This window comes from Pristis pectinata, chromosome 3, assembly GCF_009764475.1.
Source record: "Pristis pectinata isolate sPriPec2 chromosome 3, sPriPec2.1.pri, whole genome shotgun sequence".
Lineage (NCBI taxonomy): Eukaryota > Metazoa > Chordata > Chondrichthyes > Rhinopristiformes > Pristidae > Pristis > Pristis pectinata.
In genome coordinates this window covers 140,566,778-140,631,931 of record NC_067407.1, presented here as the reverse complement: position 1 = coordinate 140,631,931, position 65,154 = coordinate 140,566,778, and the positions used below count along the sequence as shown (strand labels likewise).

The window sequence follows — 65,154 nt, the reverse complement described above, 5'->3', positions numbered from 1 at the left end:
ATACTATTCAATCTTTAACCATTTAAATGTACTCTGCCTCTCATTTCATGCATTGGTAATTGCTAATTAGTCTATTTGTCTATTATTGTCACATGTACCGAGATACAGTGAAAAAGCTTTTGTCTGCGTGCCATCCAGACAGGTCATTCCATACAGAAGTACATCGATGTAGTACAAAAGGAAAACACATAATGCAGAATATAGTGCTACAGTTACAGAGAAATTGCAGTGTAAGTAGACAAATAAAGTGCAAGGGCCCCGTTAAGGTAGATTAAGAGGTCAAGAGTTCATCTTTATCATATGAGAGGTCTGTTCACTAGCCTTATAACAGTGAGATAGAAGCTGTCCTTGAGCCTGGTGGTGCGTGTTCTCAAGCTTTTGTACCTTCTGCCCGATGGGGGGGGGGGGGGAGAAGAGAGAATGTCCGGGGTGGGAGGGGTCCTTTATGTTGGCTGCTTTCCTGAAGCAGTAGGAAGAGTTGACCTGCAGTTTTCCAAGATCCAGGCTTTGCTAATGGACAGGGCATTTATATAGAACCATTAGTAACATTGCAAAATGCACTTTTAAATCCTCTATATTCACCCATCTCATTGTCAGTGTAATAAAATGACTTTAATTGCAGAGAGTCCAATTACATTCTCACATACCGGGAAAGTTTCTTTTTTTCCAACATCCAGCCGGGTTTGAAATCTGTTAGTATTGAACGGGCCCAGACCATACATTATAGAGGCCTATATTTAGCAAGGGTGCCCATTCTGAAGATATAAATGTTCATTAATGTTCCTGGCTGGAGCCAAAACTCAGAGCAGAAGTCCTTTCCAAACTCATGGAGTCAATAGAGGACACTTGCTTAATTCAGACCCAGAGAGTAAATCCTGCGCAATTTTTATCCCCCAGTCTCTCAAATTCAAAGTCAAGCTTTCTTGTCATTGTCTCATTTCTGAGTGCAAAGTAGCCAGAGCACTGCTACCGGGACTGGTCCGACAATGCGTTAACAGGCTGCGGTAGGACAACCTAACTGTAACACAAAAGGTCATGTAGAAAGCTTCAATGTGCAAACCAGGTATTCAAGAAACCATGAAAGGACTTGTTCCAAACTTCTCTAATAATGCTGGAAGTTCAACCTGGATAAGTGTGAAGTGATACACTTCGGGAGATCGAATCTGAAGGCAGAGTACAAGGTTAATGGCAGGACTTAGCAGTGTGCAGCAACAGAGGAATCTTGGAGTCCACATCCATACATCCTTCAAGGTTGCCACGCAGGTAAATAGGGTTGTTAAGAAGGCGTATGGAGTGTTGGCCTTCATTAGTCGAGTTCAAGAGCCACGAGGTGATGTTGCAGCTCTATAGAACTCTGGTCAGACCACACTTGGAGTATAGTGTTCAGTTCTGGTTGCCTCATTATAGGAAGGATGTGGAAGCTTTAGAGAGGGTGCAGAGAAGATTTACCAGGATGTTGCCTGGATTGCAGAGCATGTCTTATGAGGATAGGTTGAGCGAACGAGGGCTTTTTCCTTTGGAGAGAAGGAGGATGAGAGGGGACTTGATAGAGGTGTACAAGATGATAAGAGGTATAGATTGAGTGGACAGTCAGAGACTTTTTCCCAAGGTGACAATGGCTAACGTGAAGGGACATAATTTTATGGTGATTGGAGGAAGGTATAAGGGGGATGTCAGGGGTAAGTTTTTTACACAGAGAGTGGTGGGTACGTGGAACACACTGCTGGCAGAGGTTGTGGGGGCAGATATGTTAGGGACATTTAAGAGACTCTTAGATACATGAATTATAGAGAAATGGGAGGGCTATGTGGGAGGGAAGGGTTAGGCAGATCTTAGAGCAGGATAAAATGTCAGCACTGCATTGTGGGCTGAAGGGCCTGCACTGTCCTGTAGTGTTCTCTGTTCTATGTTCCATACCAAGACTCTACAGCAATGTATGTTCTCTTAAGAGCTGTAGGCTGATACAACACAGAAACAAGCCCTTTGGCCAATCATATTCATGCCAACCATCAAGTGTCCACCTATGCTAATCTTATTTTCCAGTACTTGGCTCATAGTCTTCAATACATTGGGAAATCCAAATGCTTCTCCACATACTCGCTGGGCCAAAGGGAATCATGACTGGCCTGAGACCGGCAGGGAAGTGGGAAGTGTCAGGATAGTTGTGGCGGTTTACTTTCGCTTATGGAAGGAACTGTAAAACATAATGTAAATCCCAACGAACCCCATGTGCTCTTTATTTGTGTTACAATGGGTTTATTTGCAAGTGACAAAATCTTTTCACACAGAGGCTGCACGGCACATCTAACTTTAAACATCTTTCAGGGAAAGGAAACTGCAATGGGTTAATTAGTAACTGAGTTGTTTGAATAACTGCATGAAATGTCGTGGTTCCTGATGTCACGGGTTGGTGGTCTGTGCGGAGTTAAAGTTAATCAGGAAACCGTTCATTGGGAAATTACTCAGCTCACAGAATGGAGAGCATCACAGTGTACGAAATGAATGATTAGCTTCCATCACACGGGAAGCCTGCACATTGTTCTGCAAGCTTTGATTCGAAACAGGGATCCAGATGAATTCTCTAAATCCACTTAATTTGCTTTGTCACAGCTGCCCACATTGGGAGTGGGCAGTGAGATTCACTGAGTTTCAGTGAGCAATATTTGAGGGAGAAAGGGAAAACCAAAATAAACGTTATCCTTGTGAAACATTTCCCGTAGGAAAAAAGGACTGAAATCTTACAGGAGGTGGGTGTGCTGTTGTTGGGAAAGGAAGTCTGTTCCTTCACTGAGGCATCAGTAATTCTCTTATTGCCTCCCACATAAACATACGTGCTCATGCACACACACACGCACACACACACACACACACACACACACACACACACACACACACACACACGTACGTACATGAACACACTGGGACACATATGTATGCATAGACACATGTACTGCACGCAGTCACGTGGATACACACATATACACACAAACATATACACATGTTTAGAAATGCACACACATGCACATGTATACATACACATGGGGATACGTGTACTCACAGGAGTTTGCACTGCACTCACACACATGCACACATGCACACACACACATACACGCACACACATACATATGGACATACATTCACATGTTCACAATGATGTCTACAGTCTGATGCATTCCGATGGACACACACTAATACACACATATATGTGCAAAAGCAGACATACAACGCACACATATGCGCACCCCTTTGGGATGCTGTCTGTTGGCTGAGATTTTACATTGCGGTCTTACCTGTTCTCCCGGCTGCACTGAAGTTCCCTCAGTATTAATCATCAGAACTGCAAATACCCCAGTAATGAGGTGAAGTTGACATCCCCTACTCACACTCTGCCCATTGCCATATCTCTGTGCATGGAGCCCTGCTTTTCAGCAACTGACTGCTTTGGTCCCTACACTTTTATAGTGACTACACTGCATACTACCCACATTCATGGAATACAGTCCCTGTGTGAGTGACCTCTCCTTATACTTTAACCCTTGGACTCTGGATATTGCCCTGGTAAATTAATGTTGTCCTCTCTCTGAGGCCAATAAACGTTTTCAAGTTTGCAGTGCTTGAACTGCTCCCATTGCTTCTGGTGAGATCTGAAAGTGGCTGCAGAGGTTGATAGGGTGATAAAGAAGGTGTGCTTGCCTTTATTGGTCAAGTCATTGAGCTCAAGGGTCTGGAAGTTATGTTGCAGCTTTATAACACTCTAGTTAAGCCGCATCTAGAGTATTGCACTCAGTTATGGTCACCCCATAAGGATGTCAAGGCTTTGGAGAGGGTACAGCAGAGGTTTACCAGGATGCTGCCTGGATTATAAGACCATAAGACAAAGGAGCAGAAGTCGGCCATTCGGCCCATCGAGTCTGCTCCGTCATTCTATCATGAGCTGACCCACTCTCCCATTTAGCCCCACTCCCCTGCCTTCTCACCATAACCTTTGATGCCCTGGCTACTCAGATACCTATCAGTCTCTGCCTTAAGTACACCCAATGACTTTGCCTCCACAGCCGCCTGTGGCAACAAATTCCACAGATTCACCACTCTCTGGCTGAAGAAATTTCTTCACATCTCTGTTCTGAATGGGTGCCCTTCAATCCTGAAGTTGTGCCCTCCTGTACTAGACTCCCCTACCATGGGAAACAACTTCGCCACATCTACTCTGTCCAGGCCTTTTAACATTGGAAATGTTTCTATGAGGTCCCCCCTCATTCTTCTGAACTCCAAGGAGTACAGCCCAAGAGCAGTCAAACGTTCCTCATATGTTAACCCTCTCATTCCTGGAATCATTCTAGTGAATCTTCTCTGAACCATCTCCAACGTCAGCACATCCTTTCTTAAATAAGGAGCCCCAAACTGCGCACAGTACTCCAAGTGAGGTCTTACCAATGCCTTATAGAGCCTCAACATCATATCCTTGCTCTTATATTCTATTCCTCTGGAAATGAATGCCAACATTGCATTCGCCTTCTTCACCACTGACCCAACCTGGAGGTTAACTTTTAGGGTATCCTGCACGAGGAATCCCAAGTCTCTTTGCATCTCTGAATTTTTAATTTTCTCCCCATTTAAATAATAGTCTGCCCGTCTATTTCTTCTACCAAAGTGCATGACCAGACACTTTCTAACATTGTATTTCATTTGCCACTTCTTTGCCCATTCTCCAAGTCTATCCAAGTCTCTCTGCAGACTCTCTGTTTCCTCAACACTACCCGCCCCTCCACCTATCTTTGTATCATCGGAAAACTTAGCCACAAAGCCATTTATTCCATAATCCAAATCGTTGATATACAACGTAAAAAGAAGCGGCCCCCAACACGGATCCCTGCGGCACACCAGTGGGAACCGGCAGCCAACCAGAATGGGATCCCTTTATTCCCACTCTCTGTTTCCTGCCGATCAGCCAATGATCTATCCATGCTGGTAACTTTCCTGTAATTCCATGGGCTCTTATCTTGTTTAGCAGCCTCATGTGCAGCACCTTTTCAAAGGCCTTCTGAAAATCCAAATACACAACATCCACTGCATCTCCTTTGTCGAGTCTGCTCGTAATTTCCTCAAAAAATTGCAAAATGTTTGTCAGGCAGCATTTTCCTTTAAGGAAACTGTGCTGAGTTCAGCCTATCTTGTCATGTGCCTCCAGATACTCCGTAACCTCATCCTTGACAATCGACTCCAACAACTTTCCAACCACCGATGTCAGTCTTTTTGCTGTGTCGCACCCTTCGTGAATAGCGGAGTGACACTTGCAATTTTCCAGTCCTCTGGAACCAGGCCAGAATCAATCGATTCTTGAAAGATCATTACTAAAGCCTCCGCAGTCTCTACAGCTACTTCCTACAGAACATGAGGGTGCATTCCATCTGGTCTGGGAGATTTATCTACCCTTAGACCATTCAGCCTCCTGAGTATCTTCTCTGTTGTGATTGTGACTGCACACACTTCTCTTCCCTGACACCCTTGAGTGTCCGGTATCCTGCTGATGTCTTCCTCAGTGAAGACTGATGCAAGATACTCATTCAGTTCCTCTGCCATCTCCTTGTCTCCCATTACAATTTTTCCAGTGTCGTTTTCTGTCGGTCCTATATCTAATCTCGCCTCTTTTACTCTTATCTACTTGAAAAAGCTTTAGTATTCTCTTTGATATTATTTGCTCGCTTCGTTTCATAGTTCATCTTTTCCTTCCTAATGACCTTCTTTATTGCCTTTTGTAAGTTTTTAAAAGCTTCCCAATCCTCTATCTCCCCACTGATTTTTGCTTCCTTGTGTGCCCTCTCCTCTGCTTTTACTTTGGCTTTGACTTCTCTTGTCAGCCACAGTTGTGTCCTTTTTCGATTCGAAAATGTCTTCTTTTTTGGAATATATCTGTCTTGCACTTTCCTCACTTCTCACAGAAACTCCAGCCATTTCTGCTCTGCCGTCCTTCCCGCTAGTGTCCCTTTCCGGTCAACTTTGGCCAGTTCCCCTCTCATGCCACTGTAATTTCCTTTACACTGAAATACCGACACATTGGATTTTGGCTTCTCCTTCTCAAATTTCACAGTGAACTCAATCATGTTGTGATCACTGCCTCCTAAGGGTTCCTTCACCTTAGCTCTCTAATCACCTCTGGTTCAGTACACAATACCCAATCCAGTACAGCTGATCCCCTAGTGGGCTCAACAACAAGCTGTTCTAAAAAGCCATCTCGTAGACATTCAACACATTCTCTCTCTTGAGATCCAGTACCAACCTAATTTTCCCAATCCACTCACATGTTAAAATCCCCCACGATTATCATAACGTTGCCCTTCTGACAAGCCCTTTCTATTTCCTGTTGTAATCTGTAGTCCACATCATGGCAGCTGTTTGGAGGCCTGTATATAACTGCCATCAGGGTCCTTTTACCCTTGCGATTTCTTAACTCAACCTATAAAGATTCTACACCTTCCAGTCCTATGTCACCTCTTTCTAATGATTTAATGTTATTTCTTACCAGCAAAGCCACACCACCCCCTCTGCCCTACTGCCTATCCTTCTGATACACCGTGTATCCTTGGATGTTCAGCTCCCAAAGACACCTATCTCAGCTATGTCTCAGTGATGGCCACAACAGCATACCTGCCAATCTGTAGCTGTGTTTCAAGATCATCCACCTTATTTCTTATGCTGCATGCACTTAAGTACAATACCTTAAGTCCAGTATTTGGTCCGTTTTGCTTTGATTGCACTGCAACTCATCCCACTGGCTGCAAATTTGCCCCATCACCTGCCTGTCCTTCCTGTCCTCTTTACTGCGTGCTATCTTTGATTTATTACTGTTTTCCCCTTCCTCAGCCCTATCACTCTGGTTTCCCATTGCCAAATTAGTTTTAAACCTCCCTAACAGCTCTATTAAACCTGTCTGCTAGGATATTGATCCCCTTCAGGTCCAGGTGTAACTCGTCCTTTTTGTACAGGTCATACTTCCCCCAGAAAAGATCCCAATGATTCAAGAACCTGAAGCCCTGCCCCCTGCACCAGCCTCTCAGCTACGCATTCTTAACAGCACTATCACCTTGGTGTAGAGAATGCAGATAAGGTTCACCAGGACAATTTGGAATATTTTAAGCAACTTTGGGCTTTAGTATTTAAGGAAGGATGTGCTGGCCCTGGAGAGGGTCCAGAGGAGGTTCACAAGAATGATTCCAGAATGACTTTAGTAAGGCATTTGACAAGGTTCCACATGGCAGGCTTCTTCAGAAGGTCAGAGGGCATGGGATCCAGGGAAGCTTGGCCGTGTAGATTCAGAATTGGCTTGCCTGTAGAAAGCAGAGGGTTGTGGTGGAGGGAGTGTATTCAAATTGGAGGGATGTGACTAGCGGTGTCCCACAAGGATCGGTTCTGGGACCTCTGCTTTTCATGATTTTTATTAATGACTTGGATGAGGGGGTGGAAGGGTGGGTGGCAAGTTTACAGATGACACAAGGATTGGTGGTGTTGTGCATAGTGTGGAGGATTGTCGAAGATTGCAGAGGGACATTGATAGGATGCAGGGCTGGGCTGAGAAGTGGCAGATGGAGTTCAATCCAGAGAAGTGTGAGGTGGTACACTTTGGAAGGACAAACTCCCAAGGCAGAGTACAAAGTTAATGGCAGGATCCTGGACAGTGTGGAGGAGCAGAGGGATCTGAGGGTCCATGTCCACAGATCCCTGAAGGTTGCCTCACAGGTGGATAGGGTAGTTGAGAAAGCGTATGGGATGTTAGCTTTCATAAGCCATAGGATCGAGTTTAAGAGCTGCGAGGTAATGATGCAGCTCTATAAAGCTCTGGTTAGGACACATTTAGAGTACTGTGTCCAGTTCTGGTCACCTCATTATAGGAAGGATGTGGAAGCATTGGAAAGGAGGCAGAGGAGATTTACTAGGACGCTGCCTGGTTTAGAGAATATGCATTATGATAAGACACTGAGGGAGCTAGGGCTTTACTCTTTGGAGAGAAGGAGGATGAGAGGAGACATGACCGAGATGTATAAAATATTAAGAGGAATACATAGAGTAGACAGCCAGTTCCCAGGGCACTAATGCCCAATACAAGAGGGCATGGCTTTAAAATAATGGGTGGGAAGTTCAAGGGAGATGTCAGAGGAAGGTTTTTTACCCAGAGAGTGGTTGGGGCGTGGAATGCGCTGCCTGGGGCGGTGGTGGAGGCAGGTACATTGGTCAAATTCAAGACATTACTAGATAAGCATATGGAGGAATTTAAAATAGGGGGATATGTGGGAGGAAGGGGTTAAGTAGTCTTAGGTGAGGTTTACAGGTCAGCACAACATGGTGGGCCGAAGGGACTGTATTGTGCTGTACTGTTCTATGATTATATGAAATGAAAAGCTTAACTTATCAGGAGCGTTTGATGTCTCTGGGCCTGTACAGATGGAGTTCAGAAGGATGAGGGGGGATCTTATCGAAACCGGATACTGAAAGGCCTGGATAGAGTGGAAGTGGGGAGGATTTTTCCATCAATGGGAGAGTCCAGGACCAGAGGGCACAGCCTCAGAATAAAGGGACATCCTTTTAAAACTGAGATGAGGAGGAATTTACTCAACCAGTGTGAAAGTCAACCCGCACTGTAATAAAGCAGACAACAGCAGAACCAAGAAGCGTATAATTAATGCTTTGTTAGCTTAACGCTTGTGGGAGTGAGGGATACAGAGAAAGAGTAAATAGTGTAACCCAGGCTCTGTACTGATCCCCACTCAGAGATTTACATGTTAGTATCCCTCCTTTTATACTTAATCCTACGTGGGAAGTCGCACATACTAGCGCAGTGGCTTTCAGCAAACTTTTAGCAAAACAAGATATGTCGTAAATACTTCTTAGTTTCTCACCAGCACCTGCACACCTTGCAGTCATAACTATTGTCACACCATGGTTGGAATTATAGCTGCACACCATTAACCCTTACATTTCCAGTCATTAACACCTACAATTCCAATTACCTTTTACATTCCCTATTTTTATCTTTCTGTGATAACCTCTTACAGCGAAGTTGACATAAGACAGGAGTGTAGAGTTTACTAGATCAGAATATGGAGGAATTTAAAATAGAGGGATATGTGGGAGGAAAGGGTCAGATAGTCTTAGGCGAGGTTTAAAGGTCAGCACAACATCGTGGGCCGAAGGGCCTGTATTGCGCTGTACTGTTCTATGTTCTATGATTCTATGAGAATTGCAAGGACGCATATACCCTGGGTAAATGTTGTCCACCACCCCTTAAAAGGCCACCAAGATGGTCCTGGGGGATTGTAATTGTGGAATTCTTTCCCTATTCCCTTCAACTCGGCTATCCGTTCCTTGATGTGATTTGCCAGATGGGTAATATTCTCCGAGGCGTCAGGGATATTGGTGCAACATGCCTGTCCCACCACTGCACATGTTCCTCCCTTGGTGAATTTGTTCAGCACAATATTACGGGGGTTCTCTGGACTGGGCTCATACCAATTAGCAAATATGTGTGCAGTAAGCTGACATGCCTCCGATCCAGTGTTGGAGTGACACTTCCATGCTTGATGTTCAGTGTGGTTAAAAGGTATGGCTACCACAGGAATCCCCTGACCACTATAAGTTGTTATATGCATACAGGTCCAATTGCAGGACACATTCATAGTTGCACCATACATTAAGGATCGAGGTAGATATATATTGAGGCAGATAAGTATTGTCATGCCATTCCTGCCATGCTACATGGTTTGAACTCCTTCTGCAGGAGTCTATTCATTACAAGGACGCCCAGAACAAATCTCAAAATACTTATAGATACCATTGTCCATTCTCGTCACTTATAAGTCTCATCAGGGGTCTTGCTTGTCCTCTGTCGCATCGTGCTGTCCTTTCCCAGGGCCAATCCTCTTATAGTCGGTGTGATATATCCACCGTGGTTGTCCTTCAACTTTTCTCTGGGTGTTACGTACCTGTGAATGTAGAGTCTCGAAAACTTCGGTTAGGTTTTGTACATAACTAATAAGTAACATCGATAAAAATGTATCAGGTACACAAACTTGTCCAGCAGGGGTGGTTCCTAACTGTGTGTCAGGATCTCTGGGTCACCCCTGCTGTTTCCACCGTTCAATCTGATTTGGAGGGGTGTCCCCCTGAAGTTTTGCTACACTCCCCACGTCAGGCAGGGCCGTTCTATTCAAGAGTTGTCTGTCTCCGTCTGAATAGACGATGAGGGGACCGTGGATAGCGGCAGCCTTTGCGGCAGCATTCACATAGGCATTTCCCAGGGAAATGGGGTCTTGGACTTTAGTGTGTGCATCACACTTAATTATTGCTAGGTGGGAAGATTGGGACAGAGACACTAGGAGGTCAAAAATCCACAATGCTGCCACAACGCACCAAAATCATGGGCAACCCCAAGTGCATATCGTGAGTCTGTGTAAACTTTAAGGGAAATAATCTTTCCTTTAATGCAGGCAAGCATCAGAGCAAAGAGTTCAGCCTGTTGTGCGGAGAGAGAATGATGGAAGGCTGCAGCCTCTATCACTGTATCAGTACCCTGTACAGTTGAATAACCAGATCGTCGCTGGCCTTGGTCGTCTACAAAGGCTGAGCCATTCACAAACCAGGTTGTGGCTCCATTAATCAGACAGTCCTTTAAATCCTCACGAGCCGAGGTTAGGAAATGATTTCTCTACAAACAGTCATGATCTAGCTCCGAAGTCTCAGAGGGCGGGTGCATTAAAAAAGAGGCTGGATTTATAGTTGTGCAATGTCTTCACATGCTTCGGCCTCAAAGGGTACTGTGGTATGGACGGTAGCTGGACATTGGGTTTTACCGATATGTGTTTCTTCCTACCTCATACGGAGATGCAGACCAGACCTCACCGGGAATCTCCATCCTGTCCTGTGACTGGTGATGTTTCAGTATGCCAAAAACTTCCTGAGTGGTTGTCCAGTAGGTCAACGCACCTTGTGGGAACTCCTGCACAGTAGTCAAATTAGGATCTGCAAGATTCACCAAACATTGGGTCAAGACACTGAGTTCCTTAGCTGTATGTCCCTTTATTAACAGTGAGTGTAACATGTGGGTGAATTAATCCTGTTTGCTTCCACAACATTTCTGGCACTTCTGCAATTAGGGCGGTTCCTTGCAGTCCCTCAACTTTCCCTGTCAGGCGTACATTAACCGTGTGTCCTTTATACGGCTCATAGAAGTTCCCCTCCTCCCAGTCGTGACCAGTGGGACCATAGCACAGGGTAACATGAGGATTAGACAGGCCGGGAAAGAGTTGCGCTGGGGGAAGATCTACTGACCACCACTGGGGAGGGTTGACTGCCACTGGGGCTCGTGGCTGCACAGAGGGTGAACTCACATAGATCCCGCTATCAGTACACAATATTTCCACTCCAAGCCCTCTGAGCAAGTCCCTTCCAGCCAAATTGCAACCCAGATTCGATGTAATAGTGAAGGGTAACGTATGGGTGGCATAATCATAAGTCACTTGTAAGGGTGCCATGGTTGAGTAGTTTCTGAGATTACCTTCCAGTCCAAACAAACAAATGGTACAAGTGGTTACAGGGAACCCATATTCCTCCACGAGTTCCTGGCCCAGGGTGGATAAGGTTGCCCCTGTATCAATCAAAAATGGAAGAGAGACTCCCTGCACCCTCATCATCACAATGGGCCCTTCACTTCCCCCTTTTGCTATTAATGGCAGAACCCTTCCTGCGACCTCAGGTCACTGTCTGAAGGGGTTGTTGGTGGTAAAGGGTGCTCTCCTTCCTTGTTGATAGGATCTTTGGAGGAGGACCTGTGTTGGTCCCCCTGAGGGATCACCACTGCTGGGACACGGCCAATCATCCCAGCCATCAACTCCCATTGGTGCATGCAGGGGAAATTCATACTTCACACGGGGCTTGGTTGATGGTTCATTTCCCTCTCTATTGTTGGACCAAAAAGCAGTACTGCCCTGCGGGATTGTTCCCTTGTATTATCGGACCAGCCCAAGTTGGTCTTTACTAATGATGTTGTTTTCTCTGGGAGACACTGCATCAGAACGGCATTAAATTGGGCGGACGGCTGTCCATTATTGTATGCCTGATCTCCAGCATACATCTGATATGCTGTAGTAAAACATTCCCAAAATTCTTGGGCTGTTTCTTTAGAAGTAGGTTTACATTCCAGAACCTTACTGATGTCAATGGGTCTTTTCAGACTCTCCGAGAGGGCCATCAACATAATATTAACTTGTTGATTCAGATCATTATTTTGCCGAATTAGATCCTCATATGTAACAATCTGGGATCCTCCTGGACCCCCTTCAGGAGCCTGCATTGCCACCTTCCATTTACTACTCTCTTCAGGATTCAATATGGCATGACAGAGGGAAAGGAGATCTTGGGGTTGTGCCCTGTACATGGTCTGAGTAGATCGTAAATAATTTACGAATCCAATTGGATCTTTGTTTCTATCTGGGGTGTGATGGGCTATCAGTAACATCTCTTGGGGTTTCCATGGTGTATAAATCTGCACAGTATCTGGTTGGCCCTGAACAGCTGCTGGGGGATTGGGGAGTACTCGAACAGGGTGCGTTCTAGCATCAGGGTTTTTCTCCCTCTGCGTCTTTAATCAGGGATCTGTTTTCGCACGTTCAGCTAACCCTTCTACTCCTCGCTCATCTCTGGTGGGAGGCTGGGCTTGGGGTGATTCTTCTGCACCACAGGGTGCTCATGCCAGTTCCTGTGGTGGTAAAGCCTGGGATCCCTGGGAGGGCACACGGGGGTGGTGTCACCCTCCAATTCCTCATCCTCATCATTCTGCAAGAATAGGGTTACCATGCCCGACGGTGGGCCCCCGGGGTCATTATCAGTCTTGTTACCTTTGGCCATTTTATTAATCAATCGGTGCTGCAACTGGGCTTCGTTATCTCTGCGCTTCTTTTCTTGGTTGTCATAACATTCACACTCAGCCTTTAAGACCCCCCAGTCTTCGGGTGCACCCTCCTTTGTACATAGTCCCTCATCTACATCCATTAATCCTCCAACTACTCCCTTTTGTCATCTGCCACTCTTTTAAACCTTGTTCTTTCCATTCCTTAGCTCTTCTTTTCCACTTTTTCCCTTCACTCCTTTCCCATAATAATCGCGCCGCTTTCTCTACAACCTTTACTGACCATGTGCCACCGATCGGCCACTCTTCATTACCTAACCTCTTAGTTAATGCTGCTGACAATTGTCGATACTCTTTGCGATGTCCTGGGAGCAAATAACACATTTGTTGCACTGGGGTGCCCCCATCTGTTTTATCTAGGTTCTGTCCCATTCTACTAAATGTCTGATGTCCAAATTACAATTTATCCTGGCCTCACTACAACAGGTCGAATTACAATTTATCCCAGACTATGTTTCCAAATGAACTCTATTTCCAAACGAACTCTGTTTCCTCTTTCTTTCTTTTTCAATATTTTTATTAGTTTCCAAATTAATACAGATTAATGTATAACATCGATGTTTGTACATGTAATACAAAGAGATCAGGAGAACAATCATGGCATAGATAATCATAAAGAACAATAAAATATAAAAAAATCTGTAGATCCCACGATCTTTTAGTAAATGAGTATAATATAAAAGAAAGGAAAGAAAAAGGTTTATTATGTATATAAAAGAAAAGAAAAAAAATCCCCAAATCAAGAAGAAAAATTATAGACAATATATCAAACCAAACTAGACAGAAAAATTTCAAACAAAAAACAAAAAAAAAGACTAGGCTAAAATTTCTCAATAAAAACAGAGCAATATTATGTTGTCAACTCCGTTCCTCTAAGTTGGAAAGTTATTGAAAGGGCATCTACATCATGTGAAAATATTGAATAAATGGACTCCAAATGTCTTCAAATTTAAGCGAAGGATCGACAGTACCACTCCTAATTTTTTCCAAGTTTAAACATGAGGGAGCCATTGAAAAGTAGTAGGGGGTATTGGATTTAAGCAAAATGGATCATTTGGCCATTAATGTAACAAAGGCAATCATACGGTTAGCGGAAGCAGATAAATGGCCAGACTCTATCCTTGGTAATCCAAAAATTGCAGTGATAGGGTGAGGTTGTAAATCAATCTTCAATACATTTGAAATAATGTTAAAAATGTCTTTCCAATATTTTTCCAAAAGAGGACAGGACCAAAACATATGTGTCAGAGAAGCCACATTCGATTTACATCTGTCACATGTAGGATTTATATGGTTATAAAAACGAGCTAACTTACTTTTTGACATATGGGTCCTGTGCACTACTTTAAACTGTATCAAAGAGTGTCTGGCACACATTGAAGATGTATTAACTAAATGAAGAATTTTCTTCCATGTCTCTGTAGGTAAACATGTCTGGAGTTCACATTCCCATTCATTCTTAATTTATCTCAGGCTATGTTTCCAAATGAACACTATTTCCAAATGAACTCTGTTTCCAAATGAACTCTGTAGTACTACTTTAGTTTTCCAAATGAACTTATCCCAAACAAACTTATTCTATACGAATTTATTTATTTCATACGAACTCTAATTCCAAATGAACTTTAATTCCGAACGATCTTATACCATATGAACTTTAAGTACTTATTCTTATACCATATGACTATTTCTTAAAAATAACACGTTCCTACCTGTGAATTTCTTTGTTCTCTTTCCTGGTTCTTTTTGGATCTCGGCAGGGAACCAGATCTACCTCGGATGAGGGACTACAGTGTTCCCGGAGGGCAACCTAGGAGTCAGACTCAAGGCGTCTGAAGGCATCTTTATTTCTCCCGTTGACCTTCCGAACGCTGCCTGCCACTTACTCAGTCCGGAGGTATCCATGTATCCCAGTGAGCCTACTATGCCAAAGTGAAGATCAATCCATGCTGTAATAAAGCAGACAACAGCAGAACCAAAGAGCGTATAATTAATGCTTTATTATTTTAATGCTAGAGGGAGTGAGGGATACAGAGAAAGAGTAAACAGTGTAACCCAAGCTCTGTACTGATCCCCACTCGGAGATTTACGTGTTAGTATCCCTCCTTTTATACTTAATCCTACATGGGAAACTGCACATACTAGCGCAGTTGCTTACAGAAAACTTTTAGCAAGACAGGATATGTCTTGAGCACTTCTTTGTTTTTCACCAGCACCTGCACATCTTGCAGTCATAACTACAGTCACACCATGGTTGAAGGAATAATAGCTGCACACCATTAACCCTTAGATTTCCAGTCATTAACGGCTACATTTCCAGTTACCTTTAACACCAGAGGGCGGTGAATCTGTGGAATGTGTTTGCCACAGAGGGCTGTGGAGGCCAAGTCATTGGGCAGATTTAAGGTTCTAGATTGGTAAGGAGGTTGAAAAAAAACATCAGCCATGATTGAATGGCGGAGCTGACTCAACGGGCCGAATGGCCCTCTGGTTGCTTGCATTGGAGAACTTTAACAACAAACAATCCTCTGGAGGAACTCAGCGGGTCGAGCAGTATCTGTGGGGGGGGAGAGGATCTGTCGATGTTTCTGGTCGAATTCCAACATCTGGGTTGAGAGTAGAGAGGGGAGATGGCGGGTATAAAGAGGAGAAGGGGAGGGGGTGAGATAGGAACCCGAGGTGATCAGTGGACTGAGGAGGGGTGTAAGGTGATGGACAGATAGTGCGGGTGTGGAGTTGGGAGACAGTGGCAGGTGAATGATAGACATCTGTTGACACTAATGGTCAAACATTCATTGACGCTGATCTTACACTAATCCAAAGTAATTTCCCCACGTTCCCATCAATTCCCCTCTGAACCTACCACTCACCGACACAGTAGAGGCAATTTTCAGCAGCCAGTTAACCAACCAACCTGCTCGTCTTTGGGATGTGGGAGGAATCCGGAGTACCCAGGGGAAATGTGCAGTCATAGGGAGAACGTGCAAACTCCACACAGACAGCACCGGAGGGTAGAATTGAACCCAGATCCCTGAAGCTGCGGGGCATCAGCACTACTAGCTGCGCCACTGTGCCACCTCTTGTGATCTGGACTAGAGCACACAACTGGAATTTAGGGGAGCATGTCCTTGATTTACCATGTAAGAGTCTGGGATTACTGGAATATATACATGATGCTGAATTATTTAAGAAATACTAGACAAACAAAGGACTGCAGATGCTGGAATCTAGATGAAAAACACGATGATGCTGGCGGAACTCAGCAGGCCAGGCAGCACCCGTGGAGAAAAGCAGGCGGTCAACGTTTTGGGTCAGGACCCTTCTTCAGGATAGGAAAAGGGGAAGCCCGTTATATAGGAGGGAAAAACAGAGCAGTGATAAGTGGACAAAAGCAGGGAGGTGGGGCGGGCACAGGGTGGTGATAGGTAGATGCAGGTAAGAGATAGTGATAGGGAGATGCAGGGGACGAGGGGAGAGCAGATCCACCGGGGGATGGGTCAAAGGTAAGGAGGAAAAAAGGGGGGGGGGGTAGAAAAAAGAGAGGTAGGCCAGGAAAGGGAAGAAAAGAAGAGGCATGTTTGGGGGGTGTGGGGATTAATTAAGGTCGGAAAATTCATTGTTCATGCCATTAGGCTGCAAGGTTCTATGGGAACCTCTTCCTATCTTCAGTCCTGAGGAAGGGTCCTGACTCGAAACGTTGACTGCCTGCTTTTGTCCACGAATGCTGCCTGGCCTGCTGAGTTTCTCCAGCATTATTGTGTTTTTCACGCTGAATTATTTCCCGAGAAGACTCATGTTCAAGTCACAGTGACAACACACCACCTGGCAAATGGGAGTTGGGTGGACAGCTTACACACGGCAGTCTCCTGCATGTCAGTCCTTCCGACAGCAACAGTAGGTGTTTCCCTGGGGTTCATGTGGTTGCAGAAAACTCAGGTTGCAATACAGTAGTCAGGGAACTTCTGTCTGTGCAATATTTTGGGCAATGTGCAACTGCATGAAGTCTTCAACAGAGTGATACGAGGTAGTTTGTGAAGTGAAGAGTCCATCTTATCGTTCTAGGGAGCCATTCAATAGTCTTATAACAGTGGGATAGTTAAGATATCTTTATTAGTCACATGTACATCAAAACACACAGTGAAATACATCTTTTGCAATGAGTGTTCTGGGGGCAGCCCACAAGTGGCGCCACGCTTCCGGCGCCAACATAGCATGCCCACAACTTCCTAACCCGTATGTCTTTGGAATGTGGGAGGAAACCGAAGCACCCGGAGGAAACCCACGCAGACACGGGGAGAACATACAAACTCCTTACAGACAGCAGCTGGAATAACCCAGGTCGCTGGTGCTGTAAAGCATTACACTAACCGCTACACTACCGTGCCTGCCGAAGCTGTCCTTGAGCCTTGCGGTACATGCTTTCAGGCTTTTGTATCTTCTGCTTGATGGCAGAGAGGAGAAGAGAGAATGTCTGGGGTGGATGGGATCTTCGATTATGCTGGCTGCTTCATTGAAGCAGTGAGAAGTGTTTACAGAGTCCATGGAGGGGATGCTGGTTTCTGTGATGTGCTGAGCTGTGTCCACAACTCTCTGCAGTTTCTTGTGACTCTGTTGTGGTTATGGGGAACTGGCACAGAAGAGGACCTGAGACCAGCATCAATCAGCCATGATATTGAATGGTGGGGCAGGCTAGAGGGGCCGAGCGGCCTATTCCTGCTCCTATGTCTTTGTGTTCTTCTGTCACTATATCTCAAGAAAATTATTGGCCCTAGAAACCTTCTCTGGGGAACACAACTGCACACTGCACACTGGGCTGTAAAGCAACCCTTCACGCAGACACTGTTTCTTGACCCTGACCCAATTTCATAACCTTGATTTCACTGCCCTTTACAACGATGCCCAAGTACAATAAGATGGACTCTCGATTTCAGTCTACTTTGTTGTGACCTTGCACCTTACTGTCTGCCTGCACTGCACTTTCTCTGTAACTGTAACACTTTATTCTGCATTCTGTTATTGTTTTCCCTTGTACGACCTCAATGCACTGTTGTGACGAAATAATCTGTATGGATGGCATGCAAAACAAGGTTTATCACTTTACCTCAGTACATGTGACAATAAAAAAACAATTTACCAGTTTACCAATTTTTCTGACCATCTTAATGGCCAGATTTTTTCGTAGAATATCAACAAATTCGCTGAAGTTGTGGACTTTGCAAGAGATTCCTGCTGTTGTTGTTATGACTGAACTTCAACATTTGACTCTTGTTGGCCTCCAGTGTCAGTGAGGCAACTTCCTACGGTCTTCCAACACTCACAGGGCCAGATTAGATGTGTTACATGGAAATCAAAATAGTGCAGATGTTGGAAATCTGAAATAAACAGAGGAAACGCCAGAAATACTCAGTAGGTCAGGCAGCAGCTGTGGAGAGAGAAACAAAGTTAATCTTTCAGATCAGAAATGCTTCATCAGCACTGGGAAAGAGATAAACATAAATTAGTTTTAAGACGCAGAGAGGACGGGGGCTCCGTTTGCATCTTTAACTTATTGTGTGCGGTTCTGGTCGCCCCATTACAGGAAGGATGTGGAGGCTTTGGAGAGGGTGCAGAAGAGGTTCACCAGGATGCTGCCTGGATTAGAGTATTGGCTATAGGGAGAGGACATAAGAACGTAAGAAATAGGAGCAGGAGGAGGCCATCTGGCCCGTCGAGCCTGATCTGTCATTCAACAAAATCATGGCTGATCTGGCCGTGGACTCAGATCCACCTACCTGCCTTTTCCCCATAACCCTTAATTCCCCTCCTGTGCAAAAATCTATCTAACTGTACCTTAAATATATTTAATGAGGTAGCCTCTACTGCTTCTCTGAGCAGAGAATTCCACAGATTCACCACTCTCTGGGAAAAGCAGCTCCTCCTCATCTCCGTCCTCAATCTAGTCCCCCGAATCTTGAGGCTATGTCCCCGAGTTCTAGTCTCACCTACCAGTGGAAACAACCTTCCTGCCTCTATCTTATCTATCCCTTTCATAATTTTATATGGTTCCCCTCTCATTCTTCTGAATTCCAGCAAGTATAGTCCCAGGTAACTCAATCTCAATGAGACGCTAACCCTCTTTTATCTCCGGAATCAATCTGGTGAACTTCCTCTGCACCGCCTCCAAAGCCAGTATATATTTCCTCAAGTAAGGAGACCAGAACTGCACACAGTACTACAGCCTCACCAGTACCCTGTACAGTTGCAGCGTAACCTCCCTGCTCTTAAACTCAATCCCTCCAGCAATGAAGGTCAACGTTCCATTTGCCATCTTGATAACCTGTTTCACCTGCAAACCATTCTTTTGCGATTCATGCACAAGCACTCCCAAGTCCCTCTGCACAACGGCATGCTGCAATCTTTCACCATTTAAATTTGTTATTTGATCCATGTTCCCCAGTTCTGATCTGCTTCCTCTGGCAAGTGGTGGGGGCAAGATTTTATCTGATTTTCTGTCATCATCAGGTGATGTGGATGGTTTTCTCAAATGATAACATGTTTAAACTTAGAAAAAATTAGGAGCGGTACTATTGACCCTTTGGTTAAATTTGAAACCCTTTTATCCAGCATTTTCATATATGCAAGTAGACCTTTTCCGAATCCTTTTCAAAAACTTCCTATTTGAATATAGAGGAGCTGAGTTAATGACATAATGATGCTTTTAACCTAAGGAATGCGACAGCCCAGCTTTTGTTTAGTTCTTTGTTAGTTTTTGTTTCTTCTTATTATTTTGTTTCGTTATTTTTTTTAATTTTGTTTTTTTTTCATATAGTCAAATTTCTTTTTCAATTTTTTTCATGTGCAATTAACAAGAGATTGTGAGGTTCAGATTATATATCTTACTCCTTGTTAACTGTTATTACTGTAATCCCAATCTCTTTGTATCATGTGTATAATTACTATTGTTATGTTTTATTAATTTGAAATTTAATAAAAAGATTGAAAAAGGAAAAAGAAGAAGGTGATGTGGGGAGAATTTGATGCTTTTCAGGTTTGCATTTTACTTTAGTCTAAGTGCAGTCTAATTGGCTGTGATCTTCTTATGTAGGAGTGCCACCAGGCTGCAAACAAACTCACAGACAGAGAGATTACTGGAATACCGAAGCCCCCATGTAAAGATGTTTGTACAGTGATATTCATTTTTAGATATTTCTAATTTGTGTTTTTAACTTTTCCCACAATAACTTCATTTTCTTTGCTTCAGTATTAGGATAAGGATTCGGCCAGCAGAGCTGACATTTGTTGTCCATTCTTCGTTGCCTTTGAAGTTTGCTAGACCACTTTAAAGAGCCGTTAAGAGCCAACCAATACTTGGTGTGGGAGTGAATCAGGAATAAACCTGAATCAGATAGAAACCATAAGGATATCAGTTTTCCTTCCCAACATGAAATTAATGAATCATTTGGAATTTTATGATAGTCCAATTCCTTCATGGCCACTTTTACTGATATGAGCCTTTTGGTGCTGAATTCAAATTCTCAGACAACTGAACAAGTGATTAGTTCCTACAAAATTCTCATGAAAGGTTTCCAAAAAGAAATCATAAACGTTGAGGAGAGGAAAACTTTTCATGATTTTAGTAAACAGTGGTGCAGTTAGTCGAGCCTGCTGCCTCACAGTTCCAGCAACCCATGTCCAATGCAGACCTCTGGTGCTGTCTGTGTGGAGTTTGCACATTCTCCCTGTGACTGCGTGGGTTTCCTCCAACTGATCCATTTTCTCCCATATCTCAAAGGCATGTAGGTTGTTGGATTAATTGGCTGCTGTAAATTGCCCACAGTATGTGAGTGCTAGAATCTTGGGGGAGTTGATGGGAATATGGAGAGAATAAAGTGGGATTGGCGCAGTGTAAATGGTTGCTTGATGGTCATCACACACTCAATGGGCTGAAGCATCTGTTTCCGTGCTCTATGACTCCAACATGAGGGAGCTGAGATGTGAAATTAGATGGTCAGCAATTGAGTAGTATAGGAAGAAGAGGTAAGTCCCCGTAGAAGTCCATATGTTGCTGTTGGAGGTGATGATATAGGGAGCTGAAAGCTGTTCACTGGAACAAGGGTATCAAAGGTGAGGGAGCAGTGAAGTATATCACTGAAATGATGTGACAGATAGAGTCCTGAAAGTGCAATTGTAAAGTGACTTTATGAAGGGTTTCCAGAAAAAGGCAAACAGGGAATAGAGTTGGAAGGGGTATTAGTACTGGTATTGGTATTGATTTATTATTGTCACTTGTACCGAGGTACATGGAAAAGCTTGTCTTACAAACAGATTGTACAGGTCAATTCATTACACAGTGCAGTTACATTGAGTTAGTACAGAGTGCATTGATGTAGCACAGGTAAAAACAATAACAGTACAGAGTAAAGTGTCACAGCTACAGAGAAACTGCAGTGTAATAAGGTGCAAGGTCACAACAAGGTAGATCGTGAGGTCATAGTATAAAGGAACCGTTTAATAGTTTTATCACAGTGGGGTAGAAGCTGTCCTTAAGCCTGGTGGTACGTGCCCTCAGGCTCCTGTATCTTCTACCCGATGGAAGAGGAGAGAAGAGAGAATGTCCCGGGTGGGTGGGGTCTTTGATTATGCTGGCTGCTTCGCCAAGACAATGAGAGGTAAAGACAGAGTCCAAGGAGGGGAGGCTGGTGGGACGTGGGATGCAACTGTTGGAATAGGAGAAAATGGTTAAAGATGACATAGCCCATGGAAGTAGAAAGGCCCCAGTGATGGACTATTTCCACGGTAACGTAGCGGTTAGCGCGACACTATTACAGCGCCAGCGATTGGGGTTCGATTCCCTTCGCTGTCTGTGAGGAGTTTGTACGTTCTCCCCGTGTCTGCGTGGGTTTCCTCCGGGTGCTCCGGTTTCCTCCCACATTCCAAAGACATACGGGTAGGTTAATATGGGTTTAAAATGGGCGGCGCGGACTCGTTGGGCCGGAAGGGCCTGTTACTACGCTGTAAATAAAATTTTAAAAAATTAATAAAACTGATTATTATTTTATTAACCATCTTAGGTAACCCTCACCTCTGGTTCTGCTGCCGCCCCTGCCACCCACCCCCCCCCGCCCCCGGATCGGAGGAGGTGCACGTGAATCTTTGCCTCACCTGGAAGGGCTGTTTAGATCCCTGGATGGTGGTGGGGAAAAGGTGTAGGGACAAGTGTTGCAGGGAGAGGTGGATTGGGAGGGATAAGCGGACCAGGAAGTCACAGAGGGAGTGGTACCTGCAGAAGGCAGCAAATGGGTAGGGAGGAGAAGATGTGGAGAGTAGTGGGATCTCGTTGCAGCTGGCAGACATGATGAAGGATGGTGTACTGGATACAGAGGCTGTTAGCATGAAAAATGAGGACTAGGGAACTAGATCCCTGTTTTGTCTGGAGTGAGGAGGGGTGAGAGCGGAAGTCCGAGGAACAGAGGAAATGTGAGACAGTAGAAGGCAAAACATGTTTCCTGAAGAAGGAAGACATTTCAGATATCCTGGAATGGAAGGCCTCATCTTGAGAGCAGATGCAGTGGAGACAGAGAAAGTGAGAGAAAAAGACCTTACATGCGAGAGGGTGGGGAGAGAAATGGTCGAGGCAGCTGTGGGGGTCGGTGGGTTTGTGGTAAATGTCTGTGGATAGTTTGTCTCCTGAGATAGAGACAGAGAGATCTAAAAAAAAGAGAGAAGTGTCAGAAATGGTCCAAGTGAATTTGAGAGGAGGATGAAAGTTAGTAGCAATGGTGGTAAAATTGATGAGTTCTGCATGGGTGCAAGAAGCAGCACCAATGCAGTCATTGACGTAACAGGGGAAGAGTTGGGGAATGGTACCAGAGAAGGTTTGGAACAGGGACCGTTCCACGTAGTCAACAAAGAGACGGGCACAGCTAGGGCCCATGCGAGTGCCCATGGCCGCACAAGTGGTATGGTATATTCTGTTGGACAAAGTATAAATCAAATAATGGAGGCTCACACAAAAGGTTCTGCAATAACTGCAGGCAGTTGTAACCATCATATAGATTGAATAAAGCAAATTTGCAAGGGTAGCCTTGAGGACAAGTTCACAGAAGTAAGCTGTTACAGTTTCTTGTTATATAAGATTATGAGAAGCATGGTTCGGGTAGATGGTCAACATTTCCTTCCCATGGTAGGGGTATCAAAAACAAGAGGGTATAGGTTTATGGAGAGAGGGAGGAGTTTTAAGGGGGTCTGAGAGATACATTTTTACACAGAGAGCAGTTGATATCTGGAATGCTCTGCCAGAGGAGATGATGCAATCAGATGCAATTACAGAGTTAATGTAGATGGGTAAAAAGTTCAGCATTAACACAGTGGGCCATAAGGTTTATTTCTGTGCTGTACAACTCTATGACTCTATAATGGAGACACACAGACAGACAGACTTGGATGGACATACATGAACATAGAAGCATGGTTAGAGGTACATACAGAGAGACAAGTAAGGAGAGACACATACACACAGAGGCTGACATCCACAAACATACTAACAACAAGTTACCAACATAACTTCTCCGTGGCTTGTCACCTTGTGGTGGAGAAGCTTGTGTGGTCCTGAGTTCCTCAGAGTGATGCCGTCTGGAGCTATGCTCCTGGTACGGTCACCCATGGCGGTAAGGTCGATGGTGAGGTCCCTGACAAAGAACAATCCAACCAAGACCTCAACTGTGGAACAGGCGGACGAAGTTATTTCGAACTCAACGGCTGTGAAGGCGGATGAAGGCTGCAACAAATCCATCAGCTCCAATCGTCGTGGTTTCCATGCCATTGGAATCAGTTGGTTGATTTGTGAAGTATCGTGTGCTTTTTGTAGTGCAACGTCAAGTACACGTTAAACAAGTACATGCACAGGCATCTTTGCTCTGTGGGCTACCACTTGAGAGCCCATAAATAGATCAACAGAATGAAGGCCATCATCCTTGACCTCGAGAGATGGCCAAGACAACGACGACTAGCATAACTAGAGACAGTCGGTAACAAAAGACACACCTAGGCAGAGCTGGATAGCCACTGGCACAGCCAAGTCTAAAGAAAGTAACGAATAGACACAGTCCCTCAGAGACACCTTTTGAATGTGTGTTCCAACAAAGTGGTGCTATTGTAGGTTGTAGTGAGCAGTATATACCACTCGAGGGAGCCATCCTTTCTTTGGTAAGATTGTACAGCAAAAAGCAGAAATGTTTGTGTATCTGAGCCTCTAATTTACCAGACTTATGAAATCAATATAAATTCATTTTTGTCATTATAACCCAACCAACAGAGACTGAACCCAGTTTTCCTTCCTTTTTTTTAGGCAGTCCCTTGAGGTCTCAAATGACTTGCTACATCTCTAGTTTTGTGGGTACTGAGAGGTGGCTGATGAGGCCAACGTGGCGACTGAATTCTCTTGCAGTGAAAGGCAGGAAGTGCCCAAGGGGGCAGACAGGTGGTGTGAGGTGGTGTGTTCCTATTGCCATTTTTGTGTACTTCCAATGCATGGACTCAAGGTTCTTAATACATCCCAAAAGTTCCTGCTCCATTTCGAGTGGCCATGGGCCAGAGGTTCCCGGGAACATTGCATTTCTTCAAGGAAACTTTGACCGCATCCTTGAATCTTTTTCTCTGTCTACCTTGCAATCTCTTCCAGTGACAGGTTAGGACTTTATTCCTTGGAGCGCAGAAGAATGAGGGGAGGTTTGATAGAGGTTTACAAAATTATGAGGGGTATAGACAGAGTAAATGCAAGTAGGCTCTTTCCACCTAGATTAGGAGAGATAAGTTTGAGAGGACATGGCTTTAGGGTGAAAGGGGAAAGGTTTAGAGGGAACATTAGGTGGAACTTCTTCACTCAGAGAGTGGTGGGAGTGTGGAACGGGCTGCCATCTGACGTGGTAAATGCGGGCTCACTCTTAAATTGGATAGGTACATGGATGGGAGAGGTCTGGAGGGTTATGGACTGGGTGCAGGTAAATGGGACTAGCGGAATAAAGTTTTGGCACAGACTAGAAGGGCCGAATGGCCTGTTTCCTGTGCTGTGATGTTCTATGGTTCTATTGTGCTATGGACAGCGGTTGCAATAGAGTGTCTGTTTCAAGAGTGTGGTGCTGAGTGTCGGGATTGTGTGCTCGGGTATGTGGCCAATGCCAGGGGACAGGGACATGAGCCAGGTGTGTGCCAGGAACAAGAATATGGGTTAAATCTGTGGCAGGAGTCATGACTTGGGGATGTGGGCCAAGTGTGTGAATAGAGCCAGGCAATTGAAGCCAGTTACAATATAATCATTATTGTACAGACCTGAGAGAAAAAGGGACATGGTTTGGGAAAGAGGATTAGTAGACAACTAGCACCTCTTTTCCAGGGCACCAATGGTCAATACAAGAGGGCATGGCTTTAACGTAATGGGTGGGAAGTTCAAGGGAGATATCAGAGGAAGGTTTTTTACCCAGAGAGTGGTTGGGGCATGGAATGCGCTGCCTGGGGCGGTGGTGGAGGCAGGTACATTGGTCAAATTCAAGAGATTACTAGATAAGCATATGGAGGAATTTAAAATAGAGGGATATGTGGGAGGAAGGGGTTAGATAGTCTTAGGTGAGGTTTAAAGGTCAGCACAATGTTGTGGGCTGAAGGGCCTGTATTGTGTTGTACTGTTCTATGGTTCTATGATTATAATAGAAGAGCCAAAACATGCTGATTTCCCGAGAAGAGCCTCACACTTTGTTTTTCGGATGGAGAATGAGACAAAGAGGCCCTTGGCAGGTTCTGCGATGGGGGCAGATTCATGAAAGAATTTGGTTTCAAAAATGGACCTTGGCGGGATAGCTTCTGAAGTGTTCATTTGTTATAAAGCTGAACCAGCAGCAATTAGCAGGTGTGAGTCGGAGGTTCAGACTACAATCCCATCTCTAACCTTTGTCTTCCTAAACTAAATCCTTAGTGACCAGTTCATAGTTTGCCAGTGGCAGAAAAATATATGGTAGGGCGTGCTGCAATGAAAATATTTGCATTCTAGGACAGGATGCAGATAGGCTGAATGAGGATGAAAACTTGGCAAATGGATTTAATGTACAGAAGTGTGAGGTCAGGAAACTTGGTGAAAGGAATCCAAATGCAAACTATTATTCAAGTAGAGAAGGATTGCAGATGAGTAAAATACGAAGGGATCCAGGTGCTCCTGTGGGAAGAGTTCGAATGCAGATTCAGCAAGTGGAACATTGGTCTTTATTGTAGGAAGACTGGAGTTTAGAAATAGGGAAGAATTATTACAGTTGTGCCGGGTGCTGGTGGGGCCACGCCTGGAGTGGTGTGTGCAGTTTTGGTCCCCTTATTTGAGAAAGGATGTGCTAGCCTTGGAGGTGGGCCAAAGGAGATTAATTGGATGATTCCTGGGATGAGACCACTATCTATACAAGTGCCTAAAGAAATTAGATCTATTGGCGTCGTGGCTATCCCTCCAGGTCGAGGATGATGGTCTTCATTCCATTGATCTATTTATGGGCTCTCAAGTGGCTTATGAGTCCAATCAAGACTTGAGAAGTAGCCCACAGAGCGAGGACGCCTGTGTGTGTACTTGTTTAACGTGTACTTGATGTTGCACTACGAAAAGCACGCGATACTTCACAAATCAACCAACTGATTCCAATGGCATGGAAACCATGACAATTGGAGCTGATGGATTTGTTGCAGCCTTCATCCGCCTTCACAGCCATTGAGTTCAAAATAACTTTGTCCGCCTGTTCCACCGTTGTGGTCTTGGTTGGATTGTTCTTTGTCAGGGACCTCACCATCGACCTTACCGCCATGGGTGACCCTACCAGGAGCATAGCTCCAGACGGCATCACTCTCGGGATCTCAGGATCACACAAGCCTCTCCACCACGACAAGGTGACAATCCATGGAGAAGTGTTAGAATATAAGAACATAAGAATGTAAGAAGCTGGAGAAAGAATAAGCATCTCAAGCCTGCTCCGCCATTCAGTAAGGACATGGCTGATCCAATCAACTTTCTCGCTATACCCCTTGACTCCTTTTTAATCCAAGTGTCTGTTAGTCTCTGCTTTGAGTATGATTTCAATGACATCACATCTACAGCTATATCCGGTGGAGAATTATAAAGGTTCACAACTCTCTGAGGGAAGAGATTCTTTCTCATCTCCCTCTGAAGTTGACAATGCAAGTTTAAGATATCCTCTATAGAAGAAATGTCCTCTCAGCATCCATTCTTATAAGTTTCAGTAAAATTCTTCAATATTCCAATGAGTATTGAACCAACCTGCTCAATCTTTCTTCATATATCAACCCTGTCATCGCAGGAGTCAACCTAATGAACCTTCTCTGCACTGCCTACAATGCAGGCGGATCCTCCTGGAATTTGGGGACCAAGACTGTGCACGGTGCTCAGGGTGTGGTCTCACCAGCACCTTGTAAGCTTGCATCAAAAATTTCCCTATTTTTACACTCAATGCCCCTTGTAATGAGGGCCAGCTTTCCAGTAGTCTTCCCAACTGCTTGCCAACTGTTTGGGTTTCATGTATTAGGACTACCAGATTTCTTTGAACGCAAGATTTTCTTATACAATTCTGTTTAAAAAATAATCTTCATTTTCATTTTCCCTTTCAAGGAAGATAACTTGACATCTTCCCACATTATACTCCATCTCCCACCTTATTCCCCACTCACTTAACCTATCTATATTCCATTGTAGGCTCCTTATGTCCTCTTCACAATTTGCTAACCTACCTATTGATGAATCATTAGCAAATTTGGCTACAGTACACACACTCCCTTCATCCAAGTCATCAATATTGATTACAAATGGTTGGAATGCTCAAAGGTGTCCCATTTGTTCTGGGACTTACTTCAGTATTTACCCTTTACAATCTAAGTGGGTTCAAGGAGGGTGCCATCAGTGGGAATCAGGAAAGGAAGCATAAAGGATTAAAAAAGAATAAAGGATTAAGAGAAGGAATACTGGGGTTCAATTTGCCTCCACTTAGAAGGCAATGACCCTCACAATTGTTCTCTTGAAAGTACTGCTTCTCACTGGGGTTCAGTCCCCTTTCTACCCTGAAGGTGTTCACATACCCTGAAGGTGTTCACATACTCTGAAGAAGGGTGAGGACCTGAAACTTTACCTCTCTTTTTCTCTCCGCAGATGCTGCCTGACCTGCTGAGTGTTTCCAGCATTCCCTGTTCGCATGTGATACAGGTTCAGTGACTCCACTCATTCCAAAGCAAAGCAGCGGCTTCAAAAGAGAGAGGTGAGCTTCGAGTAATTGGTTTGAGTCAATGTTAATGTCTGTAGTTGCTTTCAAGTGTTTCCTGTTTTTAATTTCTTTTACTTTATACGAGCATGAGTTTTATTTTACATTTGCTATGAATAGTTAGCAAGAGATTTCGAATCTATCAGAGAAGTTTAGAGTAATACAAAATGGAAAAAGGCCCTTCGGCCCAACTCGCCCATGCTGACTAAGGTGCCCTTCTAAGATAGTCCCATTTGCCCGCGCTTGGTCCATATCGCTCTAAACCTTTCCAGTCCATGTTCCTGTCCAATTGTCGTATTTGCAAACATTCAAACATTCAAACTCTTTGAGAGGTTTGACTGCTGGCTCAGTCTGAGGGCCAGGCTCAGGCAAAGTGTTCCTGTAGACGGGGCTTGCTATTTACAACTACAAAGCCTTGTTGATCAGGTTGAAGCCTTGTGGAGCAAGACGCCTTCAGAAGATCATCTCGAGGCAGATGTGGAATTTGCAGTGGATTGAAGGGGAGTGGTGAGTGTGGTGGGCCCACTGATCACAGGAAATTCCAGGCCTTAACATGGGCACCTTGGTCGGCATGGACCAGTTGGGCTGAAGGGCCTGTTTCTGTGCTGTATGACTCTATGACTCCTCTTTAACCATGTCTTTTGTAGACCCTGGTAAAAACTAATGCAAAGCACTCATTTAGTATCTCTGCCTCCATGTGCAGATCTCTGCTTTGGCTGCTGTACCCGGTACTTGTTTGCATTATATGCATTGAAAGACTTGTTTCCCTTTGATGTCATCTAATAATCTACTCTCATTCTCCCTTTGTAGTTTTTATTTCTGGTCCCCTTTGACCTTTCTGTACCCGTTGAGTTATAGAGTTACACAGCACAGAAACAGGTCCTTTACCACTTACATTGATCCTGCACCAATCCCATTTTACTCTCCCTGCATTGCCATCAACTACCCCGCCCCCGCGCCCCCGACTCTACCTTTTGTAGTGAGTGGGAGGAGATGGGAGTGGTAAAATGAGAAAATAAACACCACTCCACATCAGTTTGTTGAGAGCAGCATTTTAAGAGGTGATAATTCCATCAACTGGAGAGAAAGATAATGCAATGGAAGCGAGGATTTCCTGGATGGAGTAAGAAAGCAGAGGGGTGTACGGTTGGAGGGAGCTGATAACACGTACAAAAATCAGACTGAACGGTGACGTAGCTGGTAGAGCAGACCTCCAGTGACCGGTACAGTCCTGACCCTAGGTCCTGTCTGTGTGGAGCTTGCACGTTCTCCCTGTGACGGCGTGGGTTTCTTCCCCCCCTCCCAGAGATGTGTGAGTTGGTACATTAATCGGCTGCTTAGTGTAGGTTAATGGGAAAAGGCATCAGAGGCGAGTGGGCAGGCACAGTAGTGTAGTGGTTAGCGTAACGCTATTACAGCGCCAGCGACCCAGGTTCAATTCCGACTGCTGTCTGTAAAGAGTTTGTATGTTCTCCCCGTGTCTGCGTGGGTTTCCTCCGGGTGCTCCGGTTTCCTCCCACATTCCAAAAACATACGGGTTAGGAAGTTGTGGGAATGCTATGTTGGCACCAGAAGCATGGTGACACTTGCGGGCTGCCCCCAGAGCACTCTATGTGAAAGATGCATTTCACTGTGCGTTTCGATGTACACGTGAATAATAAAGATCTCTGATCTGATCTGATCTTATCTCTGGATGAGCACGTGTGAGAAAGGGAGAAAGTTTCAGGGGTTGGGACTGAAGGAGAGGGGAATGGAACTGATGGGATTGCCAGTAGACCCCTGACTGACCTCCTCTTTGTTGTTGAGATGAACATATGCCTCCTTCATCCACCCGGTAACCACCTGACAGAGTGCCACTGGACTCAAAGCTATGTTTGCATGAACTCCATTTGCTCACTTTGAACAGCCTCGCCAAACAAATATTATCTGGACGCATCACCACTTGGTACATCAACTGCTCTGCCCAAGACCGCAAGAAGCTGCAGAGAGTTGTGGACACAGCCCAGAGCATCACGGACACCAGCCTCCCCTCCTTGGACTCTGGCTTTACCTCTCGTTGTCTTGGTGAAGCAGCCGGCATAATCAAAGACCCCACCCACCCAGGTCACTCTCTCTTCTCTCCTCTTCCATCAGGTAGAAGATACAGGAGGCTGAGGGCACCTACCACCAGACTTAAGGACAGCTTCTACCCCACCGTGATAAGACTATTGAATGGTTCCCTTATACAATGAGATGGACTATGACCTCATGATCTACCTTGTTGTGACCTTGCACCTTATTGCACTGCACTTTCTCTGCAGCTGTGACAGTTTACTCTGTACTGTTATTGTTTTTACCTGTACTACATCAATGCACTCTGTACTAACTCAATGTAACTGCACTGTGTAATGAATTGACCTGTACGATCGGTTTGTAAGACAAGCTTTTCACTGTACCTCGGTACAAGTGACAATAATAAACCAATACCAATACCAATACCAATATTCAGTGATCATTAATTTTGAAATTTTCAATTGGCCCAAACTCAACAATAGCTTGGGAGAGGGAGTTCATATTTCTGTTTCCAGTTGTAGTTCCCAACACCACTGGCTGTTTCACACTCCAGCAGACAGAATTCTTTATCTCACAGTGCTCTGTCGAATGTTTTAATCAGTTAGATTATTCCCCCTTTGACAGATTGTAAACCTCACTGAAATTTCACCGCTTTAATCCCCATCTGATGTGTTGCTCCTCCTCCAAGGGACAGTATAAACTTCCAGAGATGAAGAGTTTTGAACTGAGCACCAGGTCCAAATGGGGTGCAGGCAGTGTGATATAGGCAAGGATTTGAAATACAGATCTATACTGATAGGCAGCAGTTAGGGATGAGGTGTGGAGGGTTAGAATAGATACTTCCTTCCGCACCAAGTATGTAATTCAACAAATGTTATAGTCTAAAGAAAAGTGGATATTTCATTAAGACTGTTGAACACAATGAGAGGGTTTACAATTAGAAAACTGTGGTCTTCATGTGCTACTTTTGATGCATTTATTAATTATAAGGATGTGTAACATTATAACGATGTCTAACATTACAGAGGGTACCTTGGTCCAAGGCTGATAGACATAACTACAAACTATAGGCAAAAGTTGAGAAAAAAACAGAGCTGTTATTTACAGTGTGTGTAAATATTGACTTTCATTTATGAAGAACTAAATGGGTCAACAAAACATTCACTGCACAACACGTTGGTTTGGAACTTGACACTGATAGGCTTTCACTCTAGGTTAGTAGTCAAAAAAGGCTGTGTGTAGTTTTCAGTTCGGTAGGTAATCGAATGTTCTTTAGGGGTTCTGTTTAAGATAAGAATATCAACAGTTAGTGTGTTATTAATTGTTATTATATAGTTATAATAAAGAACTAGTTCCCAGTAGGTAATGCAAGGGCTCACATGTGGGAACAGGAAGTGGCTGTAAAAAGAGAGGGAAAGCAAGCGAGTCTGGTGTTAGTTTATAAAGTGTTCAGACATTAAACCCACACGAAGTTTGTCTCTTGATGACGAACAAACATAACAGTAAGCCCACACAGTCCTTTTACTAACTGATGCTAGGCACTATCAGAGAAGCTCCAGCCTCTTTTGACAGACAATTTGCAACAGAAAGTCTTTCCATTCAAATCTACATCACAAATGTGCTCTTTTTTAGTTTGCAGCTGCTTTAATCCAGGTCAATATAAATACATATGATAGAATATATTTTTTTCAGCTCTATAAAACTCTGGTTAGACCACACGGAGTATTGTGTTCAGTTCTGGTTGCCTCATTATAGGAAGGATGTGGAAGCTTTAGAGAGGGTGCAGAGGAGATTTACCAGGATGCTGCCTGGATTGGAGAGCATGTCTTATGAGAATAGGTTGAGCGAGCTGGGGCTTTTCTCTTTGGAGAGAAGGAGGATGAGAGGTGACTTGATAAAGGTGCACAAGATGATAAGAGGCATAGATCGAGTGGACTGTCAGAGACTTTTTCGCAGGGCGAGAATCGCTAACTCAAGGGGGCATAATTTTAAAGTGATTGAAGGAAGGTATGGGGGGATGTCAGAGGAAGCTTTTTAAACACTTTTTAAATAGTGCATGCGTAGAATGCACTACCTGCAGAGGTGGTGAAGGCAGATACATTCGAGACATTTAAGAGACTCTTAGATAGAGACATGAATGATAGAAAAATAGAGAGCTATGTGGGAGGGAAGGGTTAGATAGATCATAGAGCAGGATAAAATGTCAGCACAACATTGTGGGCCGAAGAGCCTGTACTGTGCTGTAATGTTCTATGTTCGATGTTCTATACAACAATTGTACCTCCAGGACACTGAGATCTCCTCACCACTTCCTTTTGGGGCCTATTTCAGGGTGGCCAGCTGTAAATATTGGGATACTGCAGGGATAAATTGCTTGGGTCCCAGCTACTTACAACATATCTCAATAATTTGGATAAGAGATTAGGAGGTGACATTTCAAAGTCTGCCGATGACAAGGAATTGGGTGTGATTGTGAGTTGTGAGGAGGATGCAGAGAGGCTTCAAGATAGTGAAGGCAGATTGTGCACGTGGGCAGACACGTGGCAAATGCAGTTCAATGTGGATAAATGTGAAGTTATCTGCAGGTAGAAGAAACAGAGAGGCCGTGTATTACTTCAATGGTGTTAGATCGAGAAGTGTCGATGTAAAAAGAGATATGGGTGTCCTTGTATGTCAGTCACTGAAAGCAATTCTGTAGGTGCAGCAAGTAGTTAAGAAGGCAAGTGGTATGTTGGCCTTCGGAACAAGAGGTTTTGAGCAAAGGGACATGTATTACTACAGTTAGGGCTGTGGTAAGAACACACTTGCAGTATTGTGCGTAATTCTGGCCTTAAGAAAGGACATGCTTGCCACAGACGGAATGCAATGAAGACTCACCAGACAGATTCCTGGGAAAGTGGGTCTGCTGGAAGAGGAGAGATTAAGTTGAATGGTTTGTATTCACTGGATTTTAGAGGAAGGAGAGGGGATCTCATTGTAATTCAGGAAATTCTGGCAGGGATTAGACAGATGGGATGGGGGAAGGATATTTCCCCTGGATGGGGAATCACAAATGTCACAGTCTCTGGTTGCAGGACATGCCCTCTTCTCGTTACTACCATCGGGGAGGAGGTAAAGGACCCTGAAGACCCACACTCAGCGATTCTAGAACAGCTTCTTCCCCTCCACCGTCAGATTTCTAAATGATCCATGAACCCATAAAACACGACCTTGTTAATCTTTTTTTTATATTCGTAAATTATAGTAATTTTATGCCTTTGTGCTGTACTGCTGCCACAAAACAACAGATTTCACGTCATGACAATATGTCTAAATCTCTGGAATTAGAATCAGAACAAGGACTGAGATGAGGAGAAATTTCTTCAGCCAATTGGTGGTGAACTTATGGAACTCTCTGCCACAGAGGGCTGTGGTGGACAAGTCATCAAAGGAGATAGGCCAAGCCATGCCTGCTGGGAGCTGGCATCAAATCTGGGAAGTGGGACTTGAACCTGTGACATTTGCTTCAAACGCTGTTTTTTTAGATGACTGGGTTTCTCTCACCCTACCCCACCCCAACAGATAATTAGTTCGGCACTGGGTGGGGCAGGGACTACTTCATATTGATATAATCCAACTGGATACACCTCAAATGTCAATATAAGGTAAATTCAACAGGATGTAAAATGGACAAGCCATTGGATCTGACAGTCTTGGCTGAAATAGATTTAAGTGATCGCCTATAAACTAGAATTACATTACAATGAGACTCATGTCTGATTAACTCATGGGCAGATATAAACAGATCTTGATTCTCTGCTGCAAATTTCCCCAATGCAAGTTCACTCAATGTAAATGGCTTCCACTAAATAAATAAATAGGAAAGAAACTCCTCAGCTGCAATGACTAAGGCAAACTGCTGGGTGAATATATTGTCACAACTATATTTCAATGAAATTCCAATGAGATCATCCAAAGGTGAAGCCTGAGTAATTTTCAAATGTTACAACCTCAACTAATTTATAGCAGTTCATCACCAAGATGTGTTGTTGTCCATTCTAAAGGGACTGAATGTTTCTTCATTCATAGCAAAGAGCTGTAGTCGGAGGGATCACAGGTCATCCAGCAGACATTCCACCCCTAAATGAGACTCACAGTGCTTTTGAAAACAGCTCACAGCTCAGTGAATGAGTTTGTTGGCTTGTCCTTATCTGTGACCTATCTGTCTAAAGTGGCTGCATTACAATATTGTTACTGCCAGAGAGGTGAGCTTTATTTTCCAAGTACATTCTTCTACAGATTATAAACACATTTAACAAATAAAAGCCAATTTCTTCTTTTAAAATCCATTCTAGTGTGAAGGTGTCACAGGCAAGGCCAGCGTTTAGTTCCTGTTCCCTGTTGCCCTTCAATGCTTTCTTCTGGAACCGATAGTTTGATATAACTGATAGGTTTCAGTAAAGATTCAGCCTCAGTCCTGTATCTACAAGTAAGGTGGATGGTTTATTGATGACATAACTCCTTCCCCAAACGACATGAATAGCTGGGCTATTAAAACAATTTGACAGTGGTTCAATCATAATGCAAATGCAATGAGCTTATTCTGACCCAAGCATCATGCCACAGTGTTGTGACAATGATAGGTGTAGCAGTTAGCGTAACACTATTACAGCGCCAGTGACCCGGGTTCAATTCCAGCCGCTGTCTGTAAGGAGTTTGTACGTTCTCCCCGTGTCTGTGTGGGTTTCCTCCGGGTGCTCCGGTTTCCTCCCGCATTCCAAAGACCTACAGGTTAGGAAGTTGTGGGCATGCTATGTTGGCGCCGGAAGTTATGAACCAGCAACAAAAGAAACACACTGAATCATGATTCAGTGTTAAAAACTACTTTTTTGATAACTACTTATGATAATAAGAAAAATAAAAGTAAAAATGTTAGAATGTTAGAAGTAAAAATGTTAAACCTTGAACATTAACCCCAAAACTAAACTCGCCGTGTGTGTGTGGCAAAGTCCCAAACTCCAAGTCCAGGAATGGTTATTAAAGTTCAGTTCAGCAAGCCATAAGGTGAAACGTGAGCAAAGGCTCCTTCAACAACGTCATTACGTCCTTTATCTACTGTTGACAGAAGCACACCACACACACACACACACACACACACACACACACACACACACACACACACACACACACACACACACACACACACACACACACACACACACACACACACACACACACACCACTATGCTCTATCTTAAAGGGACATTCACCTAGTCCGTAACACCTCTCACCTAAAAAGAAATTTTTTCCAAGAAAAATTTAATCGCGCATACAGTTAGTAATGTTAATAATTATCATTCTACACAATTACAGAATATCAGATTAGTAAAGATACATGTTTCCCATTTAACATCGGGAGAGACAATCAGCGATCACGTTATCTTTGCCTCTAATGTGAGTTATCATGAGGTCATACTCTTGCAAAATTAAACTTCAGTTTAACAGCCTTCTGGTCTTGTTTTTGACTCGGCTCAGAAACACCAATGGGTTATGATTTGTATACACAGTCAGTGGTTTCTGAGCAGTGCAAACATATACACTGAAATGTTGCAAGGCTAAAACAAGCGACAGTAATTCTTTCTCTATGGTGGAATAATTCTTTTGATGCTCATTAAATTCTTTGAAAAGTAAGCTACAGGATGGTTAATATCATCACAGTCACCCTTCTGCAACAACACAGCTCCTGCAGCTTCATCACTGGCATCTACTGCTAATGAAAATGGCTTTTCAACGTCAGGTGATTTGAGCACAGGATGGTAGCATAAAATGGCTTTCAGCTTCTCAAATGTTTTTTGACAAGGATCTGTTCAAACAAACTTTACTTCCTTCTTCAGAAGATTAGTTAGGGGAAGAGCAATATCAGCAAAATTTTTACGAAATTTACGATAATATCCAACCATTCCCAAAAATCTTCTAACAGTTCTGGTACCTGTGGGAACAGGGAACTCAGATATTGCTTGAACTTTTGCCTGAACAGGAGCTAACTTGCCTTGACCTACAACATAACCAAGATACATCACAGTGGCATGGCCAAATTCACTTTTAGCCAAGTTAACTGTAAGTTTGGCTTCGGAAAGTCTTTCAAACAACGTTTCTAACACAGAGATGTGATCCTCCCATGTATCATTTCCTGTCACTAAATCGTCAATGTAGGCATCTGTATGTTTTAACCCATGAATCATTGAATTAATCATTCTTTGGAATGTTGCCGGAGCATTTTTCATTCCGAATGGCAAAACATTATATTCATACAATCCAGAAGGGGTTACAAAGGCAGAAATCTCCCTTCCTCTATCTGTTAATGGAACACACCAGTACCCTTTTAATAAGTCAATCTTTGTAAGAAATTTAGCCTTTGCCATTCTGTCTATGCAATCATCCACCCTAGGAATCGGGTAAGCATCTGACTTCGTTACAGCATTTACTTTCCTGTAATCTGTGCAAAATCTAACAGTTCCATCAGGCTTAGGCACAATAACACAGGACGAACTCCAGTTTGAAGCAGAACATCTAATAATATCATTTTCTAACATATATTCAATCTCCTGGTCAACAAGTTTACTCTTTTCCACATTCATTCGATATGGCTGTTGTTTGATTGGCGTTGCATCCCCAACGTCAACATCATAAGTAATTTCCGAAATTCTGTTTGGAACATCTGGGAACAGATTTTTAAATCTTAAAGTTAATTCTCTCATCTGTTGTTTTTGTGAAACTTGTAAATGGTCCAACTTCGTTTCAAGGTTCTCCAGGATATTTTGTTTTTTTAGTTTTGATGGAACAATATTTGGTCTAAATTGGCCTTCCTCAACATCAACATCAGGCATTCTAGAAACAACCTTCATATCATCTACCATGGCCGCAACTGAACCTCTCTCATAATAAGGCTTAAGCATGTTTACATGACAGAGTTGTGTGTTCTTGCGTCTATCTGGTGTCTTAATTACATAGTTTACTTCATTTAACTTGGATTCAATAACAAATGGTCCAGAAAAATGAGATTGCAATCGATTGTTCTGGCTAGGGAAAAATACTAACACCTTTTGCCCCACAGCAAATATCCTTGGCCGAGCACATCTGTCAAAACATGCCTTCATTCTCATCTGGCTGGTTTTCAAATTCTCTTTCGCTAGCTGGCAGACTCTCTCCAACTGAGTTTTAAATTTTTGGACATAGTCCAACAGACTCAAATACACTTCCTCATTAACCCACTGTTCTCTTAACAATTCCAAAGGTCCTCTCACCCGATGTCCAAATACAAGCTCAAATGGACTAAATCCTAATGACTCCTGTATTGATTCTCTCACTGCAAACAAAAGTAAATGAACACCATCGTCCCAATCCTTTGCATTTTCAAAGCAATAAGTCTTCAGCGTATTTTTGAGAGTAGAATGAAATCTCTCCAGAGCTCCCTGAGACTCTGGATGATATGCAGATGATACAATCTGCTTTGCTCCCAACTCATGGACAAGTTGTTGAAACAAATTACACATAAAATTACTGCCCTGATCAGATTGGATTTCTTTTGGCAAACCAACTAAAGTAAAAAATTTTAAAAGAGCCTTTGACACAGTCTTGGCCTTAATATTTCTAAGTGGTATTGCCTCTGGAAATCTAGAAGTTGCACACATGATGGTTAACAAATACTGATTTCCAGCCATAGACTTTGGTAATGGGCCAACACAGTCCACAATCACCTTCAAAAGGGTTCACCAAAAGCAGAAATAGGTTTCAACGGAGCCACAGGGGGTCTTTGATTTAGTTTACCTACCATCTGACATGTGTAACAGGTTCAACAAAACATCACCACATCTTTTCTCAAACCAGGCCAATAGAATTGTTTCAAAATCTTCCTTACAGTTTTATTCACACCAAAATGACCACCCAAAGGCATACTATGGGCCAGGTTTAAAATCTCATTCCTATAATCTTTAGGAACCACAACCTGATGAATAACTTCCCATTCCTCATTAACAGGGACATGAGGAGGTCTCCATTTCCTCATTAACACTCCATTTTTGACATAATATCCAATTGGCACTTTCTCAATCTTATCACATGAGAGAGCTTTTTCTCTCAATTCAGTAAGCTCAGGGTCTTTCATCTGTTCCACCATAAATTCTTTCCTTGACAAAGACAAATCTTCAAATTCGGGCCCAATACAAGGATTTTGATCCTCCAGTGAAGACAGAAAAGTCTCAGACAAGTCATCATAATTTTCTTCCTGTTTAGGGCTGTCACATGGAACAACATCAGGCTGCACAGGACTGTCGGCCTTGGCTAATTCTTTAGTTCTAGCTCGAGTCACTGCACAGGATTGGTAAACATCTGGATCATTCTCAGACTCATCAATCCTTGGTTTGATCGTTAACCTATCAGCCCTCTACTCTATTCCCTATACACTCATGACTGTGTGGCCAGATTCTGCTCTAACTCCATCTACAAGTTTGCAGATGATACCACCATTGTAGGCCATATCTCAAACAGCGATGAGTCGGAGTACAGGAAGGAGATAGAGAGCTTAGTGGAATGGTGTCATGACAACTACCTTTCCCTCAGTGTCAACAAAACTAAAGGGCTGGTCATTGAAAGGGGGCGGTGTACATACACCTGTCTACATCAATGGTGCTGAGGTCGGGAGGGTTGACAGCTTCAAGTTCCTGGGAGTGAACATCACCAACAACCTGTCCTGGACAAACCACGTGGATGTCATGGCCAAGAAAGCTCACCAGCGCCTCTACTTCCTCAGGAGGCTAAAGAAATTTGGTTTGTCCCCTTTGACTCTCACCAACTTTTACTGATGCACCATAGAAAGTATCCTATCAGGATGTATCACAGCTTGGTATGGCAACTGCTCTGCCCAAGACCACAAGAAGCTGCAGAGAGTTGTGGACACAGCCCAGCGCATTAAGGACACCAGTCTCCCCTCCTTGGACTCTGGCTTTACCTCTCATTGTCTTGGTGTAGCAGCCAGCATAATCAAAGACCCCACCCACCCGGGACATTCACTCTTCTCTCCTCTTCCATCGGGTAGAAGATACAGGAGCCTGAGGGCACGTACCACCAGACTTAAGAACAGCTTCTACCCCACAGCGATAAGACCATTGAACAGTTCCCTTATACAATGAGATGGACTATGACCTCATGATCTACCTTGTTGTGACCTTGCACCTTATTGCACTGCACTTTCTCTGTAGCTGTGACACTTTACTCTGTACTGTTATTGTTTTTACCTGTACTACATCAATGCACTCTGTACTAACTCAATGTAACAGCACTGTGTAATGAATTGCCCTGTAAGATTGGTTTGTAAGACAAGTTTTTCACGGTACCTCAGTACAAGTGACAATAATAAACCAATACCAATACAGTACCACAGGGACAAATTCTCCATCTGCAAGGTCATTCCCCAATAACAAAGAAACTCCTTCCACTGATAAACTAGGTCGTATCCCTATCTCGACAAGTCTTTCTACGAACTTTGACTTTAAAATCACCTTGTGCAAAGGGACAGATATGGTGTCACATGTAACGCCTCGCACTAGATTTACCTCACCAGTGTCAGTTTCTTCACCAAAATTTAAAACACTGTCCAGCAAGAGAGATTGGCAAGCCCCAGTATCTCTAAGGATTTTCACTGGCACCTGGGGTGACCCATCATTCAGTGAAACAAAACCCTCTGATACGTAAGAACAGAATTCCTTCCTCACCTCATCCAACTTTTCAGCTTTCACCTTTGGCAAGGACTGATCTTTAACAACATCCCCTAAACCTTTTTTGATTTTTAATTACCTGAAAGCAAGCATTGGGCACGGCTTCCTTCCTTTTCTTCAAAAGGGCACAATTAGCTATCACATGGCCAGGTTTCTTACAGTAATAACAAGTACGCTCAGCAGGTTTCTCCAACACTGGCTTCTTTTCATCCTTCCCTTTTTGATTACTTCCCAATTTAATCTCTGGTTTACCTGGATTGTCCTTATAACCTTTGAAAGGTTTTAGGTGGTCCCCATTTGGATTTATGCGTTAAAGCATAATCATCTGCCAACCTTGCAGTTTCTTGTAACATTTCCACCTCCTTTTCATTTAAATATGTTATTATTTCAGCTGGGACACATCTTTTAAAGTCTTCCACTAACATCAATTCTGTCAATTTATCATAATCCCCAACTACATTTTTAGCCATGCACCATCGTTCAAAACATATTCTCTTTCTATTGGCAAATTCCATGTATGTCTGATCTGCAGATTTCTTCAAGTCTCTAAATTTTTGTCTACAAGCTTCAGGTACCAATCCGCAGGCCTTCAACACAGATTGTTTTACCTTTGTAGAATCAGCTGCATCCTCAACAGACAAAGCAGAATAAGCTTGTTGAGCTTTACCTTTAATCACACTCTGTAACATAAGAGCCCATCCTTCCTTTGGCCAGTTTGAACTCACAGCAACCTTTTCAAAATGTTGGAAATACTGACCAACCTGATCTTCAAAAGGAGGGACTAATCGAACCTCCCTGCTGGCTAAAAAACCATCATCAGAATCAGATTCCAAACTCTTTCGCTTCATTTTTAACTCATGCTGCCGCTGTTTTTCCTTCTCCTCCCTATCCAGCTCCATCCTCCACAATTCCATCTGGGCCTTCCCTTCCTCTGTCTCAGCCTCAAACTTCAACCGAATTAGTTCCCGTTCTCGTTCAGCCTCTAACTTCAACCGAGTTAGCTCCCGTTCTGCCTCTAGTTTCTTTTGTTCGGCCTCTAGTTTTTTTGTCCCAACTCGAACTTCATTCGCGTTTTGTTCTAACTCTATCTTTGTTAACTGCACCTGGCCATCAGGAATCTATGACCCACTCTCAGGAAACTCTTCTAACTCTTCCTCCTCCAAATCCTCCAACTCCACTGGTTGAGAAGTCACATCAGAAATCACTGGTTTACTCTCAGGAAACTTGGCTACCTCACTCACCTCGAACACTTCCTTCTCCAAATAATAGTCAACTATCATTCTATGAATAACTGCTTTTCTCATAGACTGCTTTGCTGCTTTAAGGTTTAGCCTTGTAGCAATTTTTACCAAATCATACTTTATTGCCACCTCCAATCCCTCTAGGGTTGGTGACTCCAAAAATGCCTCAATATCCATTGCTGCTGGTTTCCACACATACAAGCCAATTAAAAAGAATTTATCAGACCAACCACAATCAGTCGTCCACTAAGACCCCAATTTGTTCAAACTCAGACCTCCAGTACCAGTCTTGAGTTTGACTTCAAACCACCCTTGTCAATCCTTGGATTCGATCCAGGATGAATCTTGTCAATCTGGGGAACAATCCCAGACGAGCCCCCAATTTTGTTACGAACCAGCAACAAAAGAAACACACTGAGTCATGATTCAGTGTTAAAAACTACTTTTTTGATAACTACTTATGATAATAAGAAAAATAAAAGTAAAAATGTTGGAATGTTAGAAGTAAAAATGTTAAACCTTGAATATTAACCCCAAAACTAAACTCGTCGTGTGTGTGTGGCAAAGTCCCAAACTCCAAGTCCAGGAATGGTTCTTAAAGTTCAGTTCAGCAAGCCATAAGGTGAAACATGAGCAAAGGCTCCTTCAACAACCACCGTTGTCTGAAGATAAAACGTAGATGTAGAGAGAACATAGAGAGTAATTACGAAATCCAAATGTTCCACGAGGGTACCCAAACGAACATCAGTGTTTACTCAGTAGTGACTTCTTCACCCTGAAAAGCATCCGTATCGTGGCCGTCCACACAAATACCTGTTTCCCTCTACAGGTCAGCAACAAAGTGAACTCCACTGGATTACTCCCAATTTCCATACGTGGATTGCAGTGACAGACACAGTTATTGTTTCTCATCCATCGATAGAGAAAACTAGCAGGCTGGTGCTCTCTCTCTCTCTCTCTTTTCTCTCTCTCTCTCTCTCCTCTGACTGACTTCGACTGACTTCTTCAACAACATCATTATGTCCTTTATCTTCTGTTGACGTAAGCACCCCACACACAGACGCCACTATTCTCTATCTTAAAGGGACATTCACCTAGTCCATAACAGTGGCAACACTTGCGGGCTGCCCCCAGAATGCTCTACGCAAAAGATGCATTTCACTGTGTGTTTTGATATACATGGGACTAATAAGGAGATCGTATCTTACTCTGTCCAAACATAAATCCATAGACGTAACAAATCAACCATCTGTGTTGGCTTACTATCCATAATAAAAACTGCAACCAACATTTTCTCCAATAAAGCACAGTCCATATCAACATGGAATTACCGATATAAAGGCTGATATGCAAATGTTAAGGCTAATTTTAAGCCGGTACACTCAACAGTTGTGAAGTATCTCAGGCACGCTGCCTGGTAGAGGTTGTACTCACAAAAGTTGGAAGGTGATTCAAAAGGCCATCGACCACAGCTTAGTTCTCACCAAGCGACGCAGTGTCTGAGACGGTGTCTGGGTTCGACCCATGGCTGTTGAAAGATTAGAATCAGTGACTAGCAGGGTCAATGCTGATGCAATTATTTCACCTACCTTAATTTGCTGTTTATTCCAAACTCTTCTTTCTACAATCACAAGATGTGGCTGATGTTGGCTCGACCAGTAACTTCTGTCCAACTCCAGTTGTCCTTGAATGGAGGGAATGCTCGGATACTTCAGACTCACACATAACCAGATGCGACAGAAAAGCAAACTCCCTGCTCTGGAGGACATCAGTGAACCAAATGAGCTTCCCCAACAATCCAGTCATTTCATCGCCATTACTGATGTTAATAATTTAATTCCAGAGCCATTTAGTTGACTAAATTTAAAATTCACAGCTGCTATTGTAGGACTAGATTGTTGGTGCAAATCCCTGGTTTCCTCCTCCAGCAACATGAAATCCATGCCGCACAATCACAAAGGCAGGAACCCTGTTCGCAGGAACACACAGGAATTTAAAATAGGTGGAGAATATATCACGAGTTATCTGAAATGGAAAACTAGATGATGAACGTTTGACTAGAACAACTGGTTTGCTCAACCATGTTGTTGCATTAATGGAAGTACGGTCCCTGAGTTAGCCACTTATGAAAGGTGTAATGTCAGGCAGGGCTCTTACCAGATCAAACACACTCTAGTGTCATTTATTCTGCATATAGTTTTCAAGTTTATTTTGGGGATGTGGGTTTTGCTGGCAAGGTTAACATTTATTAACTGTCCGAATGGAGGTGGTGTTGAGCTGCCTTCATAAACCACTGCAGCTGTTCTGGTGAAGGTGCTCCCACAGTGTTATTGAAGGGAAAAGACCCAGTGACAATGAGGAAAGAGTGACGTACTCCAAAGTCATGTTGCATAGTTTGGAAGGGGACCTGCAAGAGGTGATGCCCCTGTACAGCTGCCCTTGGTGATATAGGTCAGGGGTTCGGAAGGTACTCTTGGAAAGGCTTAGGTGAATACCATTTTGCAGATGGTACACACTGCAGTATCATGTGCCGGTGGTGGAGAGAGCGAATGTTTAGATGTTTGGATGGGGAGCCAGTCAAGTGACCTGCTTCGCCCTGGATGGTGTCGAGCTTCTTGAAACCTGTTGGAGCTGGACTCATGGAGGCAAGTGGAGAGTGTTCCCTCTCACTCTCCATCTGTGGCTTGCCAATGGCAGGGAGGCTTTGAGGAGGCAGGAGCCAAGAAACCTGCTACAAAATGCCCAGTGGCCATTGTGTGGCCACTCCAAGGATATCCTTCCTTGATAGTGGGGGTCTCAGTGAGGCATTGAATTGAATGTCGAGTAGTTAGTGGCACTCCCTTGCTGCCTTGGTGAAGCAGCCAATATAATCAAAGACCCCACCCACCCTGGACATTCTCTCTTTTCCCCCCTCCCAACAGTCCCCTCGTACGATAAGGTGGACTCCTGATCTCATTATCTACCTCGTTATGACCTTGCACCTTATTGTCTGCCTGCACTGCACTTTCTCTGTAACTGTGACACTTTATTCTGCATTCTGTTATTGTTTTACCTTGTACTACCTCAATGCATAGATGTGATGAATTGATCTGTATGAACGGTTTGCAAGACAGGTTTTTCACTGTACATCGGTACAAATGACAATAATAAACAAATTTACCAAATTATCAGTGAACATTTTCACTTCTGACCTCATAAGAGAAGGAAGGTCATTGATGAAGCAGCTGAAGATGGCTGGGCCCAGGACACTGCCCTGATGGTCTCCTGCACCTGGAATTATTGATTTCAAACAACCACAAACATTTCCTTGAAGTTGTCCTTCAGGAAGGGCCTTTTAGAATCTCAGAGCTTTTGTGCCCTTATCAGACCCCTGAGCTATATTTTCATTGAAGTACAGAAAGAACCAAACAGGATACACCTCAAGTCACCACAGTCAATAATTGCTTTCAAAGTATTGCAATAAAACAGGAAAATTGCAGTCAGTTTCCAATATCAATGTCACATAAACAGCCGTGCCATAAATAATCATGTTATAGAGTCATAAAAACGGGCCCTTCAGCCCATCTAGTCCATGCCGACCTGATCTTCTACTAGTCCCATCTTTGATAGCCTTCCTCGCTGTCCACTACGTCCCCAATCTTGGGGTCATCCACAAATTTGCTGATCCAGTTTACCACATTATCATCTGAATCATTAATATAGATGATAAACAACAACGGACCCAACACTGATCCCTGCGGCACACCACTAGTCACAGGCCTCCAGTCAGAGAGACAACCATCTACTACCACTCTCTGGCTTTTCCCGCATAGCCAACTTTGAATCCAATTTACTTCTTTGAATACTAAGTGATTTAACCTTCTGGACCAGCCTCCCATGCGGGACTTTGTCAAAGGCCTTGCTAAAGTCCATGTAGACAACATCCACCGCCTTTCCCTCATCGACCTTCTTGGTAACCTCCTCGAAAAACTCAATAGGATTGGTTAGACATGATCTACCATGGACAAAGCCATGTTGACTATCCCTAATCAGGCCCTGCTTATCCAAATACTTATATATCCTGTCCCTCAGAATACCTTCCAATAATTTACCTGTAACTGATGTCAGACTCAGCGGCCTATAATTTCCCGGTTTATTCTTAGAGCTTTTCTTGAACAATGGAACAACATTAGCTATCCTCCAGTCCTCCAGCACCTCACCCATGGCTAAGGACATTTTAAATATCTCTGCTAGGGCATTCCTGCACTGGCCTCACATAAGGTCCGAGGGGACACATCATCAGGCCCTGGGGATTTATCCACCTTCATTCACTTCAAGACAGCTAGCCCCTCCTCTTCTGTAATCCGGAAACGGTCCACGACCTCACTACTCTTTTGCCTCAGTTCTATAGTCTCTGTGTCTGTCTCTAGAGCACATACGGATGCAAAAAATTCATTCATCTCTTTTGGCTCCATGCTTTGATGACCACACTGATATTCAAGAGGACCAATTGTTTCCCTTGTTATCCTTTTGATCTTAATATATCTATACAAACCCTTTGGATTCTCTTTCACCTTGTCTGCCACAGTAACCTCATGTCCTCTTTTTGATGTCCTAATTTCTCCCTTAAGTTTTCTCTTGCATTTCTTATACTCATCAAGCTCCTCATTTGATCCTGACTGCCTGTACCTGATAGGCACCTCCCTTAAATATCCTATTTAAGTAATATTGATTGGCTGGTATTCAGGAAGAACCCTGTCATTCTCCAAGGAATATCACGGAATCTTGTACCATCGGTGCAAGTAGGCAAGGCACAACATTGTGGGCCAAATAGCCTGTCCCGTGTATATATGTGTATATATGGATGTGGGAGTTAATGACAAGGGCATTATGTAATGCCCTTGAACTGAATAGCTTGCTAGGCTGTCTTAGCAAGTAGTTACATGCCAACCATGTTTCTGGGATCTGAAGTCATGTCTCGGCCCTACCAGATAAACACTGGTTATAATGTTGGGCTTTACATTTTATCCAATTGTTTCATGCTCACCCTTACCGTTAGTGACTTTGAATTCCTTCATTTAATGAGCTGAATTTAACTTCTGTGTGTCGTGGATTGGAAGTTCAATGTCTCTAGATCATCCCCCATCATTGATTACTCATCCGGTAACCTAACTGGTATATTACTGTATATTTTATCATTCAAAGTAGATCCCCTCTGATCATGTAACACCATGTCAGAACTACAGTGAATGAACGGTGCTTTATAAATGTACCCTATAATTGCACTGTAATGTTAAATCATGAGCTTTGGTCACAACCCTCACTCAGTGGGAGCAGCATTACCCAGAGTGGGTGTAAGTGGTTTGGAATAGTGGGCAGGAGGAACAGTGCAGAGGATTGCAAGGCTGTGGATTGCAGGATCGGAGTTAGTGATGGAAGCAGAGATGCTGGTGACACATTCAGAAATAGGACTGATAAGTAAAGGTGAGTGGTGCAGGCACAAGGTATTAGGAAATGTTCTGTGTGGATGTTAAGCACAAACAAAGACTGATTGGGCCAATTAATCTGAAGCCACGAGGTAATTTCCAAGCAGCTTAAACCAATGCACATTCAAAAGCAGTTTGCATTGACGCAAATGATATAACAAACCTTAACACATCAACGTATACAACACCTCTAAACTATCAAAGTACTTCAACAGGAAAATTAAAGATTTGGACAGAAGATGGGAAATCAGGGCAAAGGATCACAGAATGCTACAGACAGAACCAGCCTGGCAGAGAGCTAGAGAGGCAAATAGTCACAGATAGATTTATAGAGTCATACAGCACAGAACAGGCTCTTCAGCCCATTATATCCAGACAAACCATCTACACTAACCCCATTTACCAGCACTTGCTCCAGATTCTTCTATGTCTAGGTGGTTCAAGTGCTCGTCCAGCTACTTTTTTAGTATGGAATTGAGTCTGATGCCAGGTCTCAAGGGATTGGGTTAGAGGGAGAAGGTAAGCAGGCTAGGACTTCATTTTTTGGAGCAAAGGAGACTGAGGGGAGATCTTATAGAGGTGCATAAAATCATGAGGGGCAGAGATAGGGTGAATGCACTCAGTCTTCTCCCCAGGGATGGGGAATCAGGAACGAGAGGTCATGGGTTTAATGTGAGAAGGGAGAGATTTAATAGGGACCTGAGGGGCAACTTCTTCACACAGAGGGTGGTCTATATATGGAACAAGCTGTGGTTGAGGCAAGTACAATAACAACATGTAAAAGACACTTAGACAGGTACACGGATAGGAAAGGTTTAGAGGGATATGGGCCAAATACTGGCAAATGGGACTAGCTTGGATGGGCATCTTGGTCGGCATGGACCAGTAGGGCCAAAGGGCCTGTTTCTGTGCTGTATGACTCTACGATTGTGAAAAGAAAAAGATCCTCAGCTCTCCTCTCACTGCCTTACTCTTCACCTTGAGCCCATGTCCTCTGGTTCTGACATATTTAGAGATTTTGTATGGGGGTGGGGGGGAGGAGGGAATTCCAGAACTTGGGACCCAGGCCTCTGAAGACATGCTGGTGTGATTAAAACTGAGAGGTCACTTTGGGTGGAGCATAAAGATCAGGAACGTCTGTCAGCCTGAAAGAGGCTGCAGACGTAGTGGGGTGCTGGGATGGTGCAAGGCCACGGAGAGACTTAAAAACAAGGGTGGGGGGATTTGAACGTCCCCTTGGACTCTTGTCATTGGTCCAGATTTACTTCCAGTACCTTCTCTTGTTGGTCACTAAGTTGTCGATGTAGTTCTTCAGCGCCATCTGTTTCTGCATACGGCTGTAATCGTCAGTGAAGACAGCATCGGCGTAGCGTTTGGCTGGAACCTGTCCAGCTTGGGCACTGTTTAACCCAACAACATTTCTGTTAGTCTTGGGTATGGGAGTTAAGTACATGGCCAGTTACAGAATAAGAGCCTGCCCTTTGAACTTCCTCGCCCCTTGTAACAGATTACACATAGAAAGAAAGCAGGAAAAAAAGTCAGAGGATTTTATTTGAATATGTGTTAGATATCTGTTAGATATTATGGTGAAATCAAATATGTTCCTTTCAGAATATATTTATTGTACCATAACATCTAACACCCCTTCTCTTGAATCATCTATATTTTGGTGAAACATTGAACAGATTCCAAAAGAACACCCTTTAAACCTGCTACTGAGGAAGAAAACCTTCAGTAAGATACACTTTCCATGACATTAACTAGTTACAGACTGCGTGCAAGAGGATATTTCCTAATCAAACCTCAGCTGGGTCTTAGATAGATCCCTCTGACAAGTCCCAGCCTTCTCCCACTGCTCCATAAGCTTCACTGTTCGAATTCTCCGTTGAAAATGTAATCTATTTTATTCATTCAAGACCGTGACATTCTGCCTCACGAACACAAGAAGGTGCAGAGAGTAGTGGACTCAGCCCAATACACCACAGGCACATCCCTCCCCACCATCGGTAGAGTCTGCAGGAGGCGATGCCTCAAGAAAGCAACATTCATCATCAGCTCACCATCGGGGAGGAAATACAGGAGCCTGAAGACCCACACTCAACGATTCAGGAACAGCTTCTTCCCCTCCGCCATCAGATTTCTGAACGGTCCGTGAACCCATGAACACTACCTCGTTATTCCTTTTGTTTTGCACTATTTATTTATTTTTGTAATTTATGGATTTTATGTCTTGCACTGTACTGCTGTCGCAAAACAACATATTACATGTCATATGTCAGGGATTATAAATCTGACTCTGATTCTGATTCTGAAGATCCCCACCATCCGGGCCGTGCCCTCTTCTCGCAGCTACCATTGGGCAGGAGGTACAGAAGCCTGAAGTCCCACAACACCAGGTTCAGGAACAGCTCCTTCCCTTCAACCATTCGGTTCTCGAACCAACCAGCACAACCCTAATCACTACAGTCTAGCAACACTATGACCACTTTGATCACTAAAATAGACTGAATTTTTTTGATCTAATTGTGTTTTTTCTTGTAAAAAATTGTATAAATTACATTTCATTTATGTCATGAATGTTGTGTCTCTAATGCTCTGTGCCTGTGATGCTGCTGTAAGTAAGTTTTTCATTGCACCTGTGCACACATGGACTTGTGCATATGGCAATAAACTCGACTTTGACAAAAAGACACACAAATTTGTGTCACCAGCATACACTACCACGTGTCAATGCAAAGAGTTTATCTTTATTTAGACAACCCATGAAATTATCCCTTCACCTAAAAGATCCAAATATTTAGAGACACAAGAGACTACAGATGCTGGAACATGGAGCAAAAATTAAACTGCTCGAGCAGCATCTGTCAGTAACCCAATAAGTTATACATTACCTCATGAAATGGTAAGTCTGTTATAAAACGCATTGGGCCATTTCATTCGAAAATCTTCAACCACACACCTCCTGTGTTAACATATTGTGATGTCACCCACTTCTGACTCAGTCTGTTCGTGGAAAACATGCGGAATGCACCCGACACAACTGAACTTTGTTTAGGATTTTTCCCAAGTCTGGACTGCGTTTCCCAGACAAAATATGCAGTCAAAAATAAGGCAGTACAGAACTTGCCAGCAAAGGGATATTTCTCACATAGAAATCTTCACACGGTTTTTCCAGATGTGGAGATTCCCATCCAACATCTACCACAGCGAAAAAAAAACAAACTGCTGGAGGAACTCGGTGGGTTTCGAAACGTCGACAAATCATTTCCCTCCGCAGGCACTGCCTGACCCGTTGAATTCCTCCAGGAGTTTGTTGCTTGCTCCAGATTGCAGCATCTGCAGTCTCTTGTGTCTCCAACAACTACCAAATCTGGAGATCTGGGAGGCCAAGATATAACTGTGGAAGAGTCTGCTCCATTGTGAGTTAGACTCTGCTTCTTACACCACCGGTGCTTTCTGATCTACTGAGACCACAGGACCCCTTCTCCCTCATTATTACACACCACACCATATCCGTTTGGTAACCATCTTCATGACTCTCTTTAAAACATTTTAACTGAACTGAATATGCCTGTGATTACCCTGAACACTCTCAGAGAAAAGGGTCTCGACCCAAAACGCCGACTGTCCACCTCCCTCCACAGATGCTGCCTGAGTTCATCCAGCAGATTCTTTTTGCTCAAATGTTGCTTGATCTGTTTAAAATTGGACAGTTTACCCGCTGATACTTTTAAACATTGCAATACCCACCGGGTTTGATGCTCTGGCTTTTAACTACCCAATTCTCGTCCATCCATATCTTTCAGATAGATTCCATCCCACCATGAAAGCAGGTCATCCCACCATGGAAGCAGGACATCCTCGCCCCTCCCCAACCCTGCACCCTCTTACCCGACTCCTTACCCCCTCAGTGATTCCAGGTACTTTCTGGCGGCTATCTTGCCCAGCGCTTTGCTGTATTCGCTGGTGAAAAGACCATCAGAGTGTCGCGTTACTCTAGTGCAAGGAACAAACAAAGGGGGAGAGTGAATAGACCTTGGAAATTCATAGAAAGATCGGGGAATCGGGAGACTGGGAGCACACAGCCCCACCATAGTCACCGTCCCCTTTTCAGAGATGTAATACACTCACTGCCTGTGTTTCCAATATTAAATCTGTCTCTCTCTCTCTCTCTCACAGACACACACACACACTCTCTCTCAGACACACACACATCTCTCACAGAGACACACACACATCTCTCACACAGACAGAGACACACACTCTCTCACACACACACTCCCTTTCACACTGACACACATGCCCTCACACACTCACACTCTCTCTCTCTCACATAGACATAGACACACACACACAAATGTTCTGTCTCACACACATTCTTACACTCTCATACACACACACTCTTACATGATTTTTCTCACATACTCTCTTACACGCTTTTTCTCACACACACTCAGATACAGACGTGCACACACTTTTTCACACACACTCATGCATACACTCACATACACACACACTGACATTTACACTCACACACTCAGACATGCACTCTCACACATGCTCTCGCACACACACACACTCACACACATAATAAACTGTATCTCTCACACACATAGAACACACTTACATACAGACACACACTCACACATACACTCACATAAATGCTTTCTCTCTCTCTCTCTCTCTCACACACACACACACACACACACACACACACACACAGATCCATAAACTCATACACGTAGGTTAATTGGTAGGTTAATTGCCCACTGTACCTTGTCCCTAGTGTGTAGGCGAGGGGTAGAATTGGGGGGGGGGGTGAAGGGGATGTGGGGAGAATAAAATGGGATCAGTGGAGGATTAGTGTAGATGGTCGGCATGGATTCGGTGGGAGAATGGGCCATGTCCCCCTATGATATGCACAGGTACACACCCACGCATACACAGATATTCCTACACGCATTACATCGGCACACACACACATTCTCTCTCACATTCACGTACCACTAAACTCATCAGTGCTACTTGGCTCTCGGCAGGTTCCCAGTGATGGGAGAGATTTGTATTGACCAATTGAATCGGCAGCTCCAAGCGCCCAATATTCAGACGCTCCTGCAGCAGTGGCGAAGCGAATTACTCACCTCGGGAAGGTTTCGGACCTGCGGTAGAGATTTTCACTGTCGAACAAGGGGCTTTGGTCAATGTCGTCGTCGGTTTTCAACGGTAAATGTGAGCGGTCCGTTTTGCCCTGCTCATCAAACCCAACGGCATCTCCCAGTCTACGAATGAGAAGGAAACAGCCAGCCGGAGTCAGTCTAGTCGCCGAATTAAAGCAGCGAAGTTGAAGCCACAGGCAACAGAAAATAAATCCGCAGGCAGCATCCCATCACTATCAATGGTACCGCTATGAATGCAGGGCTGGCCGCTCACAGTACAACACAGGAACAGGCCCTTCAGCCCACAATATCTGTGCCGATCATGACGCCAATTTAAACTAATCCCACCTGCCTGCACAAGGTCTATATCCCTCTATTCGCTGCCTAGAACCGACATAACCTTACGTAGCACAACCCAGATATAGCAGGGAGCCGTGGACGGCAACAAACAGCCAAATCAAAAAAGAACAAAAGTCAAATCAACTGGTGTTAGGTGCAATGTGGACACAATCTGAGGAGGAACCGTTGGCCCTTGCAGTTCAGGACGTTTTCAGGCGTTTGCTGGTGCCCGGGTCAGGTGGAAACCTTGAACCGTTCCACATTCTGGCCCACCGACAGAAGTCCGTCAGATCCAAAGAGCTCCTCCTCCGCTCGCAACACTGCGGAATTGCCCAGATTGCAAACTTTACTCCCCAACATGCTTCGTCGCAGTGGGGGTAAAATGTGGCTGCGATGATCCTGCTCCCCAGCACCTCCGCCCACCCACCCACCATAATCTCACTCTGCCACCGTCTCCATCAGTCACTTCTCCCGCTACCACCTCAAATGGCTCCATCACCATTGACCTCAACCATTGTTTCCAGCAGTTCAACCTACAGGCGTTCATTCACAGGCGATGAAATAACACATTGCATTCAGTGATCAGAAGCTATAGGTAATGTTCAGGTTACCGGCGGAATAACCGTCTGATACCGGCAGTAATGGAAGATAATCCACGGACCCTGTTACACATTCTACACTGATCCACGCCCAGCAACCCTTGTCTCCTATACTGCTCTCACCATCTTCTTCCAGTGTCCCAACCCACTGGAACTCCGGAAGGCCTTGGATGCCTTGCATTGGACCCGGCCGTTGTGAAATACCCTCAAGATAAAGTTACCATGGACTGTCCCAAGGGGAGGATCGCCTACCTTAGATCGGAGTAACTGCCCAGCGCCGGGAAGGCCGATCCCCGGGAGCAGAGGACGCTGAGGAGCGCGAAAAGCGTCACCGACTGGGAATCGAATCTGATCACCATTTCGAAGGGTCCTGCGATCCAAACAAGACGTTACTCAACAAACCCCATTCGCACCAGCCTCCTCCTCCCCTCCCTCACCGAATCCCACCAGGGAACGTTTCCCTTCTGGACGTTTTATTGAAATCAATCCAATTATTCCTAGATAGAGACCAAGGGAGAAACTAGTCCAAATTTATGAATTCAAATAGAAAGAAGCTTTCAAGTCAACAGGAATTGGGGAGTGTGGGGGAGATTTTCTGATAAACATTTGCCGTTTTACCTTCTGGTGCCACGAATAATGGGAACGAGTTCATTCGCACGACTTACCAAAAGGAACGCGCTCTGTGCTGGCGTCGATCGCTGTCCTTGGTGCTGAAGGAGTCGCCTGTGTGACTGAGGAAGACCTGTCGATATATCTTCGCCTCTCTTCTAGCTGGTCTCTTTTGCGGGGTCGTTTGAGTTCTGCCCTCTGTCCGATGCAGGGCGAGCTGAGTTACTCCTACCCAAACCTCTCTGGGTACAAGTCTGACTGTCAACAGCCTGAAAGTTTCTGGTTTTATACCGTCGGCTCGTCTCAGTCCTCAAAGGGCGGTCACGTTTCCGTTCCAAAGAGAGGCAATAGATGCAGAGCCAAAGACGTCACCGGCATTCCCTGTGGAACCAGAGCGTGTTGGCAGAGCGGACTGAGGAGTTTATTGAGGAAAGTGCTTGCAAAGGGAGATTAACATCAGAACCAGACGCGCTTGCCGCTTCGGCGTCTAACTGTTGCTTATCGGCGAATTACAACCAATAACTGCTCGACTTTCCCTGCATCTATGTTCTATATCCCTGTGATCGTTCCAGAGTCTTACAGGTCTGAAAGAGACCGTATGACCCATCAGGCACTGGTTAATTCTGTTAACCTGCTGTCGAATACGCAGCCGCTCCTATTTTATCCAACTCTCTTTTGGACGTTTCAATCTACCTCCCTCCGCGCTTTCAGAATGAGTAATCTCACTCCAAGGCCGCGTGGAGAAAAGTAACACCTTGCCTTGAGATTCGTCCCTTTCATTTTGTCAGGAAATAGCTTTTCCAGGTGTGCTCTGGATTCTGTTGAATGTTGAATTCCGCAATTAGTACCCTAACGTCTCCGATTCCGAGGAGATCAGTCCCGATTTCATTACTCTCTCCAAATAATCAGTCTTTCTTCTCAAGCAAGGTTTTAGTGACCGAAGATACGAGTGGTTAATGCCATAAGAGAACTGTGACAAAAGTAAGTTAAATCAACGTGGCCCAGTCTGTGGGGTTTGGGAAAATTCATTATTGATTCTAAATGTTTCCTCTCTCGCCACCGCCAGCGTCACCAATAAGTTAAATCCCGAGAAGAGAAAGAGAGAAGAATAAGTTATGGCTATCTCCAATTAGGCAAAACTTTAGATTTGATGTATATTAAATTATTTGACCTGCTACCTGTAACTGAATTATATTTGAAATGTTAATTCGGCTCCTTACAATAGGCAAATTTCATCAGAGACAGACTTGATCTTTATTTAAACCTTTTCCTTGTGCTGTGTGTGTTGGTACCGTTGCGTGTTCAGTTCATGATCTAATAGTATTGTGTTGCCGTGATAATTGGTCGATAACGTGTCGGTTACGAAATGTAATCTAATGGAGAGGTTTACGCAGTTTATGAGCGGAATAATGGACATAGAGACTGGAATCTGATCAAAGTGTTTGGGTATCTGGATGCATCACGGCTTGGTACAGCAGCTGCTCTGCCCAGGACCGCAAGAAACTGGAGAGAGTTGAGGTCACAGCTCAGCGCATCATGGACACCAACATCCCCTCCTTGGACTCTGTCTTTACCTCTCGCTGCCTTGGCAAAGCAGCCAGCATAATAAAAGACCCCACCCACCCGGAACATTCTTTCTTCTCTCCTCTCCCATCAGGTAGAAGATACAGGAGCCTGAGGGCACGTACCACCAGACTTAAGGACAGCTTCTATCCCAGGGTGATAAGACTATTGAATGGTTACAATGATACGATGGACTCTGACCTCACAATCTACCTTTTTGTGACCTTGCACCTTTCTCTGTAGCTGTGACACTTTACTCTGTACTGTTATTGTTTTTACCTGTACTACCTCAATGCACTCTGTACTAACTCAATGTAAATGCACTGTGTAATGAATTGACCTGTATGATGAGTATGCAAGACAAGTTTTTCACTGTACCTTGGTACAAATGACAACAATAAACCAATACCATATAACTGAAGCATAACCTTCCCGCTTGGGGTCTCATGGTAATGGCTCACTCTTGTGATGTTTGCAGGCTGCAGACATGACTTTGGAGCTAGTCTGGATTCTCTGATGCCTATAATCAGCTAATGCAGATTCACAATTGAAGTACAAAGTTTGGGAAAAGTTCCTGGAAAGTCAATGATCGATAAATGCCTTTAGCCAAAGGTCATGCAAAGAGGAATAACAAAGTGGTTTGACCTTGGAAATTGTTATTCATTCACATGGTGATCAGATCAGTTTCTTATTTTCTTCTCTTACCTGCGGACCTATATTACCTCTCCTGGTTTGCTTTTATAGCTAGTGTCCAAAATCCCTGGTTGGAGCATGCAGACAGGCCACACTGGGCTCATCACAACTTTCACTTTTGGCAGATGAGTCCATAAGTTAGTTAGGAGAATCACAGATTGTTAACAGACCTGTATAGGAGATGGACATCCCAGCACACCAAAGGTTAAATTTGGGTTGTATTTGATCACTTAAAGTTGTGGGAATGATTTAGGTCAGTCCAGATGAGAGGGTGAAGGTAGGTGGTTGGGGGGGAGACATAAGAAGCTGAGGGGTGACAGGTAGAAGAGGCAAAGGGCTGAAGGAGAAGGAATCCAGTAGGAGAGGGCAGTGGACCATGGAATAAAGGGAAGGAAGTGGGGAATAGATGGGCAGGTCATGAGGGAAAGGGAGGGGAGAGGGAAGGTGTGAGGGGGCCACAGGAATGAGGGAAAACAAATGGGGAAATAGGTGGGGGGGGGGAGAAGGGGAGGGTTACCAGAAGTTGGAGAAATTGATGTTGAGGCTGTCAGGTTGGAGACTCCCAAGGCAAGAATATGAGGTGTTGCTCCTCCAACCTACATCTGGCCTCAATGTGGTAGTAGAGGAGGCTGTGGATAGACATGTCAGTATGGGAGTGGGATGTGGAATTGAAGTGGGTGGCCACCGGGAGGTCTTGGCTGTTGTGGCGGGTGGAGCAAAGGTGCTCAATGGACTGGTCACACAATCTGCGTCGGGTCTCACCGATGTAGAGGAGGTGGCACGGGGAGCACCGAATGCAATAAATGACACTCTCGGATTCACAGGTGAAGCACGGCCTCACCTGGAAGGACTGTCTGGGTCCCTGAATGGTGGTGTATGAGGAGGTGCTGGGAAGGTGCCACACTTTGTACGTTTCATGCCCATACTGGGAGGGTCATCAGTGGGGAGGGATGAGTGGACAAGGGAGTCACAGATAGAGTGCAATCCCTGAAGAAAGCAGAGGAGCGGGGAGTAGATGATGTGACTAGCGGTACGATGTCCGTGATTAACCTATCTCTAGAGATGGAGGCAGAGAGATTCTGTGGTTAATCTGTCTCCAGAGACCAATGTCATGGTCTCCATCTCTGGAGACAGATTATCCACTGACATCTATTATAAACCCACTGACTCCCACAGTTATCTTGACTACACGTCTTCCCACCCTGTCAGTAGAAAAGATGCCATCCCCTTCTCCCAGTTCCTCCGCCTCTGCTGGGCCAAAATAGTTCACACGGATGGTCTAAAAACTTCTCAGGACAGAGATCCCAATCACTCAAAATTCATGCTGTGAGAGCTGACTATGGGGAACACAAATATCCCAACTGTTGATGAGCAAATATGTCTGTGACCATGCTTGATGTACCAAGTGACAATATTAGTCTGGTTTGCAAGCTTCCTTGAACTTGGTCACTATGGCGCAAAATAACTTAGCCACAGTTGCCTGGTTTGATGCAGGCCAATTAACATAACCCCATTCGCTGATGCATACAGGAACATCTCAGAGTCACTTGACTTTTAATATGGGGAGGCAGTGAATTGTTTCTCACTGACCAAAAGAGATAGAGGCAGAGATTCATACAGCATGGGAACAGGCCATTCAGCCCATTACATCCACGCTGCCCCCGGGGACACATCCGCATTAATACTACCTTGCAGAATTTGTCCTGTAGACTTCTGTACCTGGGCAATTCAATCGCTTGTCCAAACACTTCTTAAATTGTGTCAGTGACACTGAGATGGTCAGTCACCTCCCCTGATACAGGGGAGATGGTCACTCACCTCCCCGACCCAGGGGAGATGGTCTGTCATCTCCCCCCACCCAGGGGAGGTAGTCAGTCAACCCTCCCTGACACAGGAGAGAATGTCAGTAACTCCTACCCGACCCATGGGAGATGGTCAGTCTCCTCTCCAAGACCCAGGGGAGATGGTCTGTCAACTCCCCGACCCAGGGTAGATGGTCTGTCATCTCCCTCGACCCAGGGGAGATGGTCAGTAACCCCTCCCCGACCCAGGGGAGATGGTCTGTCTCCTCTCCTTGACCTAGGATAGATGGTCAGTCACCTCCCTCCGATGCAGGGGAGGTGGTCAGTCACCTCTCCCTGACCCAGGGAAGGTGGTCGGTCACCTCTCCATGAACCAAAGGAGATGGTATGTCACCTCTCCCAGACCCAAGGGAGATGCTCTGTAACCTCTCCCTGACCCAGGGGAGATGGTCTGTCACTTCTCCCGATACAGGGTAGATTGTCAGTCACATGTCCCTATCTCAGGGGAGATGGTCAGTTATTGCCCCAGATCCGGCGGGGATGTTCAGTCACTTTGTATGTTTGCAGGGATAAGTCCCAGGTGGGTCATCATTGGGGATGGATCTGTGGACAAGAGAGTAGCGGACATTGGGATCCCTCTGGAAAGCGGAGGCAGGGTGAAGGGAAATCTGTGCCAAGTGATGTGATGTATATGGTTAATCTGTCTCTAGAGATAGAAACAAAGACACTCTGTGGTTAATCTGTCTCCAGAGACCGGATCTCTCCGTCTCTATCTACGGAGACAGATTATCCACTGACATCTTTTACAAACCCACTGATTCCCACAGTTATCTTGACCAGACATCTTCCCACCCTGTATCATGATAGAATGCTATCCCCTTCTCCCAGTTCCTTTGTCTCCGCCGCATCTGTTCCCATGAAGAGGCTCTCCATTCAGTAAATGGGGTTCCCCTTCTACCACCATAAATTTAACACTCACCCGCATCTCCTCCATTTCCCACACATCTGCCCTCACCCCATCCCCTCAGTCGTTATAACAGGGACAGAATTCCCCTTGTCCTCACCTACGACTCCATGATCCTCCGCATCATTGTCTGCCAACTTCTGCTATCTGCAACGGGATCCCACCACCGGGCATATCTTCCGCTCCCCCCACTCCGCTTTCCGCAGGGATCGCTCCCTCCTAGACTCTCTTGTCCACTTATCCCACCCCACTGATGACCCTCCTGGTACGGGCGTGAAACGTACAAAGCGTGGCACCTTCCCAGCACCTCCTCACACACCACCATTCAGGGACCCAGACGGTCCTTCCAGGTGAGGCTGTGCTTCACCTGTGAATGCGAGGGTGTCATTTATTGCATCCGGTGCTCTCGGTGCGGCCTCCTCTACATTGGTGAGACCCGACGCAGATTAGGTGACTGCTTCATCGAGCACCTTCATTCCGTCCACCGCAACAGCCAGGACCTCCCGGTGGACACCTACTTCAGTTCTACTTCCCACTTGCACACAGACGTGTCTATCCACAGCCTCCTGAACCGCGTCGTTGAGGCCAGACGTGGGTTGGAGGAGCAACACTTCATATTCCTTCTTGGTGTTCTCTAGCCAGACCACCTCAACATCGATTTCTCGAACTTTCGGTAACCCGTCCCCTCTTTTCCCCACCTGATGTCCTCACTGTTTGTTTCCCTCATTCCTGTGGCCCCCTCACCCCCTTCTCTTTCCCCTCCCCATCCCTCATGACCTGCCCATCTATTCCCCATCTCCTTCCCTTTATTCCCTGCTCTACTGTCCTCTCCTATCGGATTCCTTCTTCTTCAGCCCTTGGCCTCCTCCACTTATCATCTCTCAGCTTCCTACATCACTCCTTGTCATCTCCCCTCCCCCACCCACCTACCTTTCCCCCAACGAAGATGTTGAAGTCGAACGTATTTCCTCAAAGCAATAATGAAATATTTGTAATTTGCAGAATCCTCTTCATCCAGTTGTGACAGAGGTTCTTTGACTTCAAACCTTAACCCTGCTTCTTCTTCCACAGATGCTGCCTGGCTTGCAAAGTATTTCCAAAATGTTCCCTGTTACGGAGTCGGTGAATGTCCCTTTAAGATAGAGTTAGTAGTGTGTGTGGCGTGCTTATGTCAACCGAAGATAATGGACATAATGACGTTGTTGAAGAAGTCAGTCGAAGTTAGTCAGAGAGAGAGAGAGAGAGAGAGAGAAGAGAGCGAGAGACACCAGCCTGCTAGTTTTCTCTATCGATGGATGAGAAACAATATCTGTGTCTGTCACTGCAATCCACGTATGGAAATTGGGAGTAATCCGGTGGAGTTCACTTTGTTGCTGACCTGTAGAGGGAAACAGGTATTTGTGTGGACGGCCAGGGTTCGGATGCTTCTCGGGGTGAGGAAGTCGCTACTGAGTAGACACTGAAGTGTCGTTTGGGTTCCATCGTGGAACATTTGGATTTCTTAATTACTCTCTATTTTCTCTCTACGTCTATGTCTTATCTTCAGACAACGGTGGTTGTTGAAGGAGCCTTTGGTCATGTTTCACCTTATGGTTTGCTGAACTGAACTTTAAGATTCCTGGACTTGGAGTCTGGGACTTTGCCACATACACACGACGAGTTTAGTTTTGGGGTTAATGTTCAAGGTTTAACATTTTTACTTCTAACATTCTAACATTTTTACTTTTATTTCTCTTATTATCATAAGTAGTGATTAATAAAGTAGTTTTTTTACATTGAATCATGACTCAGTGTGTTTCTTTTGTTGCTGGTTTGTAACATCTCTCTTTACTTACAATGTGACAAGTGTAATTTCTGATCTTTTGACAAGGGATATGCAATGGGAGAAACCTCTAAATGTTCAAACAACTTTCCTGTGCCAAAAGAGTTCACACGGATGGTCTAAAAACTTCTCAGGACAGAGAGCCCAACCACTCAAAATTCGTGCTGTGAGAGCTGACTCTCGGGGAACACAAATATCCCAACTGTTGATGAGCAAATATGCCTGTGACCATGTTTGATGTACCAAGTGACAATATCAGTCTGGTTTGCAAGCCTCCTTGAACTTGGTCACAATGGTGCAAAGTAACTTAGCCACAGTTGCCTGGTTTGATGCAGGCCAATTAACATAAGCCCATTCTCTGATGCATACAGGAACATCTCAGAGTCACTTGACTTTTAATATGGGGAGGCAGTGAATTGTTTCTCACTGACCAAAAGAGATAGAGGCAGAGACTCATACAGCATGGGAACAGGCCATTCAGCCCATTCCGTCCATGCTGCCCCCTGGGGACCCAGCCGCATTAATACCACATTGCAGAATTTGTCCTGTAGACTTCTGTACCTGGGCAATTCAATCGCTTGTCCAAACACTTCTTAAATGCTGTCTGTTACTTCTCCCCGACCCAGGGGAGATGGTCACTCACTTCTCCCTGACCCAGGGGAGATGGTCATTTATTGACCCAGTCCCAATGGGGATGGTCAGTCACTTTGCGTGGTTGCAGAGATAATTGCCGGGAGGGTCATCAATGGAGATGGATGAGTGGACAAGAGAGTCGCGTCGAGAGCGATCCTTCTGGAAGTTGGAGAGGGGTGGAGGGAAATATGTGCCAAGTGATGGGATATCGATGGTTAATCTCTCTCTAGACATGGAACCAGAGACATTCTCTGGTTAATCTGTGTCCAGAGACCGGATTTATCTGTCTCCTTCTCATAGAACATAGAACAGTACAGCACAATACAGGCCCTTTGGCCCACAATGTTGTGCCGACCTTTACACCTCGCCTAAGACACTCTAACCCCTTCCTCCCACATATCCCTATATTTTAAATTCCTCCATATGCTTCATATGAATTTGACCAATGTACCTGCCTCCACCACCGCCCCAGGCAGCGCATTCCATGCCCCAACCACTTTCTGGGTAAAAAACCTTCCTCTGATATCTCCCTCGAACTTGCCACCCATTACTTTAAAGCCATACCCTTTTGTATTGAGCATGGGTGCCCTGGGATAGAGGCGCTGGCTGTCCACTCTATCTTTTCCTCTCAATATTTTGTACACCTCTATTATGTCTCCTCTCATCCTCCTTCTCACCAAAGAGTAAAGCCCTAGCTCCCTTAGTCTCTCCTCATAATGCATACTCTCTAAAGCAGGCAGCATCCTGGTAAATCTCCTCTGCACCCTTTCCAACGCTTCCACATCCTTTCTATAATGAGGTGAGCAGAACTGGACACAGAACTCTAAGTGTGGTCTAACCAGAGTTTTATAGAGCTGCATCATTACCTCGTGGCTCTTGAACTTGATCCCTCGACTTATGAAGGCTAACATCCCATAAGCTTTCTTAATTACCCTATCCACCTGTGAGGCAACTTTCAGAGATCTGTGGATATGGACCCCCAGACCCCTCTGCTCCTCCACACTACCCAGAATCCTGCCATTCACTTTGTACTCTGCCTTGAAGTTTGTCCATTCAATTTGTACCCCCTCACACTTCTCCAGGTTGAACTCCATCTGCCACTTCTCATCCCAGCCCTGCATCCTATCAATGTTCCTCTGCAATCTTCAACACTCCTCTACACTATCCACAACACCACCAACCTTTGCGTCATCTGCAAACTTGCCAAAACACCCTTCTACCCCCTCATCCAAGTCATTAATAAAAATCACAAAAAGCAGAGGTCCCAGAACCGATCCTTGTGGTACACCACTAGTCACAGCCCTCTAATCTGAATGCACTCCCTCCACCACAACCCTCTGCTTTCTACAGGCAAGCCAATTCTGAATCAACATGGCCAAGCTTCCCTGGATCTCATGCCCTCTGACCTTCTGAAGAAGCCTACCATGTGGAACCTTGCCAAATGCCTTACTAAAATCCATGTAGACCACATCTACTACACTACCCTCAGCAATCTGTCTGGTCACCTCCTCAAAGAACACCATCAGGCTTCTGAGACATGATCTGCCCTTTTCAAAGCCATGCTGGCTGTCCCTGATCAGGCCATGATTCTCTAAATACCCATATAGATCCTACCTCTTACAATCCTTTCCAACAGCTTGCCCACCACACACGTAAGGCTCACTGATCCATAATGCACTGGACTATCCCTTCTACCTTTTTTGAATAAGGAGACAACATTTGCCACCCTCCAATCCTCCGGTACCATTCCCATGGACAATGAGGACTCAAAGATCCTAGCCAAAGGCTCAGCAATCTCCTCCCTTGCCTCACGGAGCATCCTGGGGAATATTCTGTCAGGCCCTGGGGACTTATCTGTCCTAATATTTTCTAACAGCTCCAACACATCCTCCCTCTTGATATCTACATGCTCCAGAACATTAACCTTACCAACACTGTCCTCAGCATCATCAAGGCCCCTCTGCTTGGTGAATACTGAAGAGAGGTATTCATTGAGAACCTCACACACTTCCACAACTTCCAGGCACATCTTCCCAACTTTATCCCTAATTGATCCTACATTTACTCTCATCGTCCTTCTGCTCTTCATAGACTTCTATACCTGGGCAATTCAATCACTCGTCCAAACACTTCTTAAATGCTGTCAGTGACACTGAGATGGTCAGTCACCTCTCCCCGACCCAGGGGAGATGGTTAGTCACCTCTCCACGACCCAGGGGAGATGGTCAGTCTCCTTTCCATGATATAGAAAAGATGGTCAGTCACCTCCATGACCCAGGGAAGTTGGTCCGTCATTGCCCCAAACCCAGGGGAGATGGTCCGTCACCTCCCCCTGACCCAGGGGAGATGGTCATTCACATGTCCCTAACTCAGGGCAGAGGGTCAGTCTCTTCTCCCTGACCTAGGGGAAATAGTCTGTTACCCCCCCCCCCGACCCACAGGAGGTGGTGAGTCACCTCTGCCCGACTGAGGGGAGATGGTCAGTCACCTCTCCCTAACCCAAGGGAGATGGTCAGTTATTGCCCCAGTCCCAGAGGAGATGGTCAGTCACTTTGTATGGCTGCAGGGATAAGTGCCGGGAGGTTCATCAATGGGGATGGATGAGTGGACAAGGGAGTCACGTAGAGAGCGATCCATCCGGGAAGCGGGGGGGGGGGGGGGGGGTGGAGGGAAATCTGTGCCAAGTGATGTGATGTCTATGGTTAATCTGTCTCTAGAGATAGAAACAAAGACACTCTGTGGTTAATCTGTCTCCAGAGACCGGATCTCTCTGTCTCTATCTACGGAGACAGATTATCCACTGACATCTTTTACAAACCCACTGATTCCCACAGTTATCTTGACCAGACATCTTCCCACCCTGTTTCATGATAGAATGCTATCCCCTTCTCCCAGTTCCTTTGTCTCCGCCGCATCTGTTCCCATGAAGAGGCTCTCCATTCAGTAAATGGAGTTCGCCTTCTACCACCATGAATTCAGCCCTCAGCTGCATCTCCTCCATTTCCCATAAGTCTGCCTTGCCCCATTCCCCCCCCCCCGACACAACAGGGACAGGTTTCCCCTTGTCCTCACCCACCACCCCACCAGCCTCCACATCCAACACATCATTCTCTGCAAATTCTGCCACCTCCAGTGGGATCCCTGCACTAGGTGCATCATCCCTTCCCCACCACTCTCTGCTTTCCGCAGGGATTATTCCCTCCCTGACTCCCTTGTCCACTCATCCCTCTCCACTGATGACCCTCCCGGCACTTATCCCTGCTACACCTGCCCCGACACATCCTCCCTCACCACCATTCAGGGCCCTAGACAATCCTTCCAGGTGAGGCAGTGCTTCACCTTTGAGTCTGAGGGTGTCATTTATTGCATCTGGTGCTCCTGGTGCGGCCTCCTCTACATCAGTGAGACGCAACGTAGATTTTCTAAGGCGACCACCTCATTGAACACCTTCTCTCCGTCCGCCGCCAAAGGCAGGATCTCCTGGTGGCCAGCCTCTTCAATTTCACTTCCCATTCCCATACTGACATCTATCCACGGCGTCCTGAACTGCAACGTTTCCCCGCTCTTTGTTTTCCCTCATTCCTGTGGCCTCTTCACACCTTCTCTTTCCCCTCCCACATGACCTGCCCATCTATTCCCCAGCTCCTTCCCTTTATTCCAAGCTCTTCCACCGGATTCCCTCTTTTCAGCCCTTTGCCTCCTCTACCTGTCACCTCTGAGGTTCTCACATCACTCCCTTTCGTTTTCCCTCCCGCACCCACCACCCTTCCCCCTCTCACCTGGACTCATCTGGTCACAATGGTGCAAAATAATTTAGCCACAGTTGCCTGGTTTGATGCAGGCCAATTAACATCAGCCCGTTCTCTGACGTATACAGGAACATCTCAGAGTCACTTGACTTTTAATATGGGGAGGCTGTGAATTGTTTCTCACTGACCAAAAGAGATAGAGGCATAGAGTCATACAGCAGGGAAACAGGCCATTCAGCCCAACATCTCCATGTTGGCCAGTAGGGACACATCCTCATTAATCTCATCTTCTAGCACTTGGCCTGTAGACTTCTATGCCTGCACCATTCAATCACTTGTCGAGACACGTCTTAAATGTAGTCAGTGACTCTGAGATGGTCAGTCACCTCTCCCCTACCCAGAGGAGATGGTCAGTCACGTCTTGCTAACCCAGGGGAGATGGTCAGTCATTGCCTCATGCCCAGGCGAGATGCTCAGTCACACCCTGC

At 44.8% G+C, this 65,154-nt stretch overlaps 1 protein-coding gene across 1 annotated transcript; it reads right to left on the bottom strand.

Annotated features, from left to right (window-relative positions):
• Positions 1-31,356: 31,356 nt before the first annotated feature.
• Positions 31,357-53,904, bottom strand: LOC127568811 (VIP peptides-like). The gene is made up of 6 exons (XM_052012997.1): positions 53,497-53,904; positions 53,084-53,201; positions 51,879-52,016; positions 50,641-50,733; positions 42,707-42,800; positions 31,357-31,560 (listed from the first exon to the last, which is right to left on the bottom strand). The coding sequence occupies exons 2-5, from the start codon at positions 53,188-53,190 to the stop codon at positions 42,746-42,748; spliced, it is 393 nt and encodes a 130-aa protein (XP_051868957.1). The 5' UTR covers positions 53,191-53,201; positions 53,497-53,904; the 3' UTR covers positions 31,357-31,560; positions 42,707-42,745.
• Positions 53,905-65,154: the final 11,250 nt, after the last annotated feature.

What these genes read in the sequence shown, in the direction of transcription:
- LOC127568811 (XM_052012997.1), bottom strand. Translation starts at nt 53,190, where the DNA reads ATGGTGATCAGATTCGATTCCCAGTCGGTGACGCTTTTCGCGCTCCTC. An exon ending in GGCAGTTACTCCGATCTAAG is followed by an intron (nt 52,017 to 53,083) that starts GTAGGCGATCCT and finishes TCTCATTCGTAG; the next exon opens with ACTGGGAGATGCCGTTGGGT. An exon ending in TACCTGGAATCACTGAGGGG is followed by an intron (nt 42,801 to 50,640) that starts GTAAGGAGTCGG and finishes ATCTTTCAACAG; the next exon opens with CCATGGGTCGAACCCAGACA.